At 55.0% G+C, this 65,805-nt stretch overlaps 9 protein-coding genes across 9 annotated transcripts; 5 read left to right on the top strand and 4 right to left on the bottom strand.

Moving 5' to 3' along the window:
- Positions 1 to 881: 881 nt before the first annotated feature.
- LOC34623758 lies at positions 882 to 3,921 on the bottom strand. The gene is made up of 7 exons (XM_026336719.1): positions 3,823 to 3,921; positions 3,236 to 3,417; positions 2,904 to 3,018; positions 2,682 to 2,741; positions 2,325 to 2,483; positions 1,880 to 2,029; positions 882 to 1,703 (listed from the first exon to the last, which is right to left on the bottom strand). The coding sequence occupies exons 1-7, from the start codon at positions 3,919 to 3,921 to the stop codon at positions 882 to 884; spliced, it is 1,587 nt and encodes a 528-aa protein (XP_026192504.1).
- Positions 3,922 to 15,049: 11,128 nt separating this feature from the next.
- On the top strand, positions 15,050 to 16,924 carry LOC34623755 (mucin-5AC). The gene is made up of 2 exons (XM_026336718.1): positions 15,050 to 16,442; positions 16,815 to 16,924. The coding sequence occupies exons 1-2, from the start codon at positions 15,050 to 15,052 to the stop codon at positions 16,922 to 16,924; spliced, it is 1,503 nt and encodes a 500-aa protein (XP_026192503.1).
- A 5,062-nt stretch (positions 16,925 to 21,986) lies between these two features.
- LOC34622896 (protein SEY1 homolog) lies at positions 21,987 to 23,298 on the bottom strand. Its single transcript, XM_026336717.1, has 3 exons — positions 23,205 to 23,298; positions 22,477 to 22,585; positions 21,987 to 22,287 (listed from the first exon to the last, which is right to left on the bottom strand). The coding sequence occupies exons 1-3, from the start codon at positions 23,296 to 23,298 to the stop codon at positions 21,987 to 21,989; spliced, it is 504 nt and encodes a 167-aa protein (XP_026192502.1).
- Positions 23,299 to 23,526: 228 nt separating this feature from the next.
- LOC34622897 (DEAD-box ATP-dependent RNA helicase 21) lies at positions 23,527 to 33,034 on the top strand. Its single transcript, XM_026336716.1, has 22 exons — positions 23,527 to 24,166; positions 24,524 to 24,600; positions 25,258 to 25,383; positions 25,547 to 25,622; positions 25,905 to 26,065; positions 26,230 to 26,315; positions 26,448 to 26,552; positions 26,936 to 27,004; positions 27,286 to 27,403; positions 27,531 to 27,632; positions 27,940 to 28,017; positions 28,391 to 28,484; positions 28,800 to 28,911; positions 29,169 to 29,288; positions 29,533 to 29,633; positions 30,144 to 30,247; positions 30,694 to 30,782; positions 31,075 to 31,189; positions 31,457 to 31,554; positions 31,953 to 32,016; positions 32,335 to 32,458; positions 32,835 to 33,034. The coding sequence occupies exons 1-22, from the start codon at positions 23,527 to 23,529 to the stop codon at positions 33,032 to 33,034; spliced, it is 2,859 nt and encodes a 952-aa protein (XP_026192501.1).
- Positions 33,035 to 35,280: 2,246 nt separating this feature from the next.
- Positions 35,281 to 36,071, top strand: LOC34617861. The gene is made up of 2 exons (XM_026336714.1): positions 35,281 to 35,951; positions 36,059 to 36,071. The coding sequence occupies exons 1-2, from the start codon at positions 35,281 to 35,283 to the stop codon at positions 36,069 to 36,071; spliced, it is 684 nt and encodes a 227-aa protein (XP_026192499.1).
- A 1,900-nt stretch (positions 36,072 to 37,971) lies between these two features.
- Positions 37,972 to 38,795, bottom strand: LOC34617860 (autophagy-related protein 8). The gene is made up of 3 exons (XM_026336724.1): positions 38,765 to 38,795; positions 38,465 to 38,573; positions 37,972 to 38,206 (listed from the first exon to the last, which is right to left on the bottom strand). The coding sequence occupies exons 1-3, from the start codon at positions 38,793 to 38,795 to the stop codon at positions 37,972 to 37,974; spliced, it is 375 nt and encodes a 124-aa protein (XP_026192509.1).
- A 3,345-nt stretch (positions 38,796 to 42,140) lies between these two features.
- Positions 42,141 to 46,242, top strand: LOC34617858. Its single transcript, XM_026336713.1, has 8 exons — positions 42,141 to 42,236; positions 42,354 to 42,588; positions 42,828 to 43,091; positions 43,428 to 43,592; positions 43,683 to 45,035; positions 45,111 to 45,389; positions 45,578 to 45,715; positions 45,968 to 46,242. Exons 1-8 carry the CDS (start codon positions 42,141 to 42,143, stop codon positions 46,240 to 46,242), a joined length of 2,805 nt encoding a protein of 934 aa, XP_026192498.1.
- Positions 46,243 to 46,704: 462 nt separating this feature from the next.
- Positions 46,705 to 53,942, bottom strand: LOC34617857. The gene is made up of 14 exons (XM_026336712.1): positions 53,731 to 53,942; positions 53,491 to 53,592; positions 53,160 to 53,328; positions 51,384 to 51,912; positions 51,086 to 51,164; positions 50,644 to 50,842; positions 50,220 to 50,319; positions 49,862 to 50,082; positions 49,007 to 49,629; positions 48,671 to 48,870; positions 48,187 to 48,401; positions 47,363 to 48,079; positions 47,010 to 47,287; positions 46,705 to 46,795 (listed from the first exon to the last, which is right to left on the bottom strand). Exons 1-14 carry the CDS (start codon positions 53,940 to 53,942, stop codon positions 46,705 to 46,707), a joined length of 3,735 nt encoding a protein of 1,244 aa, XP_026192497.1.
- Positions 53,943 to 58,400: 4,458 nt separating this feature from the next.
- Positions 58,401 to 60,396, top strand: LOC34617856 (pyridoxal phosphate homeostasis protein). Its single transcript, XM_026336711.1, has 5 exons — positions 58,401 to 58,917; positions 59,216 to 59,361; positions 59,527 to 59,666; positions 60,056 to 60,201; positions 60,272 to 60,396. The coding sequence occupies exons 1-5, from the start codon at positions 58,401 to 58,403 to the stop codon at positions 60,394 to 60,396; spliced, it is 1,074 nt and encodes a 357-aa protein (XP_026192496.1).
- The last annotated feature ends 5,409 nt before the right edge of the window (positions 60,397 to 65,805 follow it).

Here is a 65,805-nt window from a genome sequence, read left to right as displayed (position 1 = left end):
AAAGCTAGCAACGTACAGGAACAATACAGCAAAGTCAGGTCAGGCCTGATAATATGTATGTACCCTAAGACGCGTGTATTTTCACACACTCTGTTGGCGCATTATAGAGAGTGCCATCAGTGAGGCCTTCTTTTCTTGAGTTGTGTATGGGGGATTCAGGGGACACACATACAGGGGTCAGTTGCCACACGCCAAGAGTAGCCTGCGTATGCAAGAATGAAGCTGCAACAGCCCTGACGCTTGTGTGCGGGTTGCCCGTTACCGTACAGCCGAGCGCTGCGACAGTTCTTTGGGCAACTCTTTGCATGCGCGCAGTCCCCTGTGCACTACTCGTGCGGTGCGACAGAAAAGCTATAAAGGTCGCACCCATGAGAAAATAGCTCCTCTTGCTACCCCGTATCGCACTGCAGTAGTATGCTCCTCTGTATACCCCCTGCCCTCCGTGGCAGTTCTACGGGATGAGCGCTGCAGCAAGGGGGGGCAGCAGGTGTACGCACAGGCAGAACAGCTAAAACTACAAACGAAGCGGGCAATCATGCCGACAACAACACGCCGGGGAGCCACCCCTACAACCTGCGGCCGGTCCGAACACCAGCACGAATTAAACCAAGAGAGTACTCTGCTTGACAGCGACGGAGAAGCAGACATATACGATGAGATCAACAAAGAAGAGACGAGGGCCACACTTGCGCCGGAAAAAGGCCGCGGCCCCTCTACTCTACAGAGACAAAACCAAGACGCCACACGTCATGCAGCAGCCACATACGGATGCGCATGATACATAGCTCGTATTCCTATTGTCTGGCCTGCGGAGCAGCAAGCATCCGCAGATATCGCAATGAGAGAGCATTTAAGGTGGCTGGCTGCCCGGTGCGGCACTGCTATCTCCGGTCCACCTCAACAATCTTCGCCGCAGAGGTGCTGCTCGATCCATAGAGATGCGGAAATGTTGCTTTCCAGTAGGGCGGAGGGGCAGGCCTGTCCTTTGGTCTCCGGCCTCCCCCCCCTCCCGAAGATCTGTCATCACCGGGGGTTCCTGTGTCTGCAGCATCATTTCCTTGAGCCTGAACGGCGGCAGGAGACGCCTCATCTGGAGTCGGGACCAAGTAATCATCGTCCTCGGGCATGCAGAACAGCCAGCGTAGCCACCAAGCGCGCCTCCCGTCCGCAGCCGCGGTATCGATGCCCGCTGCTGTTGCTGCGGCAATGGCTGCTCCAGCGACTCTCTGTCTCACACTGCCCACCACGCCGGCTCCCAAAGGGGCGGGTGCATCCTGAGGAGGCGTCGTCACATGAGGCCCCAGAGAGTGCAAAAGCACACAAGGCATGTTGTGCCGGCTGCTGAAGCTCGGATGGGCTGTAGAGAGCACTCGGTGCACGTTGGATGGGGTTGCGGGTGAGGCAGCAGCAGCCGCCACGTCGTCATGATTGCCCTTCGCGTGTCTGGCCTCTACGCAATCCGCCGCTGCTGCGACCCTTCGCGGAGCATCCTCAGTGCCTGCGTTTGCGAGAGTGCTGCACTTCCAAGCTGGACTACGCTGGCTCTTCTGGTTGTCGTCCGCGGTGACCTCCGCATAGTACTGGAAAACATGCTCACTCTCTGGTAGAGATATCATTCTGCGATCATCTGCTGCGCCATACTCAAACTTCTCCATAAATATTTGCATATGACGGCTCATCATTTCCACCATGCGCTCGTCGTCCTGACAAGGAGGCAGGCAGTCCAAAGCATACAAAACAAACCCGTGCTAAAAATCAGGAGTGTTGTCCATGGTACTACCAGCATAACACATGCGGTATGCATGCATGCACGCATGCATGCACGCATGAGGCCATCCATGCATCCGCACACTCAGAAGCTATCCAGAAACTGCAGTACCTCAGAAAAACGCCCCTGGTATTGGGGATGCTTATTGAAGAACACGAGAGCTGCAATGACCTCTCCCGATCTATCCATTACTGGAGCAGCCAAAACACTCCGCGTCTTCTGGTCAGGGTTTTCATCGAATTCGGGGTTAAATCGTGGATCCTGAGGGGATATAAAGGGGGAGAGGGGAAAAGTGGCAAACCGCAAGGAAGCGATGAAGGCAGAAATGCACTTCGAGACGGGCATGTGCCCCTTATAGAGTAGTTGGCGAACGCAAACGACGCACACACATTACTGGGGTGTATGTACTAGCAAACGCTTGCGGAAACGCAGCCCACACCGGTGAAGACTCTGGCCGTCATGTAGGACGCTTTGAAAGGCTAAATGGATAGCGTCAGAGAAAATATCACCTAGCTAGCGAGGAGGCTTCAAAACAAGCCACGATGAGGCAGCCTACCACTGAAGCATCCGCGCAGTTGAGAATGGCCTTGTTGTCGATTACCCAGGTTGTGAAGCACTTGCTCTTGTGTTTTTGCATGCGAATCGCCTTGTCCTCACCAAAAACCGCCTTGGACCACACCTCATCGCGGCTCGAATCGTATACAAAGAGTGCGGCCTGCAGCAAGGCGCATCAGCAGGGCATGTCAGCTAGAAGCCACCCCAGAGAGCGAACCCCCTCTAGGAAATCCCCCACCCCCCGTGTAGGAATGAAACACACAGAAATCTGCTGGTCAGCCTGTAGGTAGGCAAATGTTACTGAACACGCGCTAGCCGCACCGGCAACACTAACCGCCGGAGACGTCCATACACTCACCCGTTCACAGTGAAACAGCTTAGGCCCGTCGATCAAGACTGTCTCAAAGATCGTGTCCAGCTGTACAGTACAGACCCCCGCACGTTTCATGAGGTGCAGCACACAGTAAAAAGGCTACCCATTACACGAGGGCGTGCTGTCGTCAGCTCGGCTAGCAGCTAGCTGAAAGAGGCGGCGCGCTCAGCGTCCACGGCTGCTCTGGAGCATGACAAAATCAGCTACCTGTTGCTGATGCTTCAGCCTGTCTGCTCGATCCAAGTCAAGGACCAGCAATTGCAGCATTCCAAGAAGACATCCGCAGCAAACACCGGACGCCGCGCCTAAGGTCTTTGTCAGGCTGCACTCATGGCAGGCATGCTATCACGACGCAAAAATCTGCTGCCATGCAATGCATGTGCATGCATTATAGGGTAGCGCCTTCCCAGCCCAAGGCCCCATTCCCTCGGCCGTCATTCAGCAATACGGTTCGCCGCATATACAACGAGCACAGGGGAAGCAACTGAGCTGACTCTCACCCCCAAACATGCGCGATGCCACTTGTGCTGTGGGCCTACCTGAAGACAGCCGAGGCTCTCTGGGCTGCAGTGAGGTTTGGAGCAGGAAAGCCGAGTCTGTTGGCGCATGACTCAATAGTGGATCCGAAGAGAACCCCCGCAGTGTCGCTGCACAGCTGTCCCACTGCGGCAGCAGAAAGCGTGGCAAGCCCAAACTTGACGCCTAAGGTAGTGTCTAGCAGCTGCAAACGAGCATAAAAGGCAGAACGCATACGCGTACACACACACAATGGCGTCTTACTAGGCGGCATCCAAATGATACGGCCTTAAATAACGGCGCCTGCAGCTCTCCCTTGCACCAGTGCCGTTATTGCATTCCCTAGGAGACGCCTAAGAGGAGGAGAACGAACCAGCGGCAGCTAGCCACCGGCTCGCACAGAAAGACCCTTTTCCAGAATCGTGATATCGGAAGCCTGCAGAGGCCTTCAAAATAAACCGCTAGCAGCCCCCCACATGTTGTGCCTTCAGAGAATCGGCATCCCTGCCGCCGTATCGCGGAAAGCACGATCGTCGACTCCCCCAGGCTGTGAAAGAGCTACAACTACCCCCTCGCCCCCCTCCCCCCCAACTGCAAACGGGAATCTTACATCGCCTAGGCGGATCATGATCAGCTGATCCATAAGTCCAAAGCCAACCATGGGGAGCGCCGCAATCCCAAAAACGTGCCAAACTTCTTTCCAGCTCATATAGCTCTCGCCCCTAGCATGCGCCTTTGCCTGCTGCTGGTGGCCACCCCCCTGGTCACTCTCCTGCAACACCTGCGTCTGCACTTGCTCGTTCTGAGGCTCCTGCTGCTGCTTGCCGCTTCCTCGCGGCTCGCGCAAACGCAAGGCCTGCTTTTGCGGCTCAGACACCGCAGCTGGCAAATCGGCTGCCTCGAAAGCAGAGCTGGCAGCGCGCAGTTTCGACGTACGAACGTCAAGCACCTCCTCAAAGCCCGCAGACTCCGATGGAGGATGGTCGTTCCTGTCGAGAACCTCAGTCTGACAACGTTGGGGTGGCAGTGCGGGTTGGTGGTGCTCCTGCTGCTGCCCGTCATGTAAAAAGCAGGGAGCCTCTCCTTGAAAGACCCCAAACGTAGAAACCTCCGGCACAGACACCAGACGGCCTCTTGCTGAGGCTACAGCAGCAGCGCTGGCTGCGGCAGAGACGGAGGAAGACACAGCTGTTACCAACGTTGCTGCAACGTAGGTTGCCACGAGGAACGGCTCCAAGGGATAGGGGTTTGGGCAGCTTTCCCAAGGCGACCAGCTGCCACGCTGCTCCGAGCACTCCTCAAGCAAAGAAGGAACCCGACAGTTGCTGCTCCGTTTGCTGTCCATCTCGCTACAGCTGCATATCCTGGTGCACGTGGACAGATCGGCTTCAGGCAAATCTCTGCCTAGACGGCGGCTTGGTGGAGGACAGAGAGCTGTTGTGCTGCTGCTCTCACACACGCCGGTGCTGCTCGAGAAAGGGATACAGCTGCCGCTGCTTGTCACTGCGTTGCCTCTATTCTGCCGTGTCATCGAGGACAATTCTGAATGTCGGGTGTTGCAGCATGTGGTGCTGCGGATACTGGTGCTGTTGCTGCCGTTGCTGCCGTTGCCGTTGTTGCTGTTGCTGTTGCCGTCGCTGCTGCTGCAGCAGCCGCCAGCGGCAGCGCCGGTGTTGCTGCACACACCCCGCAGGCCGCCTATAGCGACTGTCCATCGTGCAAAGCTAGTGGAAGTGCGTGCAATAGCTGCCACGCGTGTTTCTGCTCCTGCTCCTGCTGCTTCTGCCGTTGCTGCACGGAAGGCGCTGCAACGGCATGATGCAGCAAGCCTCCGCGATGCCGCTGCTGTTGCAGCAAAGAGAAGCCCCTGAGACGGGCAGCGAGGAGCCACATTAAAAACAGAGAAAGCAGAGACGCAGCAGTACACCATGATCTGCTGGCTGCTCCTGCGGATTTTCTGCTGTTGCGGTGCAGCAGCGCTGCTCTTGAGAGTAGGTAGTAGCTTGTCCACCCCCCTGTGTGCCTTTCTCGGTTCCTTCCGCTGAATTTTCTTTCGCTGCCACCTGCTGTTCTTGCTGCTACTGTACGGGGTTCCTCCCGTCCAGCGCGCGACAAGAAAGGCAGACAAGCAAGTCCGCCTCCAGCGGCTAACTCCCACGAGATGTGTTCAAATGCCTCTTTCTTGCGCTGTAGCTGTTGCTGTTGCGGGCTCTGCCGAGCCGAGCCGCGGCAGCCAATCAATGCATGCAATACGCTCAGTTGATACTACTGCACAGGGGTTCCAATGTCGCAGGCAGCGGCCGCTGCCTGCGCCGTTTGGTGCTTCTGCTGCTTACCCTGATGCAGCTGTTGCTAGTGTTGCAGAGCGAGCGGCGGTTCCATCCTCGCCTCTCCCCCCGCAGTCAGAGACACACACAGCCTCAGCTAAGTTGGAGGAGGTAGGGGACGATACACGTAGAATCTGCGCTTCGGATCGCCCTGTGTGCGTCCTCTTCAGCGGGAGAAGCCTGGCGGAGAACCGAGGAACTGTGCTGCTACTAGCTAGCCCTCCCTCTACTGCGCTGCCTGCCGCCAACACGATGACGATGATCTTGGTGACAACGACGACGACACACACGGAGATAATGCGCAGGAGATGGGGGGTCTTTCCTCCTGCTGCTTCAACAAGGCGCGACCTCTGTACACGCTCCGTTGCTCCTGTTTTTAAATCACTGGTGAGCGGATTTGACGAGGAGAAGCACCTCCTCTGTCTCGGGGGGCTCAATGAGCTGCTGAACCATCGTCCGCACGCAGTTGCCGCTACTCTTCAGCTATGTGTGAGTTTCGGCTCTGTATCCGCAGGTGAAGAAAAAAAGTGGCGGCAAGTATTGCTAGCTCTGAGCTGCGCCTATGTTTTGCTGCTGCTGCCGCCGTTGCTGTTTCCGCAGCCGCTGTGCTGATGCAATCTAGGGTCTGTATCACGATGCCTGAGCGCGTCCTAAAGGTGCTGCCTCGACTGTCTACCCCGAGGACGGGTATGCCTCAGCGAGGTTCTAGCGGAGAGAACGAAGGGCGAAAAAGCGTCGAGGAAGGACAGCAAACGGTGAGTAAATGTGCTATTCGAGAGCGGCTGGCGAAAGTGATCAGGGCAGCTTGTGGCTGGTGCGTTGTGTGCTACTGGGTGCTCCGCAGTAGGAAGCAGGTTGAAGACGGCACAGGCTGCCTCGAGACAGCCCTTGGCTCATCCTCTTGTTTCCTCGTATTGCTGGTGCTGCCGGGATAAGCGTTGCCTCTGATACTGCAGGTGCAGCAAGGCGCCTTCCAAGTTTACCTGTGTACTGTCCGTCGACTGCACAAACAGCCAGGGAGACGGTAAAGCGGCACTGCCACAGAGTCCCAAACGAACAAGCAGCTGAAAGAGCCTCAGCGTGTTGTTTAAACTCGTCGACGGGCAATAGCGACAACACTACGAAGGCGCAGCGCCCTTTCTTCTTCAATGCAATGTAGGGTGACAGCTTCTCTCCACTTCCACTGACCAGAGGTATCGCTTTTCCAAGCAGACTCACCGTAAAGTGCCTTGGAATAAAATCCACAAGGGCTGGGAATAGAAGTCGGCGGTTTCCTGGGCTTCTTGGGTCGCTGACGCGGCGCTGCTGGAAGGCAAGCGGAGCCGAGTTGGTGCTCGAGAGGCCCTATAGAGGCTCTGCTCCAAAGGCAAATAGTCCCACAAGGCTTGAGTCGTGGCATACAGCCACAGTTCCGTGTTTGCTGCTGCTGTTGCCGCAGTTGCTGCTATACAGCCGCTGCCGCTGCCGCGCTCAGTAGCTAAAGCAGAAGCGAGAGACACGGCTGCAGTTAAATGGATCAGATTGGAAGGCCAGGCGATTCCAACTGCACGCCACGTGGATTGTTCCTTTTGTGGAAGGAGCCATTTCTCACGTAACCCCCAAAAGCCCTCCTAACGGAAGCACCGCACCAGAAGCTCTCTGCTGCACTGAAGCGGCTAGTGGCGCTGCGCAGGCGAGGGCCGCAGCAGAATCTCAAGCTAGGGAGATGTACCTTGTTTCATAGACAAGATTCCTTTTAGTTTCAGAAAGAGTTTAGCAAAATAGGACCAGGTTAACGGAGCCTTCATCCCCAATACCGTCCTCCTTGTGCTGCTGGCAACAACACCATACGAGAGCACGCCGGTCACCAGGAGCCCCCTTAGCAAACAATGCACCATGAAGTCCTGATTACGCAGGTCTGTAAAGCTAATGCGGTTATTTTCAGGAGTTTAGAGTACTTCGTCATTGGCGGTCATGAAATGCTCCCTAGGGAGCTATGTAACAGTTCAGCGCAACTTAATATGCAGTACCGTAAATACAGATATGGTGTCTTGCATTGGCTGAAAGGGTTGGTTTGCTGTCACATTCTCTGCAAGGAATGTACATATATGCCATGGCTCTACTCCTATCCTACGCTGTGGCACTTTCACAGGATCACGGGGACAGAGGTTGGCCTTTTGCCGTTAACAATGGTTTTAAGAAAAGCAGTGAAACGGGCTAGACTATACCAGATTTTTAACGCCACATATTATATTTAGTTAGAAAGATTAGTAAAGAAATGAGTAAATTTCATGTCTCTTCGTGTAGCTGGTTGATTGCCGAGTTTTGCTACGCCAATACAAGAAGACACGATGTTGTCTGCTTGTGCACTAGATGCTAGATGTAATATGCAAGTGCTATGATGCTCCGGAGTGCGTAGGAAGGTGCAGCTACGCTCACTTTACCTGGCTCTCTCCCTTCATGTCGGGAAACCTGAGGGCCCCGCGAAGGAAGAGGCGGCAGCTCACTCGGAAAGCTGTCCATTACTTTCTATCGTGTCTACCATAATCCTGAGATTAAGGCCCTCCCGAAGGAGACCTTGAGTCTAGCACTGAAGCTGGTGGCACTGCATAGTTCGACGCAAGTGTTCCCTATTCTTCCGCTGGCTGTGGATGCAGCGGGTTGTCAGGCTCCCCTAAGACAGTTGCCTGGCGTCAAAAAAGTTATATTACAATTCAGTAATCCAACTCTTTGGGGCAATAGTCTAACGAACGCACGCGTGGAAAGTTGAGGGTGGCACAACGCGTGTTGGGGAGATAGAGGCATGCCTTCAAGCTGATGGGAACGCAGCAGCTGTACAGCTGGTAGTAGGATATGATTCAACAGCCGATAAGATATCGGTAGCTGCGTCCAAAAGGCTGTGCTAGCCAGCCCAAAGTGACAGACGTGAAGATGGGCTAGTGCTCGAGCATTGCATCAGCTATACTAAAGATGTTCCTTACCTTGTACCCTTGAGCGCAAGAGAAGCAAGTGCTCCTTGCGGCAGGTCTATTGGAGGTGTAAGCAATTCAATGGCGGATTTTCATATCAACTATTTATTCCGCTTGCAGGGTTTTTCGCAGTCAATGCATACACTCCCCAGCTCATCTCTTTATGCCGAGATCAGCTCAACAGCAGGCCTTGGGAAAATGGAGCAAGCCGAAGCAGGCGAATCTACCAATGCATCGGTAGTTGGGTAAATATTTAACTTTGGTCCGAAGAAACAACGTAGACGAACAACAGTTTTTTCAGTGCTTTGTCCGAAGCCCACCAACGGTGCCGCTTCAGGAGGTCTCAAAGTGGAAGTTGACTCAACGAATCAATATCAGACCCTGGGAGATTCACAATTAATTGGCTTCTTGGGGTTTCAGGAGCAAATAAGCGCACCTACGGAGTCTTGGCCTAGCACAGGAGGCCTCAATCGGGATCTGGAACCCGTTTAGGTCGTGGTAGTGTCAACCGACCCTGTCTTGCAGTCTAAGGTGGAAAAGGAAGAAGGGCAGAGGGGACGCGTTCCCGGGCAGCCGTACGCAACCCCCGCCCACAATACAGCTTCTTCTCTTCTGGAAAATTCAGGAACGAAATACGGGGCTGCAAACACATGTGAAAACGCAAAAAAGGTGGACAACACGACTGAGCTTAGCGGAAGCAGGCTGCTCGGTAAGCACAGAAGGGTTGTCAGGAAAACGGAAAGTCCCCTACTCAGGCAGAGGGGGAGTGACGTAGGCTAGAGAGGATGCAGCTGCAGCTCCCTACCCATCACCGGTTGACTATCGAGCGATTCAAGTCAATGGTAATGGTGAAGAGTTGCTAGGGTTGCATGACACTGAAAAGGAAGTGGATCTGTTGACCAAGTACGGCGGAGAGTGTAATCTGCCTGTTAAGTAGTTTGCGCAGCCCATACGAATAAAATTTTCATACGGGACCCAAAAGGCCAAAATTATCAAGACAACGGTTTCAAAGTGGCACTGCAAGTATGGAATCGGCTCAAATTAACATGGTGTGCTTCTGCGTTAGACACGAGCACCATGACGTATCCCTTGGTATGCCATAGGTGACCTAATGGAAGCCGCATGTGCGGCCACAGCTGCACGCTGTGAAGGTAAATGTTCTATAAGCCGCTAGAAGGAAGCACCTTCTGGTCTCGTGTACACCATTCATTTAATGTACGGTGAGCCAGGGTAGGGTCGGTACCGCAGCAAGGCGAGGTAGAGTATTCATGCTTGCTGCTCAGCGAAGCCGTCAGAGAGGACAGTCTGAGCATGCATCCTATTCTGATGTCTGTACAGCCGGCTCGTACCAGGAAAATGGGTTGAAAGTTCAGTCAAGGAACATTAGGATTGGACAGGATCGAGAGAAACGTCCGCTGATGTGCTATACAATGACGAGCTGCCAGCAGGCTGATCCCCTGCTGGTCATCCAGCGCACCGTATTATCTAATCGCTAACTCAGCCCCAAGCTATTTTATTTCACAATGTCAGAAGTGCCCGCACAGTAGAGAGTAAATTGAGTATCAGGCGGATGACTTGTTGGAAAAGGCGAAGTACAGAAATCAACCAGTGCTTCGGGGCATACACCAGTCTTGTCAGGTGGAGGGCTGAAGGTGGCGCGCAAGTGCGTTAGGTTCAATCCCCCAAACACGATTACTGTGAATCAGGACATTTCGATGCCCCCTCCAGCCGGATTACGATACAAATTACATGAATCAACAGTCTACTCTACACTCGACTCCAAAGACGCTTTCTTGCGAATTCGCCATCGCCCTGATGGAAGACACAAGAAGGCGTTCCACATTCGCAGTTGCAAACTCGAGTTCGCCTGTATGCCGCTTGAACTTGCTAAAACCCACCAGAACTGGAGTGTTAACCTGCTTGGTTTCGTCGAGGAACCTATTGGGAAGGGCTAGATAGTTGCATCAACGGCGGCGTCGCAGTAATCACCGAAAGGTTCAAGCTCACCCACAGCACCTCCAGCGTGCGCTTCAGCTGTCGCAGGGCAAGTACTGTTGTGGAGAGGCAGCAAGGTTTTGCTTCGCACAAACACAATTGCGCTTCAAGGGATTATGCGTTTCCGCTGCAGAAATCAAGCCAGATCTGGCAAAAATTGAATCAAGGAGCTGTCTTCACCTCCACACACCCGCAAATACTTCGTGAGCTGCAGGCTTGCATATTGTTACCGAAGCTTTATGTGTGAAGTTGATCGGAATGCTGCTGCTTTGATTGATCGACCTAAGAAGGCGCAGTCTCTAACCTGAAGAGAGCAGGCCGATGCCACAAGTAGGACGCTTATCGGCTCCTTTGCAACTCCTCCAACATTTGTGCTGCCTGAATAGGGACGTCGTTTCGTTCTAGCAAATGGTCCTAGTAAAGTAGCGTTGTTTACTGCTCTTCCTAACAGGCAGCGGGTCCTTGAAAACACCGAATTACTGATTGTCAGTCTCACCGGTGGATCGAATCTTAGTAGCTGATTCACGTGCAGAAGTAGGACTCTCTGCGTTGTGTTGGGGCTTTTAAGACTTCCGGCAATATTTATATGGGCATCGGTTAACTATCCAGCCCAACAGCAGCCTTTAGTGCACCCCATAAAATGTTTTCAGGACTTGCCAAACCCAGAGGTGTTCTCTGGCTTTTGCACCCCTACAGTACTGTGCAGTAAGGTATATAAAGGAAATCTGCAACAATGTGGTCAGCGCCTACTAGGGACACCCCCAGAGTTCAATGTCCTGACGCACAATCGCTCTTTTCTTTGATGCTTCACGGTTCTCATCTAATTCAAGTGAATCGTATGCTTTTGACGCCCCTGCATTCAGTATTATTGCCAAAATCGTATATAGCCACAGAATAAAGCACTATTAAGTGGAGGGTGGCTTGCGGTGGTACGAAACAGAGCGGCGAGACCGTCGCTTGTGCCTCTCAACTTTTCTTCGCAGTATCATCTTGCGCGAACCATATGCTGATGTCCTTTTGAGCCATGGTGAAGCACACACTGCACTGGGAAAGTCCCTCCGCTCTATCTGGTAGCCTCGGGTGCTTCCCACCGGCAGGGGAGAAATGCCCTGTCATGTTTAGGTGATCACCAGCTGAAGCTGCAAAAGTCCTATGTATTCGGCCTTTTACAAAGCCTTTCCTGTGGCTCAAATGATGTGGCCTGATAAGACTATGGATTTCATAGTTAGACTGCCTGGATTTAGGGATCAAAATATCATCCGCGCAGAGAGACTCATCAAATATGTTCGCTTCACCCCTTACTCCCGCTCTATCGTGAAGCCGGAAATTGCCCAGTTGTTGGTGACCAACTTGAAGAAGATGAGTAGACAGAGCGCACCAGTCACACCCTTCTGCAGTATTTGCCACTCTATGCTCACACAAGTCCAAGTGCTTGGCTTGAAGTTTTACTGTCTGCAAAACGGGTGAATAAATAAGACGGTACACTTGACTGCCCGTTGTTGTTTTGCATGCCTAAGTTACACTGAGAACCCTTCCCCAGATCCGAGCCTGACGTAGTGGTTCAGGGTCAGCAGCCACCCTTAGCAGCGGAGGAATTCGGAGACCAATTTGCTAGTGCACGCAAATGAATGCGTAAAGCTCGAGAGTGTAGCACGGAATTATGTCAAGCGGCAGTAGGCTGAGATTTGTGGGCCTCGAGCATTGAATTTGGTGAATCCGCATACTCTATGCCTGAAAACTAGATTTGATGTATACTTGAGAATATGGTGACCGCACAATGAAGTTTGTGGCCAGGTGAGACCATTTGTCAGCGCATCACAAATTAATGCTGCCGTTTGGTGTGCCATTTCCCCCAGAAGTTGGAGATATGAGATACCTATTAATAGTGGGTCCAGAAAGAAGCTTCAAAGATCTCCAAGTTGTTGGAGTGCGCGCAGGCGGGTGACACGTATGGAGGCCGCGGTTTTGCAAAGTGACAAGGACGCACTAGAAGAACATTTGAGAGAAATAGGATAGGAAAGTCACGGTTGACAGAGAAGCGATCGTGCGCTTCGTTGCTTGCGGGAGACTGTGCACGTCTGGTTTTATACAACGGCAGTCGCCATGCATGATATTTCATACATTCTTTAGGCAGGGTCCCCCAACACATTCTCTGCCTAAAATAACTACCTTCATCGGCGTATGCTGCTTGACAGCTACCGGCTTTCTTACCGTACACAAGACTATGTGCCCACAGGCACTCTCAGGAATGTTGTTCGTACACTCTTCCTTCTGCCTATTTTGTGCCTTTGAAATCGACTATTGGGCATGGACCGGCCGTATTTGCCTGCAGACGTTGTGAAAGCGTTGAGCCACTGCATATCCAGTATGTATTTTAATTGTTTTTACACATGTGACCAGCCTTATGTTTTCTACTAGAAGACCTACACAATTTAGCGCCCCAAAGACAGCGGATGATTGTGCCGCCGAAGCCATTTCGTTTTTAATTTCCACCTTTTAGTCAGTGTGTATGCATTTTCAGCCTCAGCTTCTGCTTATCAGTTGATGTGCACATTGGAGCTTGCAATGTGCACTGTCTTTTGCGTGTCTGCATGGCTGGAGAATGGAGGCACTGCAGGAGCTCTTAAGCTATCCTGTACGTAATTGGTTTCGACGGACAGGTATGCAAAACGAGGGATTCTGCTTGAAATCGGGGCAAGGAAGTTGGTGCGATATACGCTGCACTTCAGCAAGTATTTGCTGGCCCACTTACGAATTTGCTCATACTTCTAATAGAACTGAGTAGTTGGCTTGTTTGTTCGTATCGCTTGTTGCCAAGGTCTGGTTACTTCGATGCAAAAGAAGAGACAATCTTGTGTGCTGTGTGCGGTAGAAGCAATATACAACTAGCTGGGAATGTTCAGAGTGCTTGGGTTGCAGCTGGGCACATTTTTAGCTGTCCGTCTTCCTTAATGTCGGGAGCTCTGAGAAACCCCATATGCTAGGCTCTCCTGAGTGTGGCACTGCAGCCCCCAAACACAGTACAAATATTTACCAAGTTATTAGGCCAACTTGCAAAAGATGCTCCCACTGTGAAGAACTTCTGCTTCTTGGCTTCCCAGATAGAGACAATTTTAGATCCAAACTCAGTACAACGCTTAGGTACGTTTTGAAATGACGTTCTAAAAGAGCTGTCTCGCCCATCTTCATGCCCTCAGCAGCCTGTAGTCAAGCGCGCTAGACTAGACTTTAGTGTTTTCTACTGCAGTAGTTATGTTTGACTGAGAACTACGAAGAATTGAGTACTTGCTTTGGCCGGTCGTGCATCTAATAGAATATTCAGACATACAGTGCAACGCGGAAAGGATGAACGCTATGTATCTACGTGCTGGATACCATGAGCAACGCGTTGTGCGTTCTCCAAAGTGCACAAAAATTATGTCGAACCCCACTACTGCTGTCTCTCTCCCGTTATGCCGGACCCTGACGAGCAAGGGTAGGGTGATTGTATGCACCGTCCATCTGTAATGGGCATTATCGGAAGTGCATAACTGTAGCCTTGCGCGCTGCAGGAGGCGTTACAGCTGTGCTCAAGACAGCCCACACCGCGAGTACCGGCTCACGCACGCAGGGTCCGCGAAGTGATAGCATCAGTATCAGTGTGCTGCATGTCTTGTAAGTACGGGATTAAGACGAAAGAGGACACTCGCCAATGAGTCTGCCTCCATACGAAAAAGCTGGTACTGGACTACACAATTCACTGTGGAGGCTAAGAATTTAGTCTTGAGCAGCTCGCATGTGCACACCACAAGCTTACGCTTCTACACTCAGAGAGGCAGGCGGGGAGGGCTTCGGAAAGGCAGCGAAGGTTCATTATCTTGCTCTCGGGAGCGGTGTGGTATGTGTGCAGTTGGTGCATCTCGCCAACTGATGAGCATCTGGCCTCAACAAGGGCTATCCCTTCAGTGAAAGCAAAAGCTGTTCTCATTTCTGAAAGAGTAAACGTGGGATTTAATACTGTGGGCTGCGGCCTTCCACTCTGCTGCGGTCACTGCCTCGCAGACCCGTCGGGGGGTTTTTAGGGGCCCCCCATGTGTGCTCCCCAGCAAGAAGGGCAGCACCTAGAGGGTGAAATGATCGCCATAACGCATTTATACGCGTTTGCTGCTAGAATTACGCAGGCCGATTCCTCCCTGAATACTTTTTTGTCGCGTATTTTGGACCAGCTTCGTCATTTAGTCGGCGGGCTGGCGCGTCGCATGTTTCGGCTCACTAGAAGTCCCCCGAAAGCCGCCTCTTCCATTTCTTCCGTCCCTTGTATTTATTTAAGCGCCGTGGAAGGAGGAATGGACTCTTGGAAGAGCTCGTCCTGTGCGTTCGCCAGTCCCCTCTGTCCTACCTCCCTTCCACCCTTCACCGTATGCAGAAGTCTGACTGTGTAGCGCAGCACTGCAGACACCTGCTGCCTGCCCCTCCCCGCACCCCCTTGCCCCCGTCCAACAGCTGTTTAGAGCTACAGCACTAGCGAAAGCCGCTTTTGACCAAGTCGTGCTAGTGCGCTCGTCATTGAGGCGGCATGGTGCAGAGGATGCGCGGCCAGTACCGCGCCGGGGAATATGGCCGCTCAGAAGCAGAGCGACGGGAGGAACGACAAGTGCCGATGGCACTCGAAAGGAAGGAGACAGCAGAGTGCATGCACACCAAGGGGGGAGCACTTTTCCGGCGCAACCTTCCCCTCCTTAGGGAGCCTCCGCGGCACAGAGGAGAGGAGGCCCCCCTATGGCTGCCACCGATCAAGAGAGTCCACCTCTCTGGCCATAAAAGAGAGGAATGGCTTTCTTCTCCTGCCACAGCTGGACCCTCCCCATCATCAGGTGCCAACCCTACAGCTCCTCAGCCGCAGCACCGCAGACGCGTAATTCTCCAGGAGGCCCCCAGAATCACTCCCGAGGCAAGCCGTGCCGGCACTACTAGTGGTAACATCGGCTCAGAAAACGCAGCAGTGCCACCAGGGAGGAGGCAACCCATTGCAAGGGGAGTAGTCTCGACGGCGGCAGCAGCAGTTTTGCGACCAGCCCCGCGCGAGTTTACCGGACGCGCAAACAACGAACAAAAGACAGCAGCAGACACGTCAAATGGCATAGAAGAAGCTCCAAATAAACGGACAGAACGGGCTGCCAAGGAAAGCGTAGATAGAACAACTGCAGCAGCCGCCTGCGGGAAGCAGCTAGAGCCACGATCTGAAACGCCAGCCAAGCGCAAAGGCAACAATGCTGCAGGGAGAACGTCTCTTCAGAACGCGACTGTATCTGAACCTTTGCACAAAAAACCTGCACTGGCTGCAATAGCCTGCAGCGCTGTACCTCGAGGTTCGCAAGGAGGAATGCCTGCAATCTCGCGGCAGCTGGTCTCAGGCAGCACTCCCGAGCCGCAAGAGAACCTCGCAGCCACGCGAGCGGTAAGAAAAGGTGGAATTTCAGCCCCTTCGACAAGAGCAGCTTTAGCATCAAGAGCACCCGCAGTGGCGATGCCTTCAGGCGGGCATGACGCAGAGCGAGCTCCACGGGGAGGCGGGATGAAAGAAGCAGCAGCAGCTGCTGCTCTGCATGCTGCTGCTGACCCCGCCGTCCGTCAAGCAGCCCGATCGCCCTCACTGACAGCTCAATCTCCCGTCGAAATAAGCGCGTCGTCACGTCCAGGCAACCCCTTATCAACCATGAAGCTGTCTGCAGCAGCAGCGACTGCCCCCCCCGCACAGAGGCGAACCGTCGTGTTGACGAACGGGTGTGTATCAACCCCACCAACAGCCCCACGGGCAGCGAAAGCTGCAGCGGCAGCACCCATGGGAGCAGTACAGCCGGCAAGGCTTGGAAAACAGCTACCGATTGCTTCCGCTGCAGTAAGACGGGAGAAGGCTGCTTCCGAAGCCGCCTTTGTTCAGCAGCTGGCAACTGACCACCCTTCAGAAGAAAGCGCTGCAAGCGTGCGGCCCGTACTCCGGCAAGACGCTGCAGGAGCATCAGCAGGAGAAGGAGCAGCAGCAGGAGAAGGAGCATCAGCAGGAGAAGGAGCAGCAGCAGCAGCGGTGGTAGGGGAGACAACAACACCTGCGGCAGGATCGCTGGCAGCAGTACCTTCTGAGCGTGTTGGTAGTGCTGGTTCTACTGCAGGTGGTTGCAAGACTACTACTACTACTACTACTAGTACTAGTACTGCTACTGGTACTAATGCTGCTACTGGTACTAATACTGCTACTGGTACTAATACTGCTACTGGTACTAGTACTGCTACTGGTGATGGTGATGCTCGGCAGCGAAAGTGCGGCTGGGATTGCAGCCGTTTAAGGACAGTAGGGAGCGTCAATGGTGGCTTTCAGGATGCCACGCAAGGACCGTCTTCCGCGGCAGCAGAAGTATGTACTGAAGGAGCAAGGCCTTTGGAGCTTGTCGCAGTAAGGTTCTGAGCCGCGAATGAGGCAGTGCTGGGCAGTGCATTCGCATATAGCGTCTCGCAGTTGATTGATACGAGTTTAGGTCTTGTTGCGTGTGTAGTAGCCTTGTCTTGGCTTGTGCTGTGCCAATATGTGCAAATAGAAAAAGGACGACTTGCAGCAGAGGGGAATCTCCGTGGGCGATTCTGTGAGGCGTCTCGTTGTCTGCGACCTGAGCCGCTACAAAATGAACGAGGTTAGCAGCACCACGCGCGTGTATTCTGCCTTCTTTCGTTCCCCCGTCGAGCTAGGGGGCTTTGAGGAAGCCGATGCCTTCCCATATGGCGCGTGTGGCAAAAGCCTCGGGACGGCCGTGCGTGATTGCGAGTTGAATTCTAGAAATATGGCTGCTTTTACTCGGCACTGCTGCTGGCTTTGCTGGGTGTGTCTCAGGTTGGGCTGCGCTGGCGAAATGCGCAGGAGATCGAGGCCGGTGTGGGGGAACGCCTTTGTGGAGGCGTCGGCTGTCGCACGCAGCAGAAGCTGATGGATACGAGCGCTGCGTTGACGCTGTTGCAGCAGCAAATCGCTGCACTCCGCAGAGAGCGGGGCCTCCCCGACATGGACTTTTTGGAGGCGAAGGTGGCAGAGTGCAAAAAGGAAGCTCAGGCTGCGGCAGCGAGGCTGGAGAAACAGAAGGATGCAGCTGCAGCAGCTGCTGCCGAGGCTAGGTCTGCAGCGTTTGCCGCGACGGCAAGCAAGATGCACAAAGATCGCAGCAGCGCGAGTCTCGCTAAAGCTGCAGCGCAGGCTTCTCATCGCGCTGATGCGGAGGCGCATGCGCTTCGAGAGGCTCGAGACGCTGCGGCAGCAGCTGCCGCTGCTGCTGCCGCAGCTACCGCAGCTGCTGCCGCCGCAGCAGCAGGGGCCCCTGCCATCGACTTGACGCAGGACCACAAGATGCGGCATCTTTTGGAGCAGCAGCAGCAGCTGCGTCAGCGCCACCAGGTGCTGCAGCAACTGCGCACTTACCAAATGCATTTCAAGTACACCGAAGACGGAAACGCGAAGCAGGTATTGCGGATAGATGTTTGAATGCTGGTATTTCGCCGTGTCCTCTTGGAAGCCGTCGTCCTGCTAGAAGTGATACATATGTATCTATATATTTATGTGTATATATATCTGTATATTACTGTGCATCACTTGCGGCTGCTGGTGCTGCTGTTCGCGTAGCGGGGGTTGAAGGCACACGAGGCTGCCCTACCCTCTGGCAACGCCTCCTACCGATGCCGCTCTGTGCGCTGTGGAGCCTGTCCATGTGCTGCAGGCGTTGGTGATTTGCCGCGTTTGCGTGCGGTGTGCCTTTAAGCTGAACTATGACGCTCTGAGGAAGGAAACGCACCGAGAAGCGATGCGGGAAAGGCTGCAGCTGCGGCAGCAGCGGCTGGAGCAGCGGCTGCGTCGGCTGGAGAAGCAGAGCCGCTCTCAAGAAAAGGTGGGGCCTTCCAAGAAGCGCAGACAGGAGGGCACTGCTGGTGGTGGTGGTGGTGGTGGTGGTGCTGCTGCTGCTGCTGCTGCTGCTGCTTCTGCGCAGCCGACGAGGTCTAGGCAGCTGCGCATGCAAGCGCGACCAGGACCTGGGGAGATCGTTCGTGTCAGCAGCAGGAGCAGCAGAAGCAGCAGCAGCAGAGATGCTGCAGCAGACGCATGCATTATCGAGAGCAGCAGCGACTCGGATGCACCGATCTACACGGGCAGCAGCGGATTGAGTCCTTCTTTTACAGGGCCGTCGCAGAGGAGCCTGCGGGAGAGGGCGGAGTTAGCGGAAAGGGTTCCTGCCAGTGCTGCACGAGCAGCTGCAATCACACCGTCCACACTCGAGCAGGCTGCAAGCACTGCTCGGGCAGGGGCGAAAGGAGTCTTCCCTTCCAGGAGGAGCAAGAGTAACTCTACGCAGCAGCAGCGAAGGCTGGACGGCACTCGATGGCTACCCGCCGGCGCAGACAGAAGCCTTAGCCGCAGTGTTAGCAGGAGCATCAGCAGAAGCATCGCTAGCTACTGCTATCATCGCCAATGCAGGAGCCGCAGCGTAAGCCGCAGACGTGGCAGCAGCCATAGAAGGGACGCAGCGCACTCCAGCCGAGAGATGCAACGCGCTGCAGCTCCGGAGGGCGTGGAGGATCGCCTCAGCATGACACCTGCTCGAAGCAGAAATACTTACTGCTCACAGGCTCGTGACAGCACTCGCAGCGCAAGCAATGCAAGCAGCGGCAAGCCACGTCTACCGGAAAGCAGAGGTGGCAGCGGCTTTCCACGAAACAGCCCAAGCACCTACAGCAGAAGGAATCCTTCGCCAGAAGGCGGCAGAAAATGCACAGGGAGGGGCAATCGTATGTCTCCCTCGTGCAACGACAAGAGCAAGACCTCAAGCAACAGCGGCTGCAGCGGATTACAGGTAGCCAGAAGTAAGAGTCCGAGCAGCAAACACGCAGAAGAGGGCAGCAGCCGGAGCAGCAACTGGCACAGAGACACGCACTACAACGGGAGCAGCAGTTCTGCACCTTGCAACAGCAACAGCAGCAGAATCATGCACCCATTTGACCACACCATGCGCAGCAGCAGGTATCCTGAACCCACCAGCAGATATCCTGGAGGTAGCAGCAGATATCCTGGAGGCAGCAGCAACGTAGGCAGATATGCTGTAGGCAGGAGCAACGTAGGCAGATATGCTGTAGGCAGCAGCAACGCAGGCAGATATGTTGAAGGCAGCAGCAACGTAGGCAGATATGCTGAAGGCAGGAGCAACTTTAGCAGATATCCTGAAGGCAGCAGCAGCGTTAGTCGATATGCTCAAGTCCGCAGCAGCAGATATCCTGAAGGCAGGAGCAACGTAGGCAGATATCCTGAAGGCAGCAGCCACGTTAGCAGATATCCTGAAGGCAGAAGCCACGTTAGCAGATATCCTGAGCGTAAGTGCAGCCCTGCACGCCGAGTAGAAAGCATCAACAAGTACGGAGGCGACAGTGTCAGGGACAGTGCAGGAGGTTTGAATGCTAGCCGCAGGCCCAATGCAGACGGTCGGAGCGGTTATGCTGCATCTAACAGCAAGTCTCGCGCTCTAAGAGACAGCGATCTTGTTGACTGTCGCACAGCAGGGAGGGGCAGCAGCGGGAGATTCTATGAAGTGAGTGCCAGCAGCAACAGCCGTAATGCATATATTATTAGGGGGCGGGCAGCAGCCTATGGAAGCCGATCGCCGTGCGAACGTCACGGAGAGGGAGCTCGCTGGAGGGTATCAGGCGGAGGGTGGCGTGAGGGTAGCAAGCAGACGGACGGCTTTCAAAGGAGAAATCCCTCCAGTCTCGACCGGTATCGCAGTATCAGCCGCAGCATTTCCCGTGAGCGTTCAGATCGTCAATGCTCACTTGAGAGGAGGGCACAAAGGGGCGAAGCTCGCGATGCCGAATGCGCACATGCGGAGCGACATGGCAGGGGAGGGCAGTCAGCGCTAGTGATAGCAGGGGCAGGAGCTGAGGCACTGCTGACAGGTCGCGTTTCTGCTGCTGCTACTGAGGTGTCCGCCGACGAAAATCGTCAAAGGCGAGAGGCAGCCGCCGCTGCGGCTGCTGTTGCGGCTGCGGAGGACGCTGCAGCGCGAGAGGCTGCCGCCGCTGCAGCCGAAGAAGAGGCAGTTGTTGCAGCAGCAGACGCAGAGGCTGCTGCTGCTGCTTGTGGTAGCCTAGCGTATGAACGCCGGAGGAGTCTGTCCATCAGCCCGTCTCCTGCCGTTTGATCGGGAGCGAGCCATTGCAGCAGGGGAAGCTATCGCTCCCTTAGTTTGGCACTAAAATTGTGGGGGCACCTGCATATTTGAAGAGTGTTGCTGAGAAGAAGCGGGTATGGGTGGGGAGGGGAAGGGGCGGTTTGGGAAAAGCAGCAGCAGTGTATCTAGGGCAGGGTACGTAGGGTCAGAAGCAACTATCCTGCTGCGTTTCTTAGAAGCTACAACAGTATCATGCAGTGTTGCATGTTTTTTCTTGTCTTCTACATGTTCCTTTGTTGGCCATATGTGTGCTCCCACCCCTCCGTAGGGCGTCCACCAGCAAACCGCATGAACGTTTGGCTTAGAGGGACAGTAGCATCGAGTCAAGTGTTATTGCCGCTGTAGTAGCGGAGCTGATAGTCGCCCCTGCTGCTGCAACACGTGAGTCATACGCGCCCTTGGGTGCAGCGCAGCCGGAGATAGCGGCAAGGGCCTCAGCTGATGCACGAGACTGCTGAGGAAAGTACAAATCCTCCTGCGGGAAACGGCCTTGTGCCGCAGGCGCACTGTGAACAAACAATGTAGCAGAGGCGACGGTATAACACACAACACAACCGCAGCTGTAGGGGAAGCGCTTTTGCTAAGCTGTCAGTCAATGCCATCGCGGCGGCTGCTGCTGGCTGCAAAAGCCAGCAACACGGCAACAGCAGCGTCCCATGTTTCCGCTGTACACCTTGACGTTGGGAGGCCCTCGCTCAACGGTAAGGCGGTTCCTGCGTCCTCCTGTAATGCAGGGACGTGAGTTGCATGCATGCGTGCGCGCTCGCGTCAGTTCTATTGTGCGTTTTCTCTGCCCACCGGACGCTGCGTGTGTTATGCCTATACTACAGCGCTCTCTGGGGCCGCGCCTTTAGGTTTGCTACGTTCTCCTGCTGGGGGTAGCACCTATTGTGTTCTTGACTAGCAGCAAGAAAAGAGTCTGGCAGCCGCTTTCGCAAATGTTACACAGGCCTATTGTTGCCGCCCTGTGACCCGTGTCTGCTCTGCACAAGAACGCGCCTCTAAAAAAAAACCGCATCTCTGCAGTGTATCCCTACTGCAAAAAATGACACGCGATCGTAGTAGCACCACCTCTACTACTAGCCACGGGAACTTCCATCCGGTGAAACGGGGAATAATGTGCAGCTGCCCTACCCGAGGAGAGCCGCTAGTCGGTGCCCCCCCGGCTCTCTCTTCCTTCCAGACATCGTGCTCATCTGTGTCCACCGGTCGTCTACAGCAGCACTGGCCGTAGCCACGGGTTGGGGAGCAGCAGTGCCGTAACAGCAACAACTAGCCGAGCCAGTTGAGCATATGGCGTGGCGTACAGTCCGCTGCTCGGTGCAGCGATAAACACTCTGCGCTGCACAAGTACTTTCCCGTGGGCCCCCCTGATGAAGTTGCTGCTTGCGCTGTAGCAGCCCCTCCAGCCGTTCCCATACGTCCTCCACCACTGTTGCTGGTGTTGGTGCTGCGCTTCTTGAAGCATGCAGTGCACCTGAAACGCCCTGGCATGCCGCAGCAGCAACAGAGGCACCGAGGGAGCTGGGAAGAAGGACCGGCGTAAGCAGCAGCCCACGAGGCAGCACCGACCCTGCGTATGCAGCGCAGCCGCAGCAGGAAAGGAAGGAAGTTACCCACCACAGACAAGCGAAAACACAGCATGGGCTTCATGGGGTGCGAAAATGCGACAGGAAATAGGAGCTTGCTTCTTGTAAAAGTATTTGCCAAATCCCCTTTTCTGTGAGGCCCACCAGCCCTCGGGGTCAAGGGTGCAGGTTACCTCGACGCCTCCACGTCCTCCTGTACAACAATAAGACTCAAATCTGCACCTTCTCGGCGCTTCCACTTCCTGCCAGCGCCACTCGATGAAGCTGCAGTAGCGGCAGGGCCTCCTGAGGGCCCCACGCTGCTGTCGCTGCTGTCGTATTCTGCATCCCGCTGACGGCCACCCTTGCGGCGACCCTGCTTCGACATCCTGGTGTACCCTCAGCTCATGAGGGCAAGACAGCTCACCGCGCACGTCTTGCAGCAAATCAGTGCCTGCAGAACGCTTGTGCAGCTGATCCTGCTGCAGCTGATACGGGTTGCGTTGGTGCCTAGTGATTCGCTTTCGGATGCCGCTGCCCCTGCCTGCTTTCTTTGAAGCTGATGACACACACAGATGAACGCGTCAGTTCTGCTGCCTAGGCCGCAGCAAAGGGGGGGCTCAACTCGGCCCTTCAGGTGGATGCGCGTAGGGTTCAGCAGCTGCTCGCGAGCGCGATCCGCAGTGTTCTGCAACAAGTTAGCTGTTCAAGGAGAAAGCTCATCTTTCCCTCAGCTCCTGTTTTCTTGGTGCTCCCCCCTAGACACACAGGAACGGACGAAGATACCCGCGGTTGCTCGCAGACCGCTTCCGCTGTAACCAATGGAGCAGCGCGCTACAACGCCCTGCCATGCCAGCAGAAATACAGCTGGATTTCAATCTTGATTTTTAGCGCACCGAGGGAGATCATGTTCTTCCGCTGCCTGCTGCTGCTGGCGCATGCTGCATGCACGGACCTAAGGAAGCCCCGAGGAGCAGCCGTGACGTATGTGACCGTTTATATCTCCCTGCATACATCGTTCACTTCGTTTAAAAGTGCTCAAACACTCCTTTTCAAAGCGTCTTCCTACATTATCAAGTCCCGAACTGCCCCTCCTCTCTGCCGTACGCGGCAGCGCTACACAAGCCGGCAGAGCCACGGCAGTAGCAAGTGCTCATGGATATCAGCGGCTACGGCACCTTTTGCCCCTTTCCTTGCTAGCAGGCGCTCTCTGGATGCACTCCTCTTCCAACGCAACCCCCACGATGACTGAGGCGCAGGGGGCATCTGCAGCGACACCTGCAGCCCCCCCTGCTGCAGATGCCGTGCCAGCTACAGAGTTAGCAGCCACATCCTCTGCAGATCCAAAGGCTACAACGAGTGTTCGGGAGGATAATCATGGTGTCAAGCAGGGCCTTGCGGGCAGCAGCGCGGATGCAAGTACAAATAAGAGCAAGCAGCAGGAAGCAGCAACCACAGGGACCCCCCTCAAGCGGGAGCCTCTGAATGCTTTAGGCGGCCCTCCAAAGCGTCTACAGACTGAAATTCGTGCTGCTTCCTTGCGTCCGGCTGCGAGCAACAGAAACAGGAAGGACAGCAGAGATGGAGGGGAGGACTGCGGCAGCAGCAGGATTAACAGTAGCAGCAGCAGCAGCAGGATTAGCGGTAGCAGTAGCAGCAGCAGCAGTAGTAGTAGTAGCAACAGCAACAAAACTACCGGGCCCTCTCAAGTTTACCGGGAGAACAGCAGCGGCGGCAAGGAGGGTGCAAGGGAGCGACAGGGTGAATCCAGCCACGAAAGGCATGCCAGCAACAGAGACGGCAACAGATTCATGGAAGGCAATAGCAGGAACCCCAACGCACGAGTCGATCACAGCCATCCAGAAACTGCAAAGAGCGGCAGCAGCAATAGCAGCAGCAAAAGCAGTAGTAGTAGCAACAACAACAACTGCAGCAGCAGCAGCACTAGTAGCAGTAGCAGCACTAGTAGCAGTAGCAGCAATAGCATCAACGGCAAAGTCGATGCCATGTTACCAGCGTCTGCTACAGCGCAACCTGCAGACGGTTCAAGCCTTCACTCTGCAGGAGGCAATAGCAGCAGCAATAGCAGCAACAGCAGCAGCAGCAGCGCAAATAACAGCATGACACGCGGAAATATCGACGCCAATGGGCCGCACAGCTCGAAGGAAGACAGCAGCAAACGTAGCAGCACCGCAAATCAGGGTGAGGCACGCAAGCTCTCTTCTTACTTGCTGTTGGCAGACCGTCCATCACAGCGCGAGGTGTATTCCATAGAAGAAGTAGAGAGGAAGCGCAAGGAAGCGGAGGAGCCAAAGAGGGTAAGCATGCTGCTGATACACGTCAGACACCCCTAGACAGCACGCGCAGTAGCCTTGTTCGTTCTCGCTGCAGCATAGGCTGCAGCCGCTTCTTCCCCTCTTTCACGATGCCTCATGGCTGCTGGCCGCATGCACGGAATTTTTAAAGGGGGGGTCAGGTCGAAGTCTGCCTTACCCTTCGAGCTTCCCGCTTGCATGCATCCTCTGTTTGCGTGGAGGTGCATGCGCAGTTCATCACCTTGCTCCCTTCCGTCGAATTCGGCTGCCAGTGCAACTGTGGGTGGCTGTTTGTGTCTGTGTGCGTCGGTCTGGACAAGGGGCTTCTCGCTATCTGTCCGTTTTCCCGAACGCTGCGCTTACAAACTTTGCCTGTTGTTTGTTCTTGCGACGCCGTCCTTCTGCCGACTATGTGTGGACTGCTCCTTTCGGCGCGTCTGGGAGTCGCTTTTCAGCCTCAAAAGGGCTTTTACAGCCTTTACCCTGCTGTCGTCCTCCCCTTGTTGGCGTTTTACGTTTAGAAATCTGCAGGTCGCAATCACAGACAAAGCCTGTTTCGCGTGCCTTTTCCGCCGTTTGACATCCTCTGTCCACCTGTGTTAAGCTGCGCTGTCGCCGGGGACGGGTGTTGCTGCGTGTGCCGCTTGTGGACCTTTACAGATTGCGTTTGTGTCGAAGAAGGAGCGAGAGGCGCGGCAGCAGCAGCAGCAGCAAGCCGAGGCGGAGCAGCTCAAGCGGAGGGAAAGGGAGATGCTGAACAAGCGCAGGGAGTTCCTTCAGAGAGAAGTGCATAATACTTACACTGCCTTGCAAAGCCGATGGATGCCCCCAGTGTTGCTGCCCCTCCGTCTGGCGCTGGCGGGTTGCTGCTGCGAGTCTTAATGCCGTGGCTTGAGACTTTTTGTCGGAGCTGCCGCTGTGTGTGTTGCGCGTGCTGCTGCTCTCGCAGGAAATAGAGCGAGAGAGGGAGCGACGGGAGAGACAGAAGAAGCGGGAGATGGAGCGCGTGAAGGAGGAACAGGACAGTAGGCTTCCAATTGTAATCGTTGTGCAGCGGCAGCTGCTGCTTGGCTTGCCGCGTGGGCTGTCTGCTGGCGTGCCTGGGCCCTTTCAAAATCCGTGGCGTGTGTGCGGCTGCTGCGTCTTTCTATCGGGACTGTGCTGCTGTTGCAGCTGCGCTTGCGCGTGTTGACGTGCAGCGTAAGTGACTGAGAGAGTGCTGTCGCTCCGGTGGACTGCCGGGAATGTGGCAGCTTCTTTACACCCCGAGTGGATGGTGTTGGTTGTGAGTGTTTTGCCGTGCGCAGGAAGGCTGAGGGAAGAGCAGCTGCGGCAGCAGCGAGAGCAGGAAAGGCAACCTCAAAAAAGCAAGGAGGCCAGCGTGCTTGCAGATCTAAAGTTGCTGAACCTTCCAGAGCAGGAGCTTCGTGCCAAGCAGCAGGCAGGCCTGGGGTTTAAGGTTAAGCGTGTAGTATGTGAAGCAGCATGCCTATGGAAGCTCTGCGATTGGCATCGAGGGCATGTGGACACGTGCACCTGCGTGGCGGGGGTGCTCTAGAGCGTAACCGACATGCGTGGAATGTGAAGGAGGGGCAGAGGAAAACTCAGTTTTTGCGCGTGGGGTTGACGCAGGAGAAGGAGCTCGAGCAGATTCGCATGCACTATTTGGGCATGAAGAAGGAAAAGAAAAAGATCCAAAAACCTTCCGAAAAGTTCAGGTGAGTGCACCTCAAGTTTCGGCAACGAAGGCTGCAAGGGGAGGGGAGGCTGGGAAAGGCTTCGGGCATAGGCGCTCAAAAGGCGGAGTCAAAGAAACTCACGTAAGTACTCGGAGTGTGTGGAGTCTGCAGAAACATATTCAACTTTGAATGGGATGCAAGCGAAGACACGATGCGCGGCGACAACAACCCTTTATACCAGAACAGACTTGAGCCTCAGCTGCTCTTTGGAAGAGGGTAGGTGTGAATTTGAAGGCCCTATAGCTCAGAATTGAAGGCTCTGGTTTAGACGGAGCACCTTTAAACCTAGAGCAACACAAATCCATCCATCCATACATACTATTGCACATAATACATACTATTGCACATACACATTCACAGACACACAAATACACACATACACAAATACACACATGTACACATACACACACATACACATACACAAACACATACACATACGCAAATACATACACAAATACATACACACATACACAAACACACATACACATACACACAGTATGCCTGTGCGACGGAGTCATTTTTGTTGGTTCAAAAGGTGCTCCTGCATTCCGGGATTTGGCGGAGACTTCGTCTGCAAGTGCTGTGCGAGATGTTTTCAGATTCAGGGCGGGTATGGATATTCGTGAGCAGCGGAAGGCCAACAACTTTTACGATGAACTTGTCAAGCGGTAAGGGCCTGATCTCTTGCTATGCATGCCGGTGCTGGGATAGCTACCGCGGGCGGAGGGTGTGTGTGTGTGTGTGTGTGTGTGTGTGTGTGTGTGTGTGTGTATGTATGTCTGTGTATGTATGTCTGTGTGCGTATATATATATATATATATATATATATATATATATATATATATATATGTTTCTTCTCCTGGTACCTGCCTGTCATGTCTACTAGCTCGTGACCTCATGTCCTCTCGTTCACGGCCTGTCGATGGCTGCGTTGTTGCTCGCATTGCAGACGGCAAGAATACGAGCTGAAGCAGAGAGAGCGTGGAGCAGAAGAGGCGGCAGCTGCAGCAACAGCTGCAGCAGAGGCTGCAAAGGCAAGCGAGAAGAAGAAAGCCATGGACTTGGAGGTGAGCATTCGCGGTCTCTCTCTTAGTCTGGGTGCTGCAGCGTGCCCACACAGCCTCAGAGACACCAACAGCATGAACGAATTTCCGATTCTGTGGATTGGCATGCCGCGGTGTCTGTGGCTCACAGGAAGAGCCCGAGCTGGAAGGGCACTGGTCAACGAAGAAGCGCGAAGAGATGACAGAGCGTGATTGGCGCATCTTCAGAGAAGATTTTGAGATCTATTTGAAGGTATCTTAAACAGTGTGGCATTGCGCACTTTTTGAGGGCCTTGGAGGAGGGGGAGAACGGGGAGGTAGGGGGGGCGAAGAAAGCCGAGGAGGAGGAGGCTGTCTAGGGGCATCTTCAAGTGTATGTGTGCGACCGCATGTGTTTTTCTCCTGTTCGCGGTGTTTCGTTGAGCCTTTGTTGAAGCTCCTCATACTCGTCTTGCATCTTTCCTGTTTCCACAACGCCCTCCCTGCGTGAGTTTTCTGTTCTCACTCTTCGTCTTTTTTCTTCCTTTTTTGCGACCCCTTTTGGTTCCTCCCTTCTCCAGGGAGGACGCGTACCGCCGCCTATCCGCACGTGGGCTGAGGCCGAGTTGCCATGGGAATTAATTGAGGCAGTCAAGCAGGTGCGTCGGTCGGTGCTCCTAGGATGCGATTTCGCAGTGCATTGGTGTCTAAATATGCATACTTGCCCTTGCCATCGATGCGCGTGGACTCCACGGGGAAAAGAGGAAAATTGCCTAGACAGGGAAAGCGGGGTGCTAAGAGATCCTAAAGACCTCATTGCAGAGGCTCCCCCCCTAGACGCACAGCCGCTCCTATCGGGAGACGCAAATTACACAGTTCTTCATGGAGAAAAAACAGACTCAACGGCGTTCTGGCTGTCTGTATCTGTGTCTCTCTGGCTGTCTGTCTGTATCTGTGTCTATCTGTGTCTCTCTGGCTGTCTCTATTTCTCTCTCTCTCTCGTGCATTTCTGTGGATTTCGTTTCTACACAGGCAAATTACGAGCGACCCACGCCCATTCAAATGCAGGCTATTCCGATTGCCCTTGAAATGAGGGACCTGATTGGCATTGCAGAGACAGGATCAGGCACGTTCCAGTTTTGCTGCTGTTGCTTTTGCTGCATGGAGTGTCTATGGTCCCCAATGGGGTACCCAGGGGCGGCCTGACGTCTGCGCCTGATCATCGCCAGTGCCCTCAAAGTTCGCTTTCGCTTGCCACATTTGTGTATGCGTGTATGTGCATGTGTGTATGCGTGTATATGCATGTGTGTATGCGTGTATATGCGTGTGTGTATGCGTGTATGTGCATGTGTGTATGCGTGTATATGCATGTGTGTATGCGTGTATATGCATGTTTGTGTATATGCTTGTGTGTGTGTGCTTATGTACTATTGGTTTTTAGGAAAGACCGCAGCCTTCGTGCTGCCGATGCTAACATACGTCAAGCAGCTACCGTCCCTCACTGAGGAGACCTCGCAGGACGGCCCATATGCCCTCATTCTCGCCCCTTCCAGGTACTTTGAGTGGGAAATCATTAATTTTAGATGCTGCTGTTGCGGCTGCTGATGCAATCTGCGTGGCTCCTAGCCGGGTAGGCACCGCTCTCGAAGAGGCACTTGTTCGTCTGCCTTTTGCTGCGCTGCGGTGTGTAAGTCGACTCTACTGGTGGCTGCTCGGGAGGGCTAGGACCTATCCAGGCTACCCTACTCTTCCGGGGGAGTCGAAGGGGGTAGCGAACGTTCCGACATTGCGTTCCTGTGTCCTTGCGTAGGGAGCTGGCGCTACAAATAGAGGAGGAAACACAAAAGTTTGCTTCCTTTTGCAGCTGCCGGTCTGTGGCAGTTGTTGGAGGTCGCAGCGCAGAGAATCAGGCTTTTCTCCTGAGACAAGGGTTAGCACTTGAAACACAAAGTGCTGTTGAGATATTGGGATGGTCCTTCGGGGGGCATTTTGCTCGGAGCACGTTGATGATGCGGTTCTGCTTTTTCTACGGGAGCCGTCTGCTGCTTGCATTTTTCTGGCCACCTTCTGTGTTCTCTGTCTGTGCTGATTCGCAAACGTATCGGTGAGCCGCATATCGGCTTGCGGGTGTAGAGTTCATCTGTATCTATTGCATGCGCTGGTGTTTCATTCAGTGTGGAAATTGTTATTGGAACTCCTGGTCGTGTCCGGGACTGTCTTGAGCGAGCGTACACGGTCCTTAACCAGTGCAACTATGTCGTCCTCGATGAGGCAGGTTAGCCGAAAGCACCTCTTTTTCCCATTTTATCCATCCAGGGAGGCGCAGCGCAGCATCCTGCAGACGTGGTGGCTGCTGCGCATGCAGAGGAATACACACGCTTACACACATACATACAAACATACACACTCGTACACACATGTACATACATGTACACACATGTACACAAGTACACACATATACACCTGCACACACATGTACACATGTACACAAATATACACGTATACACACATATACACATGCACACAAATATACACATGCACACACACATGCACATGCACACGCATATACACATGTACACAAATATACACATGTACACACATATACAAAAACACACTCAAACACAGCCAAACACACACGCAAACACAAAGCAACCCTGCACTACACCACTCTGCGTGAGCTACAGAAGGTTGCAGCGAATCTTGCCGTATTGCCGAAGACTAGGCGGGGTCCTCAAGAGAATGGATAAGCGTACCGAATGCTAGCTGTGTTCCTGCTTTTGTGCAGACCGCATGATTGATTTGGGATTTGAGGAGGTTGTCAATGCAATTCTCGATGCAATCCCAACCACGAATCTGAAAAGCCAGGATGAGGCTCTCGCACTCCAACAGGTACATGCTGGAAGTGAGAAATCGCTGCTCTCTGGCAGTTTCTCATTGGCACCTCCCTCCACACAGGAGCTGCTGCCCTTCTCGAATTCCTCTTTCGCCTTCTTCCTTTGTGTCTTTCTTGTCGCCTCCATTGTCAGAGGCCTTGTGCGCATTGGATGTCTAAAATCGCCACGCCACCCCCACCGCTTGCTTTCTCCTGCGCTCCCTCTTTCTTTCTTTCTCTGGGTTCCTGCTTGCCCCCTGTGGGAAGGACACTCTACTGATGCGGCCTGTCTGCGTTTTTCGCTGATAAATCCTCCCCGCTCCAGCCTGTGCATCCTCCCCTTCACGGATGTACTGCAGTGTCGTGACACCTGCGGTTCTTGAAGCTCCGGATCGTTTGCGCGCCTTCCTCCTCTCTTACCAGCAGCAGCTGCCTGCGGCATCTGCGCTTGCTGCATGCGCAGGAGTTGCAAGCCAAAGCTGGGCATCGCCTTTATCGGCTAACTCAAATGTTTAGTGCCACGATGCCTCCTGCACTCGAACGGCTAGCCAGGTCCGAGTCTCTCGCTCACTGTCTCCCTTTGGCATGCCCCTGTCTTCATGCCTATCCTGATCGTCTCTCGCAGCATCCCCCGCCGCTATACACCCTATGCCTTCGTGCACCTCCTCGGCGCTGCTGTTCCTCCTGTCTCTTCCCTTTTTCTGTGTCCCCCTGCCTGCCGCATCCACCCGTTGTTGGTGGCGTGTGTTCCTTTCATCGATGCCAGCCCTTCGGTGTCACTCCACTTGCATCTGCCTTAAAACTCTGTATACGACTGCCTCTGCTGCCTCGAGTGCCGCTGCAGGAAGTATTTACGTGCTCCTTCGTACATTTCAATCGGCGATCCGGGAGCGGGAAAGCGGGCTATCGAGCAACGCGTCGAGTTCATCTCGGAGGCTCGCAAGAAGCAGCGTCTGCAGGTGCCTATTTATAGTCTCCACCTGAATGCATCCCCCCTAGCGACCTCCTGCTCGCCGTCCTCATGCCTCTCTCTTTCTGTACCGTGCCTTTTTCCTTATACCATCTTAGCCTCGTCCTTGCTCACTGCTTCGCCTTGTTTTTTGGTTCTTCTCTCGTCCTTAGCAGCATCAGCATCAGCACCTCTCCTTAAAGCTGGAGAACTCAATTTTCCACGCTTTTTTGTCGGCAGCCGCGGCTGCACGTGTGTCCGCCTTTTGTGCATTCAGGAGCTGCTAGAGGAGAGTGAGCCTCCTGTGATGGTCTTTGTGAACCAAAAGAAATCAGCGGATGCACTGGCCAAGGCGCTTAGCAAGCTAGGATTCAGGTCTGCTACATACGCCTGTCTGCACACACACACACACGCAAACAGAACCTCTCCTGAAAGTCTTTTGCTGAAGCAGTCTCGTGTGTAGGCTGCTTGCTTTCTGCCGACTTCCTCAAGTTGCTGTATCAAGCGTCATCTTTTTGCACCGATGGCGTCTCTGTCTGCCAAAATCTCTCAATGATTTAAGCTCACCAATACGTGCCCCCCCCCCCGTCTGGTGTTTTCTGCTTTCTTTCTGTGCGGCGCACTAACGCTTCTGCCGCTCGTTTCGTCTGTCTCTGTGAATATGAGGAGGACACTGGCACTTGGCCGCGTTTCTCTCCTACTGTTACGCACCGGGGTGTAGCTGAAGAGTGACACACAGCATCCCCTGTGGCTTTCAACTCTCCTTCCTGCAGCACTATCGCCCTCCATGGAGGGAAGGCACAAGAAAACCGTGAAGCGGCGCTCAGCTTCTTCAAGGCAAGGCTTTTCTCTACTTCTCTCTAGATAGTATAGCCTTGTGCTATTTCTGCCACCCGCCACTGAAACCTCCTTGGCTATCCGTGACAGTGCCTCTTGTTTTGTCGGCCATTTCAGCGTTGAGTTGATATTCATCTTGTCGCGCTGTTTACCCCCCTTCTGGCTTCTGTCGCATGTTGCGTGGAGCATTCGTGCTTATAGCTCTCCCTGCGCGTCTTGGCAGCTTTCCTCCTTGTTTACTCGTTGCTGATTAGGGCATGTTCGCTGCTGAATGCTCCTACCCGCCTACGCGGCATCCCTGAATATCTGCGTTCGCAGGAAGGCTCGTACGACGTGCTGGTTGCAACAGATGTGGCCGGGCGTGGTATCGACGTGGAGGGCGTTAGGCTTGTCGTCAACTTCGACATGCCGAAGGAAATTGAGCAGTACCTGCATCGCATTGGTCAGTCAACGCCGAATCTCTAAGCCCCTAGACCCTCAGTGATTTCGAAGCTTGTCACACTATGAATCCATGGACAGGACTGAGGATTTGTGGACGTTTCAACAAGCACGTAGATTCAGTAAAAATAATATATAGGCAGTTTCTGGGTGATAGATCAAGAGTAGTCGGGAGGCAGATACTTACACATACATATATGCATACATACATACACACATACACACACCATGAAAAAGCATTTGTGGTTCTCTTTAGCGCTCGCCAAAGGAGTGCGCCAAAGGCTCTCAAAGTGTTTCGGTTTTCATGCGTGTGAAATTAGCCCTTCCAGCGATACTTTATGCTGCATTATTGTCTACTGGTGCTCGTGATGCGAATTCAGGGCGTACGGGGCGCGCTGGTAAGAAGGGTCTTGCAATCTCCTTCCTAACCGAAGAAGACTCGGGTATCTACTTTGACTTGGTGAAAGTCATGCGCAGCGCCAACTGCCAAGTGCCTCTTGAATTGCAGAACCACCCGGCAAGCAAAGTTAAAGGAGGCAACAAAGACTCAGTGCCTCCGAAGCCAATGCACTTTTACTAGAAGAGGCACACGTGCTGTTTCCGTCCATATAGATGGGAAACAGCATTTTCTGGGGGCGTGATGGGCCCGGGGTCATGCGTACTGTACTTGCCGACCCTTGCTCTCAATCTACGTGCTTTTGTGCCCAAATATTCGTAGCTTGGACCTTCATTAAAATTTCAAATTGTCTTACACAGTAAATCTGCAGCCCTTATCTCCCTACGTACGTACACTCCCATCTTTGTGTTCACACATGACGAGATACTTTCGGGCACGCGCACGCACGCACGCCCAATAACAAGAGCAGTGCTATGTGCAGCGGGCAGCAGAGGCTCTTTTTTCGAACTTATAGAGCCACCAAGGGTGCCATATAGAGGAGGGTAGAACGGAGTTTTTCGCCGATGTGCTGGGCTTGAGGGGACTGCTGCTGTAGGGAGGCGAGATCTTTCCCTGTACTTCGGCTAAAAGAGAGATGTATCACTTTTGGAGGGGACCTTGTGTTGTGGTCGACTGACATTTGTGGCTTTCTTTGCATTCCTATGGGAACGCATCACAGATTGTATTCGCAGATGCCTGCACAGTGCATGCACTGATTGTAAGAATGACCATGTAGATGTGCAGGTAGAGGTTTATCGGCAAACGAGGGCCCCGCCCTACAAACAACGATGTGCTTGGTGAACAAATGCAAGCTCTTGATAAACCGAAAGGCGGAACACAGTTCTCCCCACCTTGAGAAAGGGCGCTGAGTAAAATTGCAACCGCCCGCTCTATTAGGGCCGAAAAAACCTTTCTCAACCCTAATTCGGTTGCGCGTCCGGTGAAGAGCCATTGCTAGCCGCCGATGCAATGCCCAAACTTCTTCTACCCTTTAGGTGGCTGCTGTGTGTTGCAACTTTTGGCTTCTCTATGCAGCACTAACTTGCTCGTTTTGAGGGCACGAACTCGGCAAAGCGCCCTTGCCCACAGGGCTAACCTGGGCCTCAGTGGCTTTCTCCTCTTGATCCTCGCCACCGTAAATGCATCGCTCTTCGTTTAAGGTTTCCTAAAATAATAGGCAAAAGAGTGGTACGTATATTCCGTGGGACCCTTGAAAAGAGGGGTTCTGGCTGGCTTCTCAACAAGTACACGGCAAATCGTGAAGAGGGGCCGTCTTTTGTCTCACGAGTGGCTTTCTCGACAACGCGCATCATAAGTGCGCAGTGCAAGCAAGTTTGAGTGTGACTCTGAAGCCATCTCCGCAGCTAGCCTCTTAAATGTTTCCCTTTTTGTTTAGTACTCCGGATAAACTTGTATTTCCGGCCTTCCAAGCAAGCAGGGTCCGCTGGGTTCACAAACACATGGATATACTTGTAGTGGCAAACGTGACTGAAAGCTTTGTAGACGCAGAGGCTAGTGTGCTCCTAGGGGGATGCCAGTGAGACAGAAGGTTCTCGCAGCCAGCTACACGCCCGTGTCTATTCTGGAATTGAGTGACCTCACTAGAAGCCTGCCGAAGGTGCATCCCATCTGCTTCACATTCGTCTTAAATACGTCACGATCAAGATGCCATGGACTGTGCATAGAGAATTGAGGCTTTATATAAGGGCCGTGTGAATCGAAGGACTCTAACGGAGACATGGGCTGTGCATGCTGTCTCAGGCTGTATTTTCCGGTGGTCTCGTGAAACTTTTCTGGGGCATTTTTAAACTTATGGGGCGTTTTCTGACCTTGATTTGACCGAAGAAGTGCTAGCTCCGCTTTAGAGGAAGATGGGCAACATGCCGAAGCTGAGGAGAGTGCTACAGCAAGGGGTTCTTCTGCGTGTCGTTCTGCTTCGAAGAGGAATTTAGTCTTTGAATCATAACTTTTACGTTCCATATCTTTTTCTAGTAGTATTCGAGTCATTGCACTGTCCCCTTCTTAGTCAGATAACAGGCTTTCCCGAGCGTGGATGCAAGAACACGCGTCGTCGGTAGACCGGCAGATGTGAAGTGACCCACTGGCTCCCCCCGCCATTCCCTGAAGAAATAAATTTGGCCTTCACAAGCCACTCATCTGCAGCAATTCTCGTGAGCGGGAGTACCCGGCTAAGAAGTATCTCCCTAATTTCTTGTGGTCTCTTCATCGCAGTGTGCCCACTGTGTAGGCAATAGAGAAGCGGGTCCAGCAGCGAAAGTAAACATACCGCTTACATCAGTGACCTTGAACAGAAAGCGCAACGACAGACGCCAGCATAGATACTCTAATTCGCGTCAAGCTCTCACATTACTTTTCAGCCCTATGTCCTCATGTTACCCCCAGGGACTTATAAGGCGCCTGTCCCTGCTGCTGCTGCACCAGCCTCAACAAAAGCCAGGGGCCCCCGAGGGGGCCCACTGGGTGCGTCCCCTAAAGGGCGTAAACATGAAGGCGGGGAGGAGGAGCTGTCTGCAGCCGAGTCGGCAGCAGCAGCAGTACTAGAAGAGGTTGTTTCTGCTGGTGCTGCACTAATCCACAAGCGAGCAGAAGACCGACGCTGCTTCGTTTTTGCTGCAGAAGACGCCACACGCAGCCTGCTCGATATCTTACGTCTTTGCTACTTAACCATAGACCTGGGGGAGCCAGGTGACCTCACAGGGGCCCCTGAGAAGTTATTGGGCAACCCAGCAGATGAGCAGTCCCAAACAATCGGAACTGAGAGCTCCGCGGGGAAACTCCAAACAATCGCTTCCCTGGCAGAGGGCGAGGAAGGCTTTGGATCGCAAGTCTCCTCAAGAGTCCTCTGGGATCAACCGCCCATGCCTATTCCGGGCAACCAAGACAGATGGGCCCCCGGGTGCGCTGGCATCAAGCCCTTAACGCCTGAGCTCCGGAAAGTGCTGGCCGAAGCCGACCAAGCAAGGGCAGAAAAGGCAGCACGAAGAGGCGCCTTTCCAAGGAGGAACGGAACTCCTTCAGGATCAGCAGGAGCTGCCGCAGCGTCAGTAGCCAAAACACGCGTAGCAGCAGCTGGTGGAAGAACTCGTGTGGAATTAGAAAAGAAGGGACAACGGGAGGTTCCACATGCACGAGAGAAAGGCCCTTTAGCACCCCTGGCTAATCGGACGGGGAGGGGACCTCCCTCTGGCGGGGGCGACAAGAGATGATACAACACTTGCGCAAGGCGCCGCGAGTGGCAGGTAGATGCAGCGTACCCGGGGCAGCAGTCGAGGCACCAGCAGCGGCTAACGCGTGGCTGCCAGCTCTTCCGTTGTCGAGGACCCCTCACCTTCTCTTGATACCGCTTTAAAGAGACAAGGTGCAACACCCGAACTATGATGCCCCAGGGCAGCGGTCTGCTTCTGGAACCTGCGCCCCCCACTTCTGCTACCGAGCTAGAATATGGTATTTGGTAGGCTTTTGATCAAGAGAATTACCGGGGGCTGCACGCTCAGAGACATGGCGTGCAATGGAAAGCATTCATTTTTGCAGAAGGTTGCCTGCAGACATGAATGTTTTGGTTTGGAGATTATCTCTTCACTCGGGGTGCTTCCACCCAGCAGCTGTCTGAGCCACCAGCCCTTCATACTCGAGCCCTCTGTCGACGCCCCTCTTCTAACGCGTGTAGTGAGCCACGACACACGCAAAGAAGATCCATAGAGAAGATTGACCGAGTAGCAGCGACTACACCTTAAAAGGCTTATGGGACCGCCGAGGCCCCTAAGTGGGTACACCCAGTTTCATAGACAGGGGGAACAGAAAGCGCTCATGCTCCCCTATGTAAGCAATAAGCGAACACGGTTGCAGCGCTCACAGAAACGAACGCACACCCTAGCTGCAGAGGCAGCTGCTGCTTCAGCAGACACAGCCAAAACTGCAGCAGCAACAGAAGAAGCTGGTGCGTCAGCACATGAACATCCACAGTCATAGAAAATGAAGGGTCTTAGGCGTCGCGGTGGGAGGGGGGAAAGGGGGGAGGCGGAGGAGGAGGGGCAGGAGCCCACAAGGGGCCCCAGGAACATAAAGAGGTGTATGGGGCCCCTATTCTCCCCCTGCCGCTCTGTTACCAACTAGGTACATGTGCCTCCCACTCTTGCAACAGAAGCAGATTCTCCTTGCCGACCTTGCTCTCTCTCTCCTCCTGCTGTAGATGTACGCATACATGCTGTTGCTGCTGATGACGCTGCTGTCCTCAAGACGATCATCAAACATAATCAGCCGTAGGCTAACGCGCTTCCTCCCTAAGCCCACCAAAGCTCTCCATACACACCGGCTTTGCAGCAACCGGCAGTGCTGCTCAGATGAAGGGGGGGGACCCTTCTAAGGCCTCTTTTGTTCTCTCCCTCGCTGCTACATTCCCCCTCAGCGGCGGCACCCTTCCTGCCCAGGACCATCATTACAGTGCAGGGCATGCATGTGCATGTGTGTAAGCACGCCATCGTACACTGAAGGGCCCATCTACAGGGTGCATCTCCTTCGATAGGGAGCGCCACAAAGGGGTGCATGCATGCATATGGATATGAATATGCAGCGTGTCTGTCATGGAAAGAACCGCGCTATCCCTTCTGACATGCGGAGGCCATGGGGCCCCAACCTCCGCTGCCTACTTTCTGGCATCATTTTTGCGCCCTCCCAAACCCCCGTCCCCTCCCCCCCTCGCCCCTCCAAAGGAAAGCCGCACATCTGGCCTTCTTCCTGCGCTGATCCCCCTAGCACTGCTTTAGAACAGGCGTGCTCGGCTGCTGATCTATGTTGTCGAGCAGCCCTGTGCCGGCCGTTCTGTCTCCCTTTAGCTCTGTCGCTTTGCCCGCCTCTCATCACACCTTGCTCTTCCAACCCGTCCTTCGTTCACTGCTCTTTCAGCATTTGCAGTGCGCGGGGGATCCATCTGTCGCTTATATCCAAAAGCCACTCCTACCACCACAGCCCTCTCCCCGCCGCGCTCTGCAGAAGCCCGCCAACCTGTGGCTTCCCGCAACGTTCCACGGTCCCCTCGCAGCTCCTGCGTTAAGTCTCCGACTTCAACCCAAGGTATTTTCTGCTGAATACTCCACGTAGAGGAAACCGTCGTCGGCCACGTGCTGTTCATACACTTCTTGGATGAGGGCCCCCGCCTTAGGCGCCGTATTTTCTACAAAGAGGTATATCGTCTTCTCGTGAGTCAGGGGGGCCCCCTGCGAGGACGCGCACTGATTGATGTGCTTGTGGATAATGTATTTAAACTCTCCCACCAACATATTCATCGGCACTAGAAACCTGAGGCGCACACCCACGGCAGCCACGATAAAAGCCTCTGTATGGGTTGGGCGAGGACAAACGCCCCAAGAGATGCACTCCAAACAGCGCTCGCAACAGTGACAACACCACGGCGATAATGTACGGTCACTGGCGGATGACATGTATGGGCAAAAAACACAAAAGTTGAACGTCACGAAAGAAGCAGCCGCAGCATGAGCCAAAAAAAGCAGGAGAGGGGCGGGGCAGCAACCGGATGGGGGGAAGCATGATGCACACTTTTTCTTTTCTATAACGGGGAGATCTGAGCGGGGAGCTTTTTCGCAAATGACAGGAATGCGGTTAGGGTACTTTGCGCGAATGCGGCGCGCCTCCGCTGTCCGCTTCTCTGGATCGCAACGCACAGCAACAAAAAGACGAGCCTGCCGTGCCTTATGAGACAGACAACTTTGAAAACACCCTCGCCCCATCAATCCTCCAGTCACGCAAATAATCTGTACTCCGACATGTGCGTAGATGCTGCGGTAAAACAAGTCGCAACCGTGAACCCTGAAGGCTGCACCGACAGATGAGGCGTACCGAAGGAAATCTCGTCCCTGATGGACGGCATCTTTGTGCCTTTTTCTGTAACAGCGGTTCCCACTGTTTGTGCTACTCCAAACACTAGCGGCACGAGCGTTTCTGATCCTTCCGTTGCTCCTTTCCCGTTTGCTACTGAGCCAAGGGACCCTCTCAAAACGGTGCAGGCCACCTGAGCGGGTATATGACTGTATAACGCAACTGACAAGGCTCGGCAGCACTGCTTGAATCTGCGGCTACAGGCGATGCCGGAATGCCGCCGCTACAACAGCTGCTGTCGTCCTCCGCCACAGCAGCCGCTATTGCCGCGGGGCTGCTGCACCAGCAGGGGGCAGCAGCGGCTCTAGTGGAAGGACTTACGCGGCTCTTGAGCCGTACGTACACCGCACGTGGAAACGACTCCACGATGCAGAAGTCAATCTTTGTGTAGCCGGATCTGCTTCTGCAAAAGGCGCAGTAGCAGCAGCAGCGGCAAGGGCAGCACCAGGGGTTGCCGCCGGTCTTGTAGTCGAACAGAGGGTGATATGGCTTAGACAACACAAGCCAAAGTGAATTAAGACGATGTTTTTCAATTGCAACTTTCTATTCGTGTGCTGCAACAGCGGCAGTCGCGGCAACAACAAGCGCCTTGAACAGCAGCCTGCTCGACGAGCCAGAAACACTGTAGCTGCAGCATCACCAGAGGTCGCAGCCGCAGTGTGTCTGGCCCTAAGATGTAGAGTTCATTTATTATGGCTTCGAATAATTCAGGCGGTATTCTGTTGCCTTTGCTATAGTTTGCATTGCTGCTGTTGCTGCAGTGAGTGCTGCTGCTCTGCTGCTGCGATGCAACAGAATCCCGAGCGGCCCCACGGTAGCAGCAGGTAAGAGCCAAAGACAGTGAAGTATCCGTTGCAAAGGGTTAGGAGGTTTTAAGGGAGAAGCCAAGGAAAGGGCAGAAGGCACGGGGAGAGGCATCCCTGCGTGTGTGTCTCATGTACCGCCAACGCTGACACACGGTCGCTGCATAACATTGTGACTTCTGCAGAAACGCCAGGGGCAACGTGAGGCTCATGATGCCAGTATACGCATAGCAGGCTTGTCAGTCGTGAAAAAGAAGGCACTGGCATCATACTCCTAGATTGAATATCCCTCTACGCCTTCCACTACACTCTACCCCAAAGCTCGGTGCCTCGTGCCTCTACAGCTCATGCGCTGTGGCGCAGAGTCCATGAGAGGGCTCGGGGTGTCAACACCATTGTACGCGCAAAATGCGTGTCAAGTCCGTGCACAGCGCAGAAAATTATATTCGTTGTGGTTTACCTGGAGTTGCAGCACCCCAGAATCCATTACACTGAACACCCGGTACATTGACCCCCTGTTTCGAGAGGAGTACCTTAGGAGCTTTTCAGCTAGATGTGACTCTATGATGCAGCAAAGTCCAACGCTGCTGCTGCGAGCAGCCCAACAGCAGCAAACGTTTGCTGCACAGACGTGTAACCACCCTTTCGGCGCACACAGGCCCTCCGCCTCGCTCGGGTGTCACTTTGCGTTTCAAACGAGCTTTAAGCATCGCATCGTGCTGCCTCCTCTAGACATGTGCAGCAGCCGCCAGAGATAGCACTCGTGCAAGCCTCTCTGTTTTACCGCAGCTTCTGCTGCTGCTGCTGCCCGTTTTTGCCGCCACCCCGCTGCTACTGCTGCTTGAATTTTCATCACAGAGCAAGGCGATTCGTGGCACCGCTAATGTACAGAACGCCCCACTACTGCTGCCGATGCTGCTCGCTAAATCTCTCATCATGTAACAAGGCGATTTCGCGCTGGGGCCTGTGGCAAGTGTTCCGAACCAGCAGCACCAACACAGAAATTTGTGGATCCGTTGTCGCTGCTTCTCACGAACGCGCTAAAATGGCGCTTTCATGAAACTCCCTCACTCGGTGGCAACCGGAGAATCCGTCAAGTGCTTAGCTGCTGCCCGGATCTTCCAGAGCCGGCCCTAGGAAGACAGGGGCTATCCGCAGGAGCGCCACCATCGCCACGAATACGCGCAGCCGCTGTTGCAGTCGTCGCACCAACTGATGCTCCAGGTTTCCGACGGAGGGGTCCTCGTCGGGGAATTTCAACGCGAACATCGTGGTAGTGATGGGGTTTCTGGCTTGGCTGCACAAGCAAACGCAGCGCTGCACCAACACCTAGACCGCAGCGGCGATGTTCTCACCCCTGCTCTGCTCACAAACGCTCTCCGAGTGCGTCTAAACTAAGGGCACTGCTGAACTGGCTGCGCGCTGGGGGGTCAGGGGGGGAGAGGGGAGGCCCTTGCCGTGTAACACTAGCAACAGGAGGCGCAACTGCGGAGTTTTTCCCATGAGCACCGGCAGCCGCTTCTGAGGACGGGCTGACTATTCTCAGGCTCTTCAAGCAAGGGAAACACAGAGTTCTAGAAGACATGACCTCACTATTCCTAGGCTTACCTGTGAGAGGTCCCTGAGGGCGCTTCCTCGTACGCGGCTCCTGCGGCAGCCGCTGTTGCTGCTGCACTCCCTGCCGCTGCTGCCGTCCGTTTCCTTAGCGCGAGCCCTTAGAGGCATAAGGTGAGGCCAACTCACTGATTACAAGGTAGGGGTATATCCAACTCACAGGATCAGCCTCGCGCATGCAGCAGAACCGGACGGCAGCAGCGCGGCAAGGGATGCTGCCGCTCGCGCAGGGGCCTCTTCGTCCTTTGCACCACACGAGCCAAGGCTGCAGCCTTCCGCAGCAACGCCCTGGATTTGCTCGTCCTTCATCTCCTCCCCGACTACTCTTAACTTATTGTGTTCTCGTTTTATGTGGAAGCACCAGCAGTAGGCCACGTGGCTTCCCAAGATGCAGCAGCAGCTGTAGCAGCAGCAGCTGCTGCCGCCGTGTGGCTGTTGCTGCGCTGCCTTACCAGGGCCCCTGAGACGCTTTTAGGGGGCCTCCTGAGAGCTCTCCATTGCACCCCATATGCTTTTTCTGGAGCACTAGGTACTCCACGCTTGCCCTCAATACAGGGACTGGACAGAACCTCACCCCAGCAACCGCCACAGCTGCATCGGCAGCGAGCTCCACCGAGCACGGGGGTGTCTTCCCCGTCAAACGCGCAAGAGGGCCTCCAAAGGTCTCTGCATCGGCTGCTTGTGTGTCTGCTTCGTGGTGGCTGCACTGGGTGTACACCGAAACGGGGTAATAAGGCATTATACCGCCGAGCGTGCGTCCTGCATTCCCAGCGCTCAGAACGCGAATGCGGCCTCATCGACTTGGGGAATGACATGGAGCTACCGTTAATTTGGCAACAGCAGCTGCAATAGCAACAACAACAATACGGGCTGCCTTCATTCCTGCCGCTGTCCCTCAAAAGCTTCCATGTTTCGTTGCCATGAGAAGCCTGCTACAGCAGAGGCAGAGGCAACAGCAGCAGAGGCAACAGCAGCAGAGGCAGCAGCAGCAGAGGCAGCAGCAGCAGAGGCAGCAGCAGCTGCAGCACCAGCCGCTCCCCGAGGGACTGCTGCCGCATCAGAAGCAGCTGCAGCAACAGCAGCGCCAAGGGCAGCATGAGTGCCAACACCCTGAACTGCGAGATTCGTGGCAGCTGTCAAAAGGACAAGAACGCCCTCAGCAGGCGTTTAGAGCTGGCGTTGCCTCATTGGATGCTGTCGTTAAGGGCATGTGCTGTAGACCTCAACAGCATGTGGGGGGGAGGCAGCGGGCTTTGAGAACCTTCCAGCAGCAGCGGATCGGACTGCAAGAAGAGCAACAGCTACGGCGGAAGACAGCGGCCTCCCCTTTGGAAGGACTTATTCTCAAGAGAGGAAATGCGTGGCCATGTAGGCGCCTCTAAGAGCATGAGCGCATATGGCTACTGCTCCTACTACTACTGCTAATCCTACTGCTACTGCTCCTTCTACTGCTGCTCCTACTACTGCTGCTCCTACTACTGCTGCTCCTACTACTGCTGCTCCTACTACTGCTGCTTTTGCCGGCTTCGTCAGTTGTGTGGCCTCTTTTCCCGCTTCTGTCTAATGCAGTTCGTTTGTGTGGTTGTTGCTGCTGCGTTGAGCTGCAGACACGTGGACAGTGCGTGCAGTGCGGCTGGCGCCTCCCCTGCTCCTGTACTATGCAGCGGAGGGCTCTGCGAGATCTATGTGGTGGCGATCATCTCCGTCAGGAAGCGCAGCACCAGCACGTCCGCCGCGGGGTTCCTTGCGGTTAAGCAGTCGCAGTCTTGTGTTGCATCCCCCCTTCCCACTGGACTGTCTGGGGAGACAAGCGGCCTTCTTTGTTGCAGTGATTGCGGACGCCGCTACTACCCCGTTGTGTTGCCCCAGCTGTTGCAGCGGCGTTCCTAAGCGGAGAGAGGGTGGCTGTCTCTGCACCAATATGGCATTGCTGCTCAACGCCGAGGAGCAAGAACCACTGCTGCATCGGCTGTCCAAGCCGCGTTCCGCGGGCGTAGGCACGGGGGACCTAAACAGCTCCTCTTGCTGTTGCTGCTGTCACGATCTTGCAGAAGTGCCGCCGCAGACGCTGACTGCCGCCTCTCTCGCACGAGAAGAATCGTCAACCCTCAAGAACCTCCCCGCTCTGTGGAGAGCTGGCGGTCCACGCGCGCCGCGGCGCGCATGTGTCTCCGGTCGCGTCTCTCCTTCTCTTTCGTGCGCGACAGGCGAGCCGCTCGAAGATTCTGGAGCTGTTTCAAAAGCGGGGGCAAGGCCCCTCGAGCTCCGGAGGCCTGCTGCACTCTCGGGTGTCTTGTTGGACCTTGAGGGAGACTGGCATGCCGAGTCGCAAGCCGCAGCGACGGCGGCTTTGGAGGACGAGGCTGCACTGCGTGCAGATGGCTGGCTGGGGGAAATCCCCAGAAACCTCACGAGGCGTCTGCAGTGGAGCAGCAGGCAGGAGGCAGCCGCACCAGGAGGAGGAGAAGCAGCAGCAGCAGTGTCAAGAGAGGCGTCTGCCGTTCTCGCGGACGCTTTGACGCGTGCGTTTCAAGCGGCGGGAAGCCCGAAGTTTCTTTTCGCCTTCCGCAGCCTAAAGGAACAGCAGACGTGGGCAGCTGCCCTGGTGGCAGCTACAGCTGCTGCTGGAGGCACTGCCGCTTTCGGGGGTGCCCTCGGGGAAGCAGCTGGAGAACCCTCTTTAGACGCCAGACACCTCAGCCCACAAGGCGCAGTCTCGGGGAAAGCACCAGCAGCAGGAGCAGCAGAGGCAGGGCGCTCGTCTGGCAGCATTTCGAGGGCAGCAGCGCGGTGTAGGGCCTCTAGCAGCTCGAGTGTTCCTTCTGACGCCTCGTCTCTTCATAATCAGTCGCTGTTCGCTCCCACAGCAGCAGCAGCAGCAGCGCCATCTCCCCGAGCGTCGGAAGAAGCCCTCGCTTCGACGCAGTACATAGCCGCACCAGAATGCTGCTGGAGCAGCACCCGATGCACTGCCTCAGCAGGCCCGACCCCGCCGATTTCCTCGAAGGCTTTCAGACGACTTCCAGATCCCGTCCGTAGCAAGACTGCCGCCACGCGGGAAAGCAGCTGGTGCTCCTCTTCTCCCCGAACAGAGCAGCCGCTCCAGCGAGACGCCTCCACCGCCTTACACTACCACGAGCTGCCACACCCTCACGAACCCAGACAACAACAGCCCAGCTGTCTGGACGCGCTCTTGTTTTTATTGGAGCACCAGCAGCAGCACTTGCTGCAGCACCATACGCAGCAGGATCCAGAGGCACGGGGGGAACCCCAGAGGATAGAGCTACTAGGAGGCGCTATCGAGGCGGTCCGACAAGGCATTCGCCGCCACAAGGAACAACAGCAACAGCAAGAATGGGGGCTTCTTCCCATCACTGCTGACAGGGAGCTGGTGCAGGCGTTGGTAGACGTTCAACACGCACTTGTTCCTGAAGAAAACTACGCCGCTTCTGCTCCGCATCCTCCTACTCCGAGTTCGGCTCCTGGCGCCACGGCGGCAGCGCCCCCCGTCAGAGCGACTCCTGAGGCACCCTCAACTGCTGCCATGGAGGCAGCTGCCCAAGATGCCGTTTTTGCAGCGGCTGCTTCTGCAAGCGCCCTCGCTGTAAGTAATACTTCCTGCAGAAACACCACAGCACCAGCAGGGAGGCAGGTTACGGGGACTGTCGATGAAGCGGCAGCTCCCACCAATGCAGCCTTGGCACCTACGACGGCTCCAGCAGGCGTAGCGGCAAGTGACGAAGCCCCCCTTCCTGACGCTTCCATACGCACAGATTCTAGTGCCACGGATGGACGAGAGGACGTCGCCCATATAGGTGCTGCTGTCTTGAACTCCCTGCCTGCAACGAGGACACCTGCGGCTGCAGACACGTGCGCAGCGGCTGGCGAAGCGTCAGCAGCCGCTGTAGATGGCGAGGCTGACACAGCAGAAGGCACAGCAGATACAGCACCGGCCTCCAAACCGCCTTTGACCGGTGCTATTGGGAGAGACCTGCCACAGGGGAAACAAGACTCCAGTGTCTCTAAGCACAGCAGCAAGTCGCTAACAACTCCACATTATTCGAAGGGGGCGCGTGAGGTGTGGCGAACAGAATCGGCGGATGAGGAGCTGCTGCATCCCGTGTCTAGGGCGACTCCCTCTCCGGGTTGCTCTTCTTTGCTCACGGAAAGTGAGGTTACTTCGGAACTTGAGCAGCAACATGAAGAGAAGCAGTTGCTGCAGTCCTTGGTTCTCGAGCTGTTGGAGCGTCTGCATCTGCAGCAGCAGAGGCACCCGGAAGACACGGAAGATGCACGGGCTCTAGCGCAGCTGAGAAGCGGTTTCGTCGCAGCGCTGCTGCCCGAGCAGCAGGCGGAGCATGCGCAGCAGCAGGGCCTCGACCACGACCTCGAGCAGACGAAACTTTTGCATGTGCACCGGCAAACGCTTCTGCAGGACCAGTGGTGGCTATGGAGTGGCAAGCAGGGCGGGGAGAAACAGCGCAATGCTACAGAGGTAACAGCAGGGGCCACCGCTGCTGGAAGTGCGGCTTCCGCAGTCATGGCGGCTCAACAGCAGCTAGTGCTCCCTCCAGAAGTGGAGTTGTTTACCCTCAGCACGCCACAATGTCTTAGCTCGAGGAGCAGCGAAGCGGGTGACTAGCTCAGAGCAGCAGCACTACAGTTGCAAGCAACTTTTTGAATCGCAGTGCAGCGAGCCTCCCCAGTGCGGAAGCTTTGCCTCTTTTTGTGTGAATATCAAGCGCAGATGCGCACGCCACGCACCCGAAGCAGATTCTCCGATCTGTCACTGGCCGATTTGGCGTCACAAACGCCATTGTTGGGGAAGCAGCGGGGGAGGGGGGTCAAGGGGCAGCAGATCAGGGGTGTACTGTGGGAAAGGCATGGACAGGTCGGGGGGTAGGGGAGAAGGCCGCTGGCTTTCGAGGGCCGGCACCGTCTCTCCGGCCCGATGCAATTGGCTTCCTTTTTTTAGTTCCACTTGTTTTAAACTTTCAGAGAGAAAGAGAAAGACGTTCTTAGACGCATCACTACGAAAGGCACAGAGGGTTAGTGTATCCAGGTCTTTTCGTGTCGGGTGCTATTCTGGCCTTTTTTTCCCAGCTTCTGTCTATCTGTCACTAACAGGCCGAACACCACAGCCCCTCGTTCCTTCATCTAACTACTGAATACTCTGCGCCTTCGCCGCACTGTTCAGGCACCCGGGCAGCTCTGCTTCCCTGACACCCAGAGTTTCCACGTCGGCTACATAATATACGTATCTATATCAATATACATCTATATAAATGTATCTACATAGAATATCAATGTATATCTGTAGATATATATCTATGTATATAGATTCTCCCTGTTTCGTTCCTTCGCTTCGTACATAAAAAAAGGCAGTGCTTTCCGCTTCGTCCTAAACCCTAGGGAAGAGGCACCCTGAAAAGGACCGAGTTATGAGCTGGGGAGGGGATAAAGCCTTCCCGTCGCAGGCCTTTCTCAGCCAGGGCCCCTTACGAGCAAGTTGAGAGACTGCTGAGTCGCAGGTGGAATCGCTTGCCAGGCGTCCGGAACGTCCAAACGCAAGCAACTGCAACACAGGGCGCGCGCACACAGACAGAGAGCAGCGACAGCCTCAGCGGAAAGCACACGTAGGCGCAGAGGGAAAACTGGAGGGCACTAGTCATAGGAGTAACGGCCGCATAGTGAGTTGCCGCATGGCTAATCGCTCAAGCCAAAATTTCCAAGTGTTTGGATAGTGCTTTACGCCGTGTTCTTATGATGGATCAAGGCGTAAAGCTTACCTTAAGACAAGGGCTAGTAGCACTCGGTCGCCCTTCTGTAGAGACTGCTTCTTGGATGCATCGGCAAGGCCCTTCAGCGTTCGCACAAGTCCTTGCATCTGCTCTGCCTTTCCTGCTGCTTCCGCTATTACCGCCGGTTGCAGCAGCAACGCCATGTGCCAGGCAGATAGAGACACCAAATCTCGTTGTTGCAGCTGGAAAAAGTGGGGGAGCACTTGCTGCCGCAGGAGCAGCGTCCCCGCTACCCCAACCTCCTTGAGAAGAGCAGCACTGGCGTTTTTGCTGCCTGCGGGTATATTTGTTGTTTCTGCGTCTCTTATGTGCTCTGCAGCAGCAGCAGCAATGGAGCATACCGTGTCAGCTGGCGCACGAGTGTCGCCGTCTGACGCGCTAGGTGGCTTCGGGGGAAGAGCTCCTCCACTGCTGGTCAATACATCGGCGGCTACCCGTAGGGCATCGCATATCAGGCCCTGATGCTTCACATGCGTATTCGCGCTGCTGCTGGTGTGCTGCAGCAGCAGCAACGCAGCCAACAAGGCCTCGGTTCCGCGTTGACGACAGGGCAGCAGCATCGACGTGCTGCGTAACAACTGCCCAAGTGTCTGAGCAGGTATGACGACGCGAATCTGGTGGTGGCGTTGTTGCTGCTCCTCATCGCGTGGCGACTGCAAAGATGGATTCGCGACAAGCTGCAGCAGCCCTTGTGAATGAGCCTGGTGCAAAAGAATCAATAACCGAGCTGTCCAGTCAAGAGCCCACCACAGGGGAAACTCCACGGCCTCTTTGTCGCCCTCCGAGACACTACCACCGGACGATCCGCCGTTAGCTAATACATGACCGCCTGCTGTCGCTCTGCGGAAAAATCGATGCGCTTCTGTTTGTTCCGAGAGGCACCTGAAACATTCAGAGACGCCGCGAAGGTCTGCTGCCCCTGCTGAAGGCTGCTGCAGTTGCTGCTGCAGTTGCTGCTGCAACACAAGGACCTGCTGCTGCACCATGCGCTGAAGCAGTGGCAGGTCCAGCAGCTTCAGCCGCTGCAGGGAAGTTGCTGCTGCAGCAGCTATGTTGGCCTAAGGCAAGCACCACAGCAACAGTGAGTGAGCATTCTAAAGAAGCTATTTGGACGGCAACAGAGGCATCAGCAAAGGCAGCACTAAAGGCAGCACATGATGCGGACCGATTGCAGAAGAAGCTCCTTCTGTCTATCCACCAGGGCGATTAGGGCCTCGCGCGCAGGCCGTGTGATTACAGAAGCAGCCGCAGCGCCACGAAGCAAATCAACAAATGCTGCGGCAGGAAGCGACGACCTGCCGCTGGTGTCTGGATCGGGAGCATCTTCATCAGCGATGAGGCGCTGCATAACTCTCTCGAGCAGCAACGGGTCGCCTACTCCTGAGACAAAACAGCAACGCCAGTGGCAGCAGCAGCACGGGATGAGGGAAGAGAAACGCGCGTTCCTGCTGCCCCTCCTGGCCAGCCGCAGACATAAATATGCCAGGAACTGAACGCGTGCTGCTCCTCCGCCTGCAAAAGGGCCTTATGACAGGCGTCGATGAGGCCCTGGCCTGACCACCCAAAGTACAGGCAGTCGCTTGCGCAGCAGCGACCACTGCAACGTGTCATCACTGGGGCAGAACTAGCAGGTACAATCGACGGCGTACCGCATTCCATGGCAACGCGCACTGCAGCTGCACAAACAGGAGGAGGGAAGGCGCCTGGACAGGCCCTTAGAGGACTCAAGAGGGCACAGAGCACCCGCTCAGGTCCGGTGTCTAGCCGTGTGCTGCTGCCGTCGGGGTGCTCATCCTGCTGAGGACATGAGGACAGCTCGATGTGGGCAGGCCTAGCCAGTTCAGCAAACCTGCACGCCTCAAAGCACAAACGCGTGCGCGTGAGCCTCTCTTGCGTTCGGTGCTACCGCTGAGGAGCTTGCCAACGGCACATGCAGTAACAACAGGAAGAGCAATCGCTTGGGCAAGACCGCTCGCGTGTCTTACGCTACGAGGTGGCGGGCGTAGGACGCCGGTGTTGGGAACGCGGAGGCAGCATTAAAACACGGTAACTCTTGAATTAAGAAGTCTGCAGCGCTCCCTGAAGCGATCCTCGACGATGCAGCCGTGACGTCGTGCTGCTGTGGGTGCTGCTGGAGGGCAGCGGAAGCAGCCACTGCAGCGGAACTGACTCGCCAGTGCTGCAGCAAGTGGGCAGGGTCTGCACAAGCCGCTCGAGGAAGAGAATGTTTACACACGGCATCCATCGTCTCCTTCCGCAGCAGCTTGAGGGGCAAGAACTGCTGCAAACGCTGTGCAAAAGAAGCAGCCTCTAGCAACTGCTGCTGCTCTTGTCCTTCTGACGTGATAGCAGCAGCAGCTTGTGAGCGTGGGGCTGCAACGGCGTTGGCGAAGGCCAAAAGCAATGGCACGTCCAAGCGGTCCAGCCTCCAGAAGAGCACCTGTTCTTGCGCCTTTTTTGCGGCAAGAAGCGCAGTGATAACCCGCGAGTCGACACCAGCCGCCGCCAGTCTGCTTGGGGTTCTAATACTCGTGGCGCTGTTGCTGCTACCGGCGCAAAGAGGACCCTCGCACGGGCTGAGTGCAGCACGCAGGTCTGCAGTTGCCGTCTGCAGCAAAGAGCACGCAGAACTTCGCATGAGAGAGGGTGAGGGGACGTTGCAATACGAGGAGGGGTGGAGATAGCAGTAGGCCAATAGGACCGCCAGGCTCTATACGCAGTCCAAAGAAGCTGCCACTCCACAGCCGGACAGAAGGCGGGGAGGTCCCCGAAGCCTCTCCTGCAAAGCTCTTCTTAAGTGCCAGAGAAGCTGTTATGAAAGGCCGGAATGGAAATCTCACAGTGAAGCGCATGAAGAGTTGCGCATTCATTTTTAGCGCGGCGGAAGCGCACTGCTGCAGCAGCAGGACGATCGCGTGCTGCACCTCTGCGGGGAGTTCGAAATCCCAAGGGGGTTGTTGCTGCGAAGGTCTTCCAAAGGAGAAAGAGCCCTCTATCAGTGCCGCCAAGAGCGCAGTCGATGCGTGGAGGCCTGAAGTCCCCTGGAGAGAAAGCAGTGGAACTGTAGCAAAGCACGCACGCACCGAACGCCATACAGCCTCCTGGTGAGCAGCCTTGGCCGCTCCTGCAGCCGCAGCAACAGCCAAACCTCGAAGGAGGGCATTCCAGCAAAGGCAGCAGCAGCGCGCGCAGACGTACCTTCATGAGCTGCAGCGAGGAGAAACTGAGAGCCGTGCCCTTTCGGGGGAGCGACCCGTGCAACTGACAGAGCAGCGCTTCCCAGCAACTGGGCACTTAGCTGCGTGCAAAAATACCACATGACGGAAGGGTTGTGCTGACTAATTTGGAGGTTTTACGGCTGCTTTGTGCGCACCTCAAATGGATGGCATTTACAGACTGCTAAGTAAGCAAAAGACCTTCATCCCTTCCTTCCTTCAGCCCCCCACCGCCGCAACCCCGCCTTTTGCCGCCATTCCATGGCACTCGGAGACCCCTTCTCTCCGTGCTGCAGATCATCTATTGCTGCTGCATCTGGCAATTCAACTGCTGCTGGAGCATCTAGAGCAGCGCGATGAGCAAGAGCGCACGAGCCCCCTCCCCTGAGGTAGCTACGAAGGCGCACTTGTTTGATGCGAATGGTGGCATGCCTGGAGAGGCGGTCAGCAGCTTCCTTGAGCATCGCTGACTGCTCGATATTGCCTGTGCCTGTTGCCTCCTCTGCAGTGCGAGCCTCTGCGTCCATTGAGGCTGCAGCAAGACCAAAGATACACACCCGCAGGTGTATGCGCGCAGCAAAAGGAATGCTGACTACCACCAGCGCCCTAAATCGGAAATGCCCACGTGGACATTCATGCCGTGACTAGCACAGCGGCATCAGCACCACCCGAAGCCTCCTCTTCAGCAGCGGCAACCCCACAACCGAACCCCCGGGAAGCAACAGCAGCAGCAGCAGCACCAGCACAATCAGCAGCAGCAGCACCATCAGCAGCACCAGTAGCAGCAGCACCATCAGCAGCACCAGTAGCAGCACCGGCGCGTGCAGCACACTCAAAAGTCTGTTATACTCTATCCTCTCCAGAGCGAACAGGATATTGGCCAGCTGCTGAGGCGTGAAGCTCCCCGCGTCAGATAGGGACACGGATTCTGCACGCAGCACGCAACACCGTCTGCAGGCTTGCCTGCTGCTGCCACTCACAGACGCCAGTGCGGCTTCGCTGCAGGCTGCTTCGAAGCACCACCGGGCCCCTAACGCTAGTAGCCAGCCTGTTAGGTCAGTGCGATGGATTTAAAATTCTCATTAGTCCTTCCGTCAGCAGCACACGCAGGCGCAGCAAGGCAGCAACACGGCGTGCAGGAAGTCACCAGCGATCGCGCAAATGATATCCTTCCTGTCGAAGGCCTTCAAACGCACGATGGAATGCGCTACAATGGCAGCCAGCGCGTTCGGGAGGACGGGAGTCCGTGAGGTAACAGCAGCAGGCAGACCGGAGGTCTTTATATCGGCGATGCCTGCACTGCTGCTCCTACTGCCGACGCTCACGCAGCCGTGAAGCGCTCCCATCGGGTTCTGAGATTCCCGTAGAAGGGCATCATACACCTGGTCGCATAGGACATGTCTCCGCTCTGCTGCAGCGAATGCATGCAGCAACGTTATCAGCGTTTTCTGTCTCTGCTCGCCCTGCTGATAGCCCATCGGCGCTTGATGCTGCTCGAGCAGCTCAGGCTGTGCGGGGAGCTCCGTGGAGAGCAGGATGTCATCCCTAGCTTCGTTTTGCGGCGCTGCCTGGCCTGCTACTGCTGCTGCTGCTGCTGTTTCCCCCTGTTGAAATAGCGGCCCCCGCGCAATAGCTGATCCCAGAGAATCAAGCAACGCGGGGGAAGTCAATCCAAGCTGTACGCAAGCCAGAAGGACACGCAGCGACCTCTTACTTCTTCGAATGAGCGACGCGATAACGATCTTGGCAAAAGGCCATACGTCAAAGGGGTGCAGCGAGATGGAAGACCAGATGCCACGGGCGGCAGAGCACACGTGCAAAAAGTAGAGTTCGCAGAGCGTGGGGCCATTCCTCACCTTTGCTGAAGCATGCAACAGCAAGACCTGACTGGATGTTTCCAGAGCTTCCGCAGCGCCAGCCAAGCGCACCACTATAGGCTCTACCGTATCCGTAGCTGCAGGATTCCGCAGAACACAGCACGCACTCGGCGGCAGCACATGCGCATCAACAGGGAATCACTCAGCTACAGCGGCAAGCAGGCCCAGAAGGCTTCGCGTCAGCACAGAAACACAAACAAAGGGCAGGGGGAGTATCTCACGGATGGGGACGCTCTTGCGAAGGCTCGCTGCGGCGTGCAGCACGGCAACTGCCTGAGACTCGGAAAATCGCTTGTGATGCTTGACAAAGTACGTCAGGAGACTCCCCACGGGCAGTCGCAGCTGCAGCAGGAATGCCCAAACCAGCACAGTATCGCCGCTCGCATCCAAAGGCAGCAATAGCGGAGGAAAAGACAGGTTCTTTAAGGGTCTAAGAGAAGTTATAAACAGATCCCGCAGCGCCTTGGCGTTTGAGCCGTCGGAAAGACCTTAATGCCCCATCAGGAAGTACCCAGAATCGTACCTCGGAGTGCAACGTTGCTAAGGCGCTGTAACACGCCCCCACCTCCTGTGGCGAAAAGTGCTCGATCTTGTGCGGCTGCGTAATACAGGCCGATACGCCACCAACGTGGCAAAGGAAAGACATTTGACGGGGGCAGAGGAGTAGGGCCCCTTCGCAGATGGAGCACGTGCAACAGCGGGAGGGGTACAAAGTCAGCAGCAGAGTGTCGCAGACGCGAGGACTGCTAGAAAAAAGCACAGTGCAGCAAAACGGCTAAGGGCGAGCACAGGCAGAAGCAAAGAGAAATAACGCGTCCAGAGAAGCACAGCAGAAAGACCGGGAATCATCAGGTGCAAAAGGCACGGAAGGGGACAGCAGAAAAACACTGCGGCAGTCGCCACTCGTGTAGCTTTTGCGGCAGAGGATCTTAGAAGACGTCGAGAAATCCAACTAAGCGCAGCACCGAGCAAACAGAAGGACTGGCTATGAATGCGAAGACCTAAGGACTAACTAAGGAAGCGTCTGCCCTCTTGTGTCGGCGTACTATTTCTGCGGCCAAGACCTCGACGGTCTGCGAATCTGCAGCGCCGAAGGCTGCAAGAGCTGAGAGACAGTTGGCGAGGTGCTGAGGCTTCATGTCCGCAGCAACACGGGCAGCCCGGCGTTCCAGTGCTTGCAGCAAGTCGCCATTGCGATAGGCCAGCCGGTGAAGACTGTGCAGCGCAGGGGCAGGCAACTCAGCAACACGTGATCCCAATATGCAGCGCACAACGCTCGGCAGCAGATCGAACCTTCCCCAGATCCCCTACCTAAACTGCTCTCCTACGAAGCCACCCGTGCGCTGTGTGCGATTTCCGGACCATTTGGGGACTTACGCATTAAAAAGGTTGGAGACGTCTTGAGCGCAACACTCGTTGATTTGCTTTTCGGCGCGGCGACAAACAACACCCAGTGCCTCCTCATGACGAAATGCCATGCTGCAGCAAACAAACGGCCAACGTCTGTGACTGCAGCACCCTGCCAAATGCGGAATCCCCAGCACTACATACAGAGAAGGCCTTCAGCGGGATCGATTTTTCATGCTATTGCTAGACCCTCAAACCCTACAGCAGTACCGTGCGAACGCATTCGCAAGGAGCGCAAGGGCGCGAGCCTCATACACCAGTTCTTTGTCTTTCTGCACAGGGAGAAGCGCAACAACGGATCGATGCCAACAAAATATGCCCTCCACACAAGGGAGCCCCACCCCCCCAAGCACAGCAGCTCGTACTGCAGCGACAGGATCCCTTACTCGCGTTCTCCCCCGCCTTTCCCCCCCAATGGACATCGTTATTACGCCAACAGAGCGTGCGAGAAGCGCCGCAGTGCAGCAACTCCTGCACCTGTCTCTGTCCCCCTGCCGCTTCTCGTACAGCTGCACAGACCAACCGCCCGGAATCCCTCACAAAAACACGTACGCGTATCAGCATCTCTGCAAAGTGTGGGAGCAGCTCGTGAGGAGTATACGCAAGTCTGGAAAACGCGTTCAAGAGCAACGCCGCCTGGAGGCCGCTGAATTCCTGCGGCAAAACAGCAGCATAGCAACAGCCAGCGGATAGCTCTTCGGGAGCCGATCAGGATGCTGCAAATAACACAAGCCTGAGAACTGCTTGAAGATTTTAAAGGTTTGGATCAAAATATTTTAAAGGGTGGAATCAAAACGTTTCAAGGCTTGGAATCAAAAGACTTTAAGGTTTGGCTCCAAGGCTGTCAAAGAGAGAGAGAGAGAGAGCCTGAGGCTCACATTTTTGACTTCAATGGCTCGAAGTTCGAGTCGTCGCAAAACCTGCGTATTGTGACGTTTGGCTGTTGCTAGGGCAGCAGCAGCAGCAGCTATGGCGGCGGGAGAGAAGGTGTTAGCCAAGAAGAGCAGGCGTCTATCCGCCTCCCTCCAAAATGCACCAGAGTCGAGGTCTTTTGCTGCGGCCTCCCTAAGGGCAGCGCACAGTCCGGAGGGGCTTAGGGTGCCAACAGCGGAGAGCGCGGGAGGTAGCGCCCGGCGCACTCGTTGGGGCCTTAAAAAAGAAAATCTGCGGACACGCGGCTGCTGCAGGTGAGCTGAATGTCGCGAAAAGGCGGGAGTTCGCCAAGAGACGGGCTTCGGGAGATGCGAGATATGCTGCTGTGCACTGGTAGTCCTTGTAACAAGCGCACCAGCGCTCATCGACGGAAAGGACCTGGTGTCGCCTCCCTGAGCAGGGCCTCCTGAAGGAATCCGTCTGAGGAAACCCTTTCTCAAGTGGTATCCCAAAGCCATGTTCATTTACAGCGAGCCTGGCGCTACAAGGCCCTCCAAACATGCACGCGCTTACTGTGAGCCGCCAGCTCCTCCTGAAAGCCCGCACGGTCCCCCCTTCCCCCAGCCCGCAGCGGCTTGCAGACAGCAACAACAGACGCACACACGTTTTCTAAGCTTCTTAGAAGGCGGCATCGGCAGCCCCCTTTTCAAACAGCCCCGGGGGCGTTGGACGGAGGAATACCGAGTGGGTCCCTCGCCAGGAGGAAGCTCGTGGGTAAACACGGCTTCTTTGAGCTTTTAATAGTTCAACCAGAGTATAAATTACAGTTTAGAACAATCGGAAGCCCCGGATAAAAGCGAGGTACCATAGGGGCCCAGTTGTCTGGGGGCCCCCGCTCAGGGGAGATGGGACCCCCAGACAACTGGGCCCCTACGCTACCTCGCTCTACAGCAAGGGCTCACCGGCAGTGCAAGTGTGAAAGGTAGCTCCGAAGAAAGCAGAAGCTCTCGCCTTTGCTAAGTGCCGTGCGTCTGGCCGTTACGGGCTATCCAGGTCCAGGAGCGTAAACTCCTCCGAGTGCCCTTCGATAATGGGATCCTGAGGATGTGGGGTGGGACGTGTACACCCAGCTTGGATTGTACGTGTGTGCAGGTGAATGAACTACCTAAGGGGAAGTCTCGCGAACAGTGCTCTAAGCAGGTGGCCATAAGACTTTTTTCAACTCTGCCCAGTCACTGCGCCGTACGGCATTTTAACTCTCCTTCCTCCACTTAGCCAGTTGAAGAGGCATGCAGCGAGTGGTGTCTTGCGCCTCTATCCGGGCTGCGGTCACTGCATGCCTGCTTCTCCATGAATGGGCCGTTGGGTACTCTACCCTTGCGCCCTCTGTCAGCTTGCCCTTTTCCCTCGAGTCTGCCGGCTGCGTCCCAAAGTCCAAGCACTGCACGTCAAGGGAGCATCCAAGAAACGCATTGAGCAGGTTCTCTCACGCATGTGCGCTTAAACAGTCAGCCCCACTTCACTCCGTAAGACAGGTGCAGAAGCCCCCCAAACGCCTGGCAAGATTTGGGGCCTCGTAGAACAGGCCTACATTCTAAGTAGAGGCCCTCCTACGGCCCCACATCGGCCTTGTGCCCCCTTAAGCCCATGGTGCTGGGAGTTTCTAGATGTCCCAGCCGGCACGCCTGCATCTACCAAGAGCAATAAACGAGAATTAGACGACGAATACGGCATACAAGTTGGGGGTGTACGTAACAACAACCACCCCATGGTATTGCACGGCCAATGGCGGCGGCTTCTTTCGGGCAAAGGTTTGATGGGTCCCCGTCACACAAGACAGGGCTATCCAGGGGCGCTCAGGGGGCCCCTTCGTGTTTGAAAAGAAAACTATATGGCAGACTCTGAGTCTGTTGCCTCCTGCTCGTTTCATCGGAACCCCTTCCGGGTATCCAAACAAAGAACATCTGCCTCTACTGCTACTGCGAGCGCTAGAAGCCAAAGAATATTGATGCAGCCCTACCAAGAGCATCACACTCCCTAGCACCCTCACCCGAAAGGCGGCACTGAGCACAGCAACCGCTTCGCAACACAGCTCTTGGGTACACAACGGCCGCCTACAAGGCGGAATTCTCCATAGAAACCTCCATGGCGCCTGTAAACCCGCAAGAATGCACCGGAGGAAGAAAATTTACGGCAGGAGCAAGGCCATCGCGACACTAAACAGGGAACAGCACCGCCATGAGAAATGAACCACACGAGCAAAGCGGCAGCGGTGTACGTACTCGTTCCGGCATCGGCTTCTCCCGCAGTTGCTGCTGCAGGAGCGGCAGCATCGGCAGTGGCACTGTTGCTGAAATACGCATCAAGGTCCCGGTCCAGCTGCTGCTTCACAACGTCATCCCCCATGTAGGCTTCTAGCTGCGCGTCCAAACCTTCAGCGGTAGCAGGGGGCCCCCTGGGCCCTCCTGCCCCACGTCTTCCACGACCACGCCCGCGACTCCGACCAAAACGCTGCTGTTGTTGCTGCTGCTGGGGGCGGCCTCTGCGGCGTGAGGCCATCGCGCGGCCGAGTCCGCCAATGCGACCCCCCCGTCCACGGGGTGTATATCTGCGAATACATACTCTAAACCCTGAGGAGCGGAGGATGAGCACGAGTATCCAGCGACGGGAGGCCGGCTCCATCTACCCAGGGATCGGTGTATGGCTCGAATTTCGAACCCTACAGGGCTGACCGGTTTCTATTGTAGCTGTAAGAGGGGCGCGATATCGCCGTGTTGCGCGAAGGAACCTGGAGCTTTCCCCTGCCGCGGGGTCTGAAGGAGGGGTTGCGGCCTGCAGGAGGGACACCGGAGAGCATCCTAAACCTTTAATCCTAAACCCCAAACCCGCATGCGCCAGTTCAGCATCACCCGGAGGCCAGCACCAACCACATCTTCCTCCATTTAGGCCGGCGGGGGGGACTCTCTGGATGCCTCCCAGTATTCCCTTAGGGGGCATCCTGAGGAACCGCCACCTGGAAGCAGAAGGGAAGCGGCGTGCCAGGTGCCCCTGGAGAGAGGCCCTCGGAAGAACGGCAGCAGAGGGAGAACAGGAGGCGCGGGATTCGTTTTCCGCGGAAGCTTTGCGCGGCTGACGAGCCTTGGCCGGAAACACGGTTCTAGCAATACTTGCCAGCTAGCGCCAACAGGGCCCCTGCCGCAGGAGTTCTGTCTTGAGGAGGCCGCATGCCAGCCCCCCCTCTCGGGTCACTTCTGGACGGTTGGGGAAGCAGTAGGGAAGAAAGGGAGGAGTAACTGGAAGAGATCTCACCCAGCTGACCGTCGCGGCCCCGGTTGTTGTAACTCCGCACCATCTTCAGAACCACAAAGTGCTGCCCGTGAAAGTTCCGGGGTGTAGGCGTCGGGACCTTCGTCCTGGGTGTACGTTCGTATGATTGCAACCACGCACGAATCCTGGGGGCGGACTCCTGCCTCTCGCCGGCTGCAAAGCGGTAAGCTACGATTTTTCACGATAATATGTTTTGATTATGCCCTGACACTTGCTAGTACTGGTACTATGACTACAAATTAGGAGTGCTGCTGCTACTGCTGCTGCTGCCGCTGATGTTGCTGCCGCGGCCGCCGCTGCACCTCCTCTCGCCGCTGCATGAACCTGCGGCTCCCCAAGACGTTTTCCCGATAAAAGTGAATGGTAATAAGAAACACAAAACAGCACTTTTCTGGCGCTGCTGCTGCCCCCGTGGTGCTGCTGCCGTTGCCTTTGCTGCCGGCATGCCAGGGGAGGCGCGGTGCATGCAGCAGCAGCAGCAGCAGCGGCAGCAGCAGCAGCCCGAGCAGCAGGAGCAGCAGCAGCCGCAGGGAGGGCCGCCGCAGGAGGCAATCGAGACACGCCCCCCGCCTCCTGCACCTGCGGGTATCTCTGTGTGCGCCACACTGTAATGCCACCCAGTCTAGATACTAGGGTGTATGTTTCTAGTCCTTTTATTGTTGCAACACTTTGTGCCTAGAATGTTTCAGCCGAAAGCCACTCCAACGCAGTATTACACGTGTCCTTCAAGACAACTGCAGCCGATACGGTGTGCAGCAACAGCCACAACCAGCAGCAAGCTTGTGTTCACAAAAGTCGCTAAGGAATCAGCAAACACAAAAGGGACATCTGTTGCTGCCATTTCTCGATTTGGTTCTGGGCGTCTTGCTGGCGCATTTTGCTTGGCCCTCCTTAGTACAATGGCAGCTGAGGTCGCCGGGGAGAACTTCGACTACGTACAGAAGAATATCCAAGAGGTGCAGGCCAGAATTGCAGCAAGCGCTGCCTCGGCCACTTCTGCCACAGACACAGATGCTGGAAGCGCTCCAGCGGAGCCACCGACACTCCCGCTGCTAGTTGCCGTCAGCAAAACCTACCCACCAGCAGCGGTCAGCGCAGCAGCACTAGCAGGACAGCAACATTTTGGGGAGAATTATGTAAAGGAGTTGATCACCAAGGCCGCACAGGTGTCAACCAGAGTTCATTGGCACCTCATTGGTATGCTGACCCTAAACCCTGAAGGATACACTCAATAATAAGGGTTTATAAATGTACGTCCAAGTCGTGGCTTGTGACCAATTCAGGAAGCGAGATGCGTAGGCCTAACTATGCACGTGGGTACCTCTTTTAGCCGTGCATATACATGCGTGTACATACTGTTGATGAAGACCAATCAGACGACACCTACACGATATCTTTCTGTGCCTCACTTGGCTTCGTCTAGTGAGCCCTTGCTGCCGCCACCGCCTCTGTGCTGCACATTCTTTAAGGACATGTATTTTTTCTACGCCCTCAGGTTCCCTGCAGACCAACAAGGTGCGGCAGCTACTTCATGAAGTTCCTTCTCTCTACTCGGTTGACTCCGTCGATAACCCTAGGCTGGCAAGCGTCCTGCAGCAAGAGGCCGCACCGATCAATAAAAAGCTCAGAGTATTAGTCCAAGTGTGCAGCTTCTCCACCTCGATGTTGCTCTTTCTCTCGGGCCCCTTGCCGACGCCCTTCCTTACGGGCTATCCCCTCGAACCCGCCCCCTCGGCATCGCCGCCGTATTCGTAGTTTTTTCAACGTCATTTTATTTGTTCTGAGGTACTTGTGTGTTTGTGGTAGGTAAACGCTGGTCTAGAACCCCAAAAGAGCGGTGTAACAGGACCCACTTGGCCCGACGCAGAGATGGGTGCTCTCGCCCTTGCCACTTTCATCGTTCAGGAATGCCCGAACCTCCTTTTCAAAGGCTTTATGACAGTCGCGTGAGGACCACAATAGTGGCGGCGTAGAAGGCCGCTTCCTAAATCTCCACGTTTCCGTGTTTTGTGCTGTCCTGGAGTATACGTGGTTACATTTGTGCAGTCCCCAATCACAGGCATTACCACCTTTTCATAAGCTGGAGGGCCTTTTCATTTGACCTTGGGGGTGTTGAAGCCAACTCCCAGATAACACAAGCCCCGCAGTTTTGCTTGCTTTTTCCAGACCATTCGCCTTCTGCTTGAATCTGTTTCCTTCCGAAGCCGTGCAGGCTTCAATTGTTATGGTCCGTGTGTCTGTGTGTGTATATGATGTGTTTGTGTGGGCGTACGTATGCATGTGGAGGTATGTTTGTGTATGTATGTATGTGTATGTGGTGTATAACGCACTGCAGCCCCGTTGATGAAGAGTCGGCTGTGGAGGCTTTTACCAGGATGAAGCAGCTGAAAGCCAAAGCGACAGAAAACGATATAATCAAGAACGCACTGGAAAGTAGGGCGAGATGCTGGCGTATGAGACCGATGTCAGCAACTACCTGCAGTAGGCGTACTTAAGCTAAAGCGGTGACAGTCCAGCCAGTTGTTTGTGCTGCCTTGTTTGTGGTTGACAGAGGGCGAGTCTCTGCAACTGAGCATGGGAATGTCGAGCGACATGCACCTCGCAATCCCTAGAGGCAGCACACAAGTTCGCGTGGGCACCGCGATCTTCGGGCCGCGAAGAAGCATCGTTCATTAGGCCGCAAGGATCTGCGATACAAAGAGGAAGGTTCTTAGAATTGATATTCGCGCGCCATGCCATACGAGATCCGTGGCGTGTGTAGCGTCTCGCCGCGCAGCTATAAGACCTTTGCGCGGGGTGCGGAGGCCTTGGTGAAAGCGCGATTACTATACAGTGTTGGAACCAAGTGTGTTTCAATTTCATTATGCATGCATGCACGCAAGACGGATCAGCTAGTTCTGTCGGGTGGCCTGTGGGTGTCTGCAGTGCCCGTACCTGATTTCTTTTTGTAGGAATACTTATTCGCCCACTCCTCACCCAATTTTTGCGCAAGCCAAATTCGACTTTGTCTACTTTGTCTATCCGTGCCTCTTTCTGCGCAAATTGACTCATTGCGGGACGTATGACTGTAGATTCAAGACCCCGCTAAGTCGTGGGCTGTGCTACTGGGTGATCGATAGACTGATAATTAGGCAGAGAGATAGAATGGGTACAGAGGGAGGGCTTTGAGGGACGTGCAATATAGGTGGTAGAAATGCCCATTCAGGGAGTTGAGAGCGTTCGACAGCGAGCCATCATAAAGCTTGCTAGGATAGCCTTCGCGGAACCTATTGCTGCGTTCCGCCTCTTTGTACAGAAGCTGCAAATGCAATCGCAGTTCGAGAGTGCGTCACAGTGCAGTCCAACTTTTCCCAACAGATATCTACATCTATATTTACGTGCTGAGGAACTCACTAAACATTTAGAGAAAATGCACGATAAAGCTGACAGGCCGGCTATTCTTTGGATTCAGCAGCGATTGCCCAAGATCCTCTAAAGCAAATGCGAATGCTTCAGCTGGCTCTATGGCTAAAAGACGTATCGGTGAGGTGTCGAGTGGAAGCCCGACGTGGAGATATATCTCCGAGTGAGGGTCGCCTGCTCACACGAGTGTGATCCAGTGTAATGAAGGATCTCCAAGGGCAAAGAAACGTGTCCACTGTGCATTTGCTAGCGCAGGACCTGTCGAAGGCGGTTTTTTGTATCAGTTGCTTCGGCCAAAAGCTAGTCTCCTAGTGTTGCGGTTAGTGCTAGCTACTTGCTCTCCTGTGTCCTGTTTTCCATTTACGAAAAGAGCTAGGCCTGCTGGACCATGTCGCGAACGCGTGTCAAACGTGCCACCACTCCCAGCCATCGCTTTTTCTGGGGTACCTGCTGCTTTTCCGAAGATAGAGAAGGCTCCAGAGAAGCACAAGATTCCCCCTTGTCATAAATCATCGACGCTGTATTCGCGTCAAACATTTGTGCTCCTCTTATTCGTCTTTGTCGTTTTTCGTGCGCCGTAACAACATACAACGTCTGGTGTACTATCTTGGGTGCTGGCTACTGCAGACTCCTGCCCCAGGAAGTCCGGTGCGCGGCTCTCTTGGATGAGTATTTGCGCTGGCCTTCGAAGAATCGAAAGGAGAGCTTTCCTTCTTTCCTGCCTCTATATTAATGGTTGGCCACTCTTCAATTTTCTTGTGAGCTTTCAAAGATTGATCTGGAAAAGATTGTGGTAGCTTGGTTAAATAATCATTTTGGCCTCCTGAGGCTCAGGTGATTTGAAGCTGTAGGAATCAGTGACTCCCATCTTTACAAACTTAGATTCAGATTCTGACATTACCATGACGCAATGAAACAAGATCAGTGATGTACGGATATTACTGCTGAATAGCCCTGCTCTCACAAAGCCTATTCTCATGATGTTTGCACAACACGGCCTCTTGGATGCGTTTCAAGCATGAACGATACCTCTTTCCCCGCCGCCTTCCCCGCCGCCTTCCCCGCCACACACACACACACACACACACACACACACACACACACACACACACATACATCGCCATTAACCCCGAGGGGTTACAAAACTGGTACCTCCGAGATGCAGCCACTGCAACAAATGGTCCAACAGGACTTGTGGCCGCTCTCTATGTCGCTTCAGCCCAGCGACAGCGTCAACTCCATCAGCAGCAGCGCATCCTGCAGCAGCTCGAATTCTGGCTGGCGCAAATACACCACGATGTGGAAGCAGCAAGGCAAAGTAGTCCTGCCTTTGCAAGGTGACACAGTAATTCTAAGAAGGGTTCAAGCTAGCGAAGGCGAGACGCGCCTTTCCAAAAATTCGTTTAACGAACCGCGATTTCAGACACAGCCTGCTATGGGCCTCCTAGGAGATCATGATAGGCAGACAGCTGCAAATACATATTCCCCAGTGCGCCATTTAAACAGACAATGGAATGTGATACGGAGATACGATATCAATATCAGCAATAAAAATCGCAGCCTTCGACTCCCTGCATGGGAAGGAGTGGGCCCTCAGACGGCGCTTCCACAGCAGCGGTCATGAGATCACCTCAACAATGCACAAAGCAATTCGCTACTGGGGGCCAGTAAAGAGCTCCTAACATCAGGGTACAGTACCGAATTTGGTCGCGTGGTCCTTCCGCACTGGGAAGAGGCTGTGTCCTCTGTAGATGCTTTCTGAGGGCTTCCTATAGCCCCCGCACTTAATTTAGGCCAAGGCGATGCAAGTTAACCCGTAATGAAGGAAATGCCTCGCGGGTGTGCTTATCAAGCTGCCTCCTGCTTTTGCTGACGGGGCTTCTTTTTCCTATTAGAAAACTACCCTTGTCTCTGGGGTCCTGAGCGGCATGGATGGTCACTTCAATCAACATACCAAAAGAATCCCTTTTTGTGCGCTGAATCGCTGCAAGGGGTGGCAGCCCACGACATAAGCCTCATGTGCTCTACAGAAGCTTTGGATACCCATCTCGATGGAGGGTGGTGCTCTTTGCATTTTGCGGGGGTCCCAAAACTAGATACCTCTTTGCTACGACTCTCTAATGCAAAATGGTGCAACAGAGTGAGCACAGGGTTCCGGGCCTTCTGTCTCAGCCGCAACGTTGTACACACTGCTTGAGGCTTTAAGGTTTCTGCTAAGCATATTACTAGACTTCCACGCCCGGCCCCTGTTTCCCTCTTGGTGGTGCCCCCAATTTAGCCGAGGGCGATTTCCTTGGCAACCCGATGACACAGATGCGCGGCAAATGATCTACAGTCGCGCTTTCCTCTGTAACTGCTTCTCCATCACAGCAGAGTTGAGCGCCTACAGCGGTACCACCACCTTGAGCAATAGCAGCCTGAGACCTTGAGCAATAGCAGCCTGAGGCTGGCACTGCTCAGGGGGTCTCGATACGGGCTTACTACGCAGTTGCGCCACGAAGAAATTCATTTGGGCCAGTGTATTCGCCCATTTTTTACAGCCCCCAGAGTGATGTGCAGCCTCCTACCCTTGTCACCCGCTGCTTTCGTGTGGGGACTAGCTTGATGGACTGAGCCATCCCCCACCCCTACAAGAGCAGCTCTGGAGCTGGCTACAGCTAGGCACTTCTGCTTTGATGTATTGCCTGCAGCAGTAGCTTGGACTCCGTCAATCTGTCTTCTATGTACATAGCGCTAGGTCGAATCGTCGAGCTACAGTGGCAGCAGGGGCAGCAGTGAACCCCCGTGGTCATCAGCGGCAGGAGCCTTCGAGTTGGCTCCTGTGGACACATCAGGCGGAAGCTATCGTGAGGATGCAGCACAGGACCATGTGTGGGTCAACAAGGAGGAGTCTTTACGGATATTCTATTGAGTACCGCATGCCGCAGCAGACGCAATAGGAAGCATGCAGTAGTCTCCAAACATAGAATTGGCGATGCGTAATAGGCTTTCCTGTCGGTTAAAGGGTGGTTGGTAATGTATTTCTTCTAATTTTAAACTTCAGAGTACGCTGCAGTCCCGGGCCATCTATTGCATGCACTCACGGAGCAGCACTCCGAATTGAGCGGCAGGGCAGCCAGCCGTTGCTGCGAGTGGTGTTGGGTTTCTTCTCTCGGATATCTGCTTGGGGGGGTTGCTATAGTTGAGGGTTTAGGGCCGCACGGGCGGCAGAAGTTGAATCACTGCGGCATGTTACCCTGCAGCCTGTCTAGAGCGAGGCGGGCGCGAACTTCTGTGAGCTTTGTGTGAGCCTGTTTCTGGGTTCTTCACCGCTTCTTCCTCTTCTTTCGAGATTTCTGGCGAAAGCCACAATGACGCGGGCGCTTTCACTTGGGCGCACCCCTGCAGTGGCAGCGAAGCCAGCATCCAGCAGCAGTAGGGCCCTGACCGCGTTCACCCCTTACCCGGTTGGCGTAAGTACTTCTACTTCAGGGACATGCGCTGCAACCCCCTTTTCTCCACCGCAGCCAGCAGTGGTGCTGGGATGGCGTCTTACTGGTACTCGAACGCAGAGCCCTAGGGGTCCTAAGGCACCCCTCAGCCCCTTCGCTACTCGTTTGCTTGGAGGCTGTGAGGAAGGCGTTGCGATTTTCGCTGCTTCCGCCGCCGCTCGGAGCGCGAGCAGGTGCACCACGGATCCTGGCGCAAGCGGAGGCCTGCGGCACTTTCATCTTTGCTCGGCTGCGCCGTCTGTCTTTGCATCACCACGGCCTTTTTCTACGTCCGACTGCACAACAGCAACTGCCGCAGCAGCTGTGGCAGCGGAAGCAGCGCCAGGAAGATGGAGCGTGCTGCTGCCCTGCCGGCTGCAGCAGCCGCAGCCGTATCTGCCCCTGAGACGATCCCCTGATTGTCTGCTGCTACACCGCCGCTCTCTCACTGATGCCACCAGGGGTACAGGGGGGCCTGAGCCACAGAGGTCTCAGTGCTCGCAAGGCCCCAGCCCTTCCGAGGCTGGCCAGGCTCCTCAGCAGCAGCAGCAGCAGCAGCAGCAAAAGCAGCAGCAGAAACAAAAGCCCGAAGGCTCCTCTGATCAAAGACAATTCGTCAGGAGAACCGGGAGTCATGTGGGTGGCTCTGCTACAAAAGGCGGCTTGCTGTCAGCTTTTGGTAATGTACTGATGACAACTGCGAAGAAACTCCTTAAATATATTTGGCGGTAAGCCTGTGGCATCACCTTACAAGCTTTTGGCTTCTTTTAACGGCCGATAAGGCTGAAAATGAACGTCCTTCAGAGACGGAATACACCAACCTCGCACGCGACACAAAAGCAGCGAGCAGGTGGACACTTGTTCTCCGGTCTTGTCTGCGTTATCCATGTGTATGCGCACACACCTTTAGCCTTTGTTTAGATGCCCTCAGCGTGACGCCGTGGGCGCTCCTCTTTATGCCTATCCTTGTCATAATGCTTGGTCACACCTCTGAGGCTCTTCTTTGTTTGAGTGACTCCATATGCTTCAGTTTCACGGTTGGATTTGGTCGGTACAGCCTGCAGTTCATCCGCGACCCTCGGGTGTCGCAGAAGTGGTATTACAAGGCAAAAGAAGGTTAGCCTCTTCCTCACGTCCTCTCCCCTTTGCCTCTACATTTCTCTGTGAAGTCTCTCTTTTTGTTCCTCTGCGCCTTGGATTCGTCCCCCTGCTT

This window comes from Cyclospora cayetanensis, unplaced genomic scaffold (genome assembly GCF_002999335.1).
Source record: "Cyclospora cayetanensis isolate NF1_C8 unplaced genomic scaffold, CcayRef3 CcayRef3_contig_143, whole genome shotgun sequence".
Lineage (NCBI taxonomy): Eukaryota > Apicomplexa > Conoidasida > Eucoccidiorida > Eimeriidae > Cyclospora > Cyclospora cayetanensis.
The sequence above is the reverse complement of the archived record's forward strand: the minus strand, read 5'-3'. Positions and strand labels throughout refer to the sequence as shown.

Coding starts and splice junctions, on each gene's coding strand:
- LOC34623758 (XM_026336719.1), bottom strand. CDS start 3,921: ATGAGCTGGAAAGAAGTTTGGCACGTTTTTGGGATTGCGGCGCTCCCC. Junction 3,418..3,822: donor TCATGATCCGCCTAGGCGAT/GTAAGATTCCCG, acceptor GCTCGTTTGCAG/CTGCTAGACACTACCTTAGG. Junction 3,019..3,235: donor AGAGCCTCGGCTGTCTTCAG/GTAGGCCCACAG, acceptor CCATGAGTGCAG/CCTGACAAAGACCTTAGGCG.
- LOC34623755 (XM_026336718.1), top strand. CDS start 15,050: ATGCGCGGCCAGTACCGCGCCGGGGAATATGGCCGCTCAGAAGCAGAG. Junction 16,443..16,814: donor TTCAGAAGAAAGCGCTGCAA/GCGTGCGGCCCG, acceptor TAAGGACAGTAG/GGAGCGTCAATGGTGGCTTT.
- LOC34622896 (XM_026336717.1), bottom strand. CDS start 23,298: ATGTATGCAGGGAGATATAAACGGTCACATACGTCACGGCTGCTCCTC. Junction 22,586..23,204: donor GCATGCGCCAGCAGCAGCAG/GCAGCGGAAGAA, acceptor GGCCCTCAGGAG/GCCCTGCCGCTACTGCAGCT. Junction 22,288..22,476: donor GAGGACGTGGAGGCGTCGAG/GTAACCTGCACC, acceptor CTGCATACGCAG/GGTCGGTGCTGCCTCGTGGG.
- LOC34622897 (XM_026336716.1), top strand. CDS start 23,527: ATGACTGAGGCGCAGGGGGCATCTGCAGCGACACCTGCAGCCCCCCCT. Junction 26,066..26,229: donor TGGGGTTTAAGGTTAAGCGT/GTAGTATGTGAA, acceptor GGGTTGACGCAG/GAGAAGGAGCTCGAGCAGAT. Junction 27,404..27,530: donor AGAAAGCCATGGACTTGGAG/GTGAGCATTCGC, acceptor TGTGGCTCACAG/GAAGAGCCCGAGCTGGAAGG.
- LOC34617861 (XM_026336714.1), top strand. CDS start 35,281: ATGTTACCCCCAGGGACTTATAAGGCGCCTGTCCCTGCTGCTGCTGCA.
- LOC34617860 (XM_026336724.1), bottom strand. CDS start 38,795: ATGCCGTCCATCAGGGACGAGATTTCCTTCG. Junction 38,574..38,764: donor CAGGGACGAGATTTCCTTCG/GTACGCCTCATC, acceptor GTTGCGATCCAG/AGAAGCGGACAGCGGAGGCG. Junction 38,207..38,464: donor CCCGTTATAGAAAAGAAAAA/GTGTGCATCATG, acceptor TGTGCGCCTCAG/GTTTCTAGTGCCGATGAATA.
- LOC34617858 (XM_026336713.1), top strand. CDS start 42,141: ATGAGAAGCCTGCTACAGCAGAGGCAGAGGCAACAGCAGCAGAGGCAA. Junction 42,237..42,353: donor AGCAGCAGCAGAGGCAGCAG/CAGCTGCAGCAC, acceptor GATTCGTGGCAG/CTGTCAAAAGGACAAGAACG. Junction 45,716..45,967: donor AACAGCGCAATGCTACAGAG/GTAACAGCAGGG, acceptor TATCAAGCGCAG/ATGCGCACGCCACGCACCCG.
- LOC34617857 (XM_026336712.1), bottom strand. CDS start 53,942: ATGTCCATTGGGGGGGAAAGGCGGGGGAGAACGCGAGTAAGGGATCCT. Junction 53,593..53,730: donor CTTGCGAATGCGTTCGCACG/GTACTGCTGTAG, acceptor TGTTTGCTGCAG/CATGGCATTTCGTCATGAGG. Junction 50,083..50,219: donor CCTCGCTGCAGCTCATGAAG/GTACGTCTGCGC, acceptor GCTTTGCTACAG/TTCCACTGCTTTCTCTCCAG.
- LOC34617856 (XM_026336711.1), top strand. CDS start 58,401: ATGTTTCAGCCGAAAGCCACTCCAACGCAGTATTACACGTGTCCTTCA. Junction 59,667..60,055: donor AAAGGCTTTATGACAGTCGC/GTGAGGACCACA, acceptor AACGCACTGCAG/CCCCGTTGATGAAGAGTCGG. Junction 60,202..60,271: donor GATGTCAGCAACTACCTGCA/GTAGGCGTACTT, acceptor TGTGGTTGACAG/AGGGCGAGTCTCTGCAACTG.